The sequence below is a fragment of the Phragmites australis genome, chromosome 4, assembly GCF_958298935.1.
Source record: "Phragmites australis chromosome 4, lpPhrAust1.1, whole genome shotgun sequence".
NCBI classification, from domain to species: domain Eukaryota; kingdom Viridiplantae; phylum Streptophyta; class Magnoliopsida; order Poales; family Poaceae; genus Phragmites; species Phragmites australis.
In genome coordinates this window covers 5255966-5326348 of record NC_084924.1, presented here as the reverse complement: position 1 = coordinate 5326348, position 70383 = coordinate 5255966, and the positions used below count along the sequence as shown (strand labels likewise).

The window sequence follows — 70383 nt, the reverse complement described above, 5'->3', positions numbered from 1 at the left end:
GGCGCACTGCAGCAAGTTCGCGAAACGGCTGTACAGCTACCAGCCGGGGCAGCCGACGGACCCGACGATGAACCCCAAGTACGCGGCGTTCCTGAGGAGCAAGTGCCCCAACGGCGGGCCGGACTGGATGGTGCTCATGGACCAGTCCACTCCGGCGCAGTTCGACAACCAGTACTACCGGAACCTCCAGGACGGCGGCGGCCTGCTCGGCTCCGACGAGCTGCTCTACACCGACAACCGGACGCGCCCCATGGTGAACGCGTGGGCCAACAGCACCGATGCGTTCTACCGGGCCTTCGTCAACGCCGTCGTCAGGCTCGGCCGCGTCGGGGTCAAGTCCGGCGCGCAGGGCAACATCCGCAGTCAGTGCGACGTGTTCAACTGAAAGAACACGTCAGTGCAGTGGCGCATGTGTGTACACGAAATGTGTGTCTGTCGACATGTTCCAGAGAGGAGGAAAAATTGGTTTGGATTGTTTAGTTTCGGTGTTTTGTTTGTGCCTGTCTTTTTTAATTCGTTGCGTACGTTGAAACTGTATGATATGCACAAAAGTTGTATTAAAATTGGATACAGTGATGAAATAAAGCATTCTCCAGAATAAGTATTGGTTTAGGCATAGTACTGCCACTGTGTCGTTTTTGTAGTGTGCTAACGGAATTACCTGTAAGCCTGTAACTTGCCACAACATCAATAGTTTTGTTGTTGGTTGTTCCGGGGAAATTTTTTTAAACAATCAAATGTGTGTAAACATGCAAATAGTAAATATTATCTGTCTGATCTCATCTGAAGGTTATGGTTGATCTTACCATCCTACTAGTGGAAATATTGATTTTTTTAAAAAAGCCACCACGAGAGAACAAAATACCTCAAAATAACCCTTTCACTGGTGGGATGGTAGGATCAACCGTAACCTTCAGATAAGGATCGAACGGATGGCATTCACTATTTGCACCTCTTTTCTAGTATGCACCAAAGAAAGAAAGAATTAAAGAAAAAAACAGAGCAGTTTGGGTGATGAAGCAATGATGGATTGGTCTAAAAGCCTCATACATTCGTCCTGCGAAATCGTGCGCAGTCAACATATTCTTCGTGTTGAACCTTCCATCTTCCAAAGGAATTATTGGTGAGGGGGGGGGGGAGGGGTTTGAATATGTCAAATTACATACCAATTATTGTGCCAAAGTCGACGTCGAACATGGTGTTTTGTCATGAAAGTACAGGCTGAAGGAGGTGAAAACTTCACACTAAACCCCTCTAACAATTTTACTAGACACATTATTCTCACACAAGATGGAGCCGTTGCAGCTCTCAGACGACCGGGTGGGGCGAACCGCTAGTTCCTCCCTTTTCCAACCTCAAATCCCTTCTTCCACCCACCCAAACCCCAGATCCGCCACTTTTCCAACCTCCCCACCCTCCTTATCCGCAGATCCTTCAGTTTTCGCAACTTTTGCCTGTCCCGGTAGGCATTTCGGAGCCGGTTTTCTCTCTTCAAGGCGCGGGTCTACGCAGTCCAGTCTACGGCGTGTAGAGTCTCCTCGTCGCCGACCATGGGGGTCCAACAGCTCCTCCTTTGAGTCCCAACCACCGGCGTAATGGCTGCTCTTTAGGTTGAGGCCCCGTACTTCCTGTTGCTAGGGTCGTGCGTCTACCGCGCGGCGAGGGCATGCCCACTTCGTCGGCAAAGGAATAGGAATCCGGAGGTCCAGTTTAGAGCTATCGCGGCTCCGCGAGACCATGGTCACTTTCTTCTGCCTTCGCCGAGGGAGTCAGTTCCTTGACGCGACAGGGCAATGTTACCTCCGGAAGGGAGTGAGATCTACCTCAAGATCTACTTTGTCTTCAATTCGACCTTCCCTCTGGTTCATCTTCGTCTAGCATTCAGATGTCAGATTTTAGCATCCCAGAGGTTCAGCTCAGCGCAAAATCCGCTCAGCATTCAAGCAGCACAGACTTCCAACAGCCAAGTCAGTCTCATAGCTGGGTTTTCCCCTCTGCGCAATCCTCTATTGCAGACGTTCGAAGGGCTCGAGGCAAAGATCCAGTGGTCTCCAAGGATGGGTGGCATTTAGTTCGCCCACTGTACTGGTGGAGAAAGCAGGAGCTCCATTCATTGCCCCGCCCTTTGGTAGGTTCATCTCTTTATGCTCAAGAGAAACTTCTTAGAAAGAAGGCATTCCTTAAGAGAGCTCATGGAAGGTGCCTTAACTGCTTCTCTCCAGTTCACAGAGTGGCCTCTTGCCATGAACCTCCTCGATGTTGGAAATGCAGGAGATTAGGGCACCAGTCCTTTGAGTGCTTAGGCAGAGTTCTAGCAAAGGCTCCAGCCCCTCCCAGCTCCTCTGCTTTCGCCCCTTCTCTTCAACCTCACCTTGCCTCGTTCCAGTCCAAGAGCAGCAACACTCATCCTACAAAGTAGTTCTCCTCCGTTCCACCCCTTGAACCCCTCCTCAGCCTGCTTCACAGGACGCTATCAGTCTCCGCGAGACCACAACCGCTTTCCCTAGTGATCCTGCAGCTAGGCCTCTCGAGGCAGAAGTGGCTATCTCCGCGACTGGCGTGGTAACGTGCCAGATGGATAAGCTCGTGCATCATGCTCAAGTGTGCTGGCTGGGGGGGGGGGGAACATGCTAGACACGGACGAGTACCTCCTCGCTGACGCACAATGGAGTTCGGCGTCGACGTGCATGAATGCCAGGTGGTCAAGCATCATCCGGAGGACTTCCTCATTGTTTTTAGCAACCAACGAAAGCGTGATGAGGTGATCTCCTAGCGCAGCCTGCTATACCGTGGAAGGGACTTCCGCTTCGCCAACTGGAGCGAGCGGAGGTATGCGGAAGGAACTCACTTTGACTTCCATGTTCGTCTAAGGATTGAAGGCCTTCCGGCCCATTGCTTCTTCGAAGAGGTCGCTGCTCAGATCATCGGTGCTTGCTGCGCCATCCACTACGTGGAGGAATGCTCGCGCAGAAGGGAAAGAACATGGACGTGTGACCTTTGGGCGTGGTGCAAGAATTCGAGCCAAATTTCGAGAATTGTCTGGCTCACCGTCCTCGAGGGGGACTGGGAGTTTCCATCGGTCGACATCCCTCTACCTCAAGTGGAGATCGATCAACCATCAGGGCCCAAAAGGGGACAATGTTACGATGCTTTGTCCACTTAGAGGTGGTTCATGACCTGGCCTTTCTCGCTGATGACCCTCCGAGGATGGCTGGTGACACAAGACACTGGGAGTGTATTCTTGATTGGAGCTACGGTGCGCTGGATGGGGGCGTGGCTTCTCCTGCCCCCTTGCTGCCAAGGTCGTGCGGCAACAAGAACAGCCCACGATGGGGCCGGGATGACGACGCCTATGAAGACCGTGCAAGGCGGGGCGCGCGGAGGTGTTGCAACCACTCCCTTTGGTCCCAACCATTTCAATGTTGGCTGACAACATTGCTTGGAGCATCACCTCTGTCTATGGCCCTCAGTCGGACCATGAGAAGATCGAGTTCTTGTGAGAACTCTCTCTCCTAAAAAACTTGATGCGGCTGAAATGGTTGATCGTAGGGGATTTTAATCTCATAAGCAGCACGACTGATAAGAACAACGCAAAAATAAACATGCCAATAATGTGTCACTTGCGTAAGCTGATCGTTGACCTTCAACTTAGAGACTTAGAACTCTATGGTCGCAAGTTCACTTGAAGCAATAACCAAGCTCGCCCAACGCAGACAAGGATTGATAGAATGCTAGTCACCCCAGAGTGGGAGCTTCGTTCCCTGTGTCGTACTTGCAAGCGCTCTCCTCCAATGAATCAGACCACGCAGCACTCTTCCTAACTAGGGAATCCTTACTCCCAATGGTTTCGATCTTTCATTTTGAGTCCTTCTGGGTGTCAACATACCTGGGTTTCTTGAGATTGTTCAAGAGGCCTGGGCTAAGCCGATGCTGGTCTCTGACGCAATTCTAAGATTCCATGTCAAGCTAAACAGGACGGCCAAGGTGTTAACAAGATGGAAAAATGGAAATATAGGAGATCTTAAGCTTAGGATGGCAATTGCACGGGAGGTGATCCTCAGGCTGAATGCAACGCAGGAAGACCGAAACCTTTCTGAAGATGAGTTGGAGCTCAAGAGGAATCTCAAAATGAAGCTTACGGGCCTCGCGGCTTTGGAGAAGAGTAGGGCCAAACTACATTCCAGATGGGTTCACATAAAGAAATCGGATGCAAACAAAAAATTCTTTCACATTAACGGAAATGCTATAAGACGCAAGAAATACATTCAGGCGCTCCACACAGTTGACAGAGTCGCTATAACGCACAAAGACAAAGAAATCGTGATACATGACCACTTTGTTAATCAGCTGGGCACCAACAAACTGAGGTATTTAGCCTTAGATTGGACTGCACTTGGTTACCAAAGAAGCGATATGTCCGGTCTAGAGACACCTTTCAGCAAACAAGAGCTTCTTGATACAATAATCTCGTCTCACCCTGAAAAGGCCCCAGGCTCCGATGGGTATATTGGCCTTTTCTACAAGAAATGCTAGAATGTAATTCGTGAAGGCCCTGTAGATGCTGCTAACACGTTCTCAAACCTAGCCTCCGACAAGCTGCATGTGGTGAACACTGCAAATGTCATACTCCTTCCTAAGAAATCAGAACCTCTCGATCGATCAGTCTTGTTAACAGTCTGTTGAAGATAATAACCAAAATGCTAGACATAGATTAGCACCGTACCTCTATGTTCTGGTGTCGAGAGCCCAAAGTGCTTTTATAAAGAAATGCTCAATCCATGACAACTACCTGTATGTGAACATTGTGATTAAGGAGTTGCACAGAAGAAAACACCCATCGCTATTTATTAAGCTAGATATTTCAAAGGCATTCGATTCAGTGAGTTGGCCTTACTTGATTGATGTTTTACATAACTTTGGTTTCGGAAGGCAATGGATAAACTAGATTTCGGCACTTCTTGCCACTTCTTCATCGAGGATCCTACTAAATGGTATCCCTGGGCCACTGATCAAACATGCTCGTGGCCTCCGGCAAGGAGATCATTTATCACCAATGCTCTTTATTTTGGCTATTGACCCACTGCATCGGATGATCGCCAAAGCGAAGCAAGTCCAAATTCTTAAACCTCTACTCCTAGAACAGGCAAAGCTAAGATGCTCCCTATATGCCGATGATGCCACCCTCTTCACGAACCTTGATCGAAAGGAGTTGGAAGCTTTACTACTGATCTTGGACACATTTGGAAAATGCTCCGGACTTGGGACAAACCTAAGCAAAACAGAGATTTACCCTATCCACAGCCGCGAGCTCCCCCTAGAATCCATTTTACAAGGTTTTCTTGACAAGGTAGAGGCCTTCCCATGCAAATACCTTGTCCTTCCGATCCATACAAGAACGCTCAAAAGAATTGATGTACAACCTCTCCTTGACAAATTAAGCAATAAGCTGCCAGGTTGGCAAGGGAAGTTCTTTTCCCTGGCAGGCCATGAAACCCTGGTTAAATTTGTGTTGTCAGCGCAACCAACATATCACCTTACTGTCTTGCCTCTCCAAAAATGGATTTCAAAGAAAACCGACTATTTGAGGCGCAGTTTTCTTTGACGAGGGGAGGCACCAGACAAGGTTGCAAGAGGCCACTGTCTGGTAAGATGGGAGACTGTTACTAAGCCAAAGGATATTGGAGGCTTAGGCATGCAAGATATGCAAAGATTTTCAAGAGCCCTCAGCTTACGATGGCTTTGGTATGAATGGCAAAATGAAGATAAACCGTGAAAGGGCCTTCCAGTGCCTTGTGATTAAGGAGACAGAGACCTTTTCCATGCATCAACCATAGTAGCTATTGGTGATGGTGTAAAAGCGAGCTTTTGGCACTCAAGCTGGCTCCAAGGAAAAGCACCAAGAAACATCCCGCCACTCATCTATGCAAAATCTAGAAGGAAAAACTTTTCAGTCAAGGATGGCCTTGCGGATCAACGATGGATTGGTTATCTTGAGCCCATAAGGAGTGATGAAGAGCTTCACCAGATTGTAAGTTTGTGGACATAGCTTCGAGACGTGATGCTACGACCAGATATAAAAGACTCCTTAACCTGGAGATGGACGGCAAATGGAAGATACTCTGCTCATAGTGCATACAAAATTCAGTTTGTGGGGCTATCAAAAAAACACAACATGCAGCAAGTGTGGAAGGCCAAAACTCAACAAAAATGCAAACTCTTCTCATGGATACTTTTGCAAAACAAAATACTTACTACATACAACTTGGCGAAAAGAGGTTGGCCCCGGAATCATACATGCACTCTAGGCAATCAAGAAGATGAAACATCTGTACACCTATGTAAAGATTACATTTTTATAAAAGAGGTTTGGATGCTTATCTCTCAAAGACTAAATTCAATTGGAATGCCACCGTTCTCCCAGTTCCAGACCTTGAACGAATGGAGAAATGCAGCATAAAAAAAATTGACAAGTAGCTGCGAAGAGACTTCAACGGTGTGGTTATAACCTTTTGATGGAATATTTGGAAGGAGAGAAATCGAAGAATCTTCCAAAACAAGTCTTCAGACGCCGCAAATGGCTTAGAGCACTTTGGATCAACTTGAAGAGTTCCAAAGGGCATTGTTGCTCGGTTGAGGTGGATTTTCAGGTCGCTACTAGCTGCTGCTTGCGGATTTTCAGGTCACTCCTGGGTGCCGTTTTTTGGCCGCTGTTTCTGCTGGGAACCTCCTCAGCGCAGGACGCTTCCCCCCAGTAGACTTCCTTCAGGCCACCTGTAGTAGTTTTCAAATTTGAGTTCGCTGGCCTTTCTTTGGGATGGACCTGTTGTTCTTTCCCCTCTCTTCTGGTTTTTCCGTGTTTCTCCTTTTTCCTGAACTACTTTTACTTCTAGTCTAATAAAAACGACAGAGCTCCTGCCGCAGTTTCTAAAAAAACATTATTCTCACACTCATGTTAGCAAAGTTCCCTTTACTCGGAAAAATACTCATGTTGGTAACTTCTTCCATGCTACCAGTGCCAAAGATCAACGTAGAAAACGGTATTTCGTCATGACAAGTAAAGCCCGAAAGGTGAAAATTTTCAAACTAAGTTCGTCTGCTATTTTTACTGAGCACGTTGTTATACTCATGTCGGTAGCTTCTTCCACGCTATACCATAGCAAGTTGTGCTCATTTCATAAGAAATCGAAGATGTTTTCAAGCTTTAATTCCTCTGAAGAGCTCGTTCACAAGTCCAAACTCGCCTCGCCACCTCCTTCCCTTCCTTCAGAATACGCAGAGACACTGCAAAAGCTTCATCGACAAGACCAGGCAATTCATATGGCGCACGCACGCGTCGCGGAAAAGAGCAGCGGCTGCAACCTGCGGTGCCGTGGCAGACATGGCTCTCAGACCAGTCAGAATTTCAGAACCGCCCAAGCGACGCCTGACTGCTTGCTAGGGATGCTGCAACTACCCAGGAAATTGACAGCCCAACCGATACGAACCGTCAGAGTCGCCGCCTCATTTCATTACCTTATCTCGTGCTGGATAACTTCCCAACCCAGTGCACATCGCGTGACGATCAGAGTTCGTGATGTGCGATCCAGTTGAGCAACTTGAGTTTCCTATACGCCTGATGTGTGCTCATGATAGTTAACTGGCCTCTAAAGGGAAAAAAGTTAGATATTTTGAGGAAACTGGAGAGCCTAAGTCCCTACATATTATAAGTATATTAATAACGAAAAGGAAATTTACATTAGTCACTAGATTGAGGCTAAAATTCAAAATTGGACAACATACGTGACCGTATTTATCGAAATAGATATTATATCATCGTATTTACAATTTGAGCATCCATATTCGATAAATTATTTACCAAAAATAACTTTCGATATATTGTACGCTGAAAAAATATGGATCCGTCTATATTCAGCACCTCATATGTCGAAAATCAGATGTATTCGGCACATAAGGTGCTGAATATGGATATGGCCTGTAGAGATCCCGCCATAAAATGACAGCATCAAAGTGTCCGCAGCCGGTACAGACCATACTCAGCACACGAGGTATAGAATACGGTATTGTAGCCTATATTTAGCACCCTATGTACCGAATACACCTAATTTTCGGTATATGAGGTGTCGAATATGCCATATTTGGCACATCATGTGCCGAATATGACCGGGCCCGTGTTTTTTAGATTTTAGGCTTATGTGCTGAATATAGATGCTAAAATTGTAAATACGACGATATATTATCTATTTTGATAAATACGATCACGTATGTTATCTAATTTTAGATTTTAGGTCTAGGTTGACGAAGTACTGGTCTTGTTTCCTTTTTCCTTCTTTGTCGTACACATAAGGTGTGTTTGATTTCTGGATAGATTTCGTCCAGTTGTATCATATAAGCAGGTTGGTTAGAGTTATATTTGTTGAAAAAAAAAGAGTGATTAGTTTGTTGTATCTATCTAGATATATTGAGTTGATTTTTTTATTTGGTTGATTGAATTTGAGACCGCATGAGCGGATATAAGAGTTAAGATTGTGATTGGTTACTCGCGTGAAAATAATTTTATGACAGTAATAAGTAAGTTCGTCTATATGAGTGAATGTAGAGGTTGTATCCGTCGGATCAAGTTGCGAAGTGAAACTCGAATAAACGTATATTTGCACTCACCAAACTAGTAAATACAGATAAATAAACAAACTTTTTTAAGGATATTACGCATCCGCTGAGCTTGGATAAAAAAGATACAAAGAACTAAACGCACCCATACTGAATCTTCTCAATTTCATCAGTAATTCCTGAGCGGCGTGAGGTGTTTGTGCTAATGGAGAAGCCTTTCCTTTTAGCATAGCTGTAGAAACTAGAAATTCTTAGCATGTTCTGCAGTATCAAAAGGCCAACATAAGGCTCTTGAGGTGATGACAAGACTTCTTCTAAAGTCTGGCTTTCTCCTGCAGAGTCACCATTTTGCTCATCACCGTTTGCACCATAGAAAAAAATGCCTGGATTTCCATTATCTTGCTGAGTTTGCGCATGCAGATGAGTATCCTCTAGTGAAAGTCTCAATTCTGACACCGTAGGCAAATCTAAACCATTTGTATTAGATGTCCTTGAGCCAATCTGATTCTAGGTGGTAGAAGAGCATGCTCTATCTGGTTGAGTACAAAATTGCGGGTTTAAATTTGAGAACATTTACAGTACACTATGATACTAGATGATGGAGAGTATCATTATTGTGATCCAACCGTTCATTTTAGTAGATATTATTGTAATTATCTTGATACCCTTAGGGGTAATTACGTCATTGACTGATCGAATTTCGAACCTTCGTCATCCATCATCGACCGACCGACGGAGGGTGGAAACCCTAATAAATGAAATGAACAGAATAAGTGAAAGTTTATCCAAAGAATAAACTAACATTTTGATCTTCCCTAATTAAACATGTAATTTACAAGTTTATCATGAGTTTTTTTTCCAATCCTACCCTTATGATACCCATAATACTCTTTAATGATACCTATAATACTGATGAGCGATAGAGTATCATTAGGCTAATTTAAACCACCGGATGAAAAAAATGTACGACATACACTCATTTAGTTATACTGTAAAAGTCCTCTCAAATTTTCATTCGCTGCTGTCAAACTGAAATCAGTTGCTTCATCAGGATGCGTTCGAGTCCATCATGGAGGGCCTGCACACATGAAAAGCATTCTTAAGCATTTTTAAATACAATCTATAATATACTATAAGCACACAGAACTGCTAATCATGGTTACTGCTGAATGAGTAGAAGATGTTATTATTTCTTTTCTGCTTTTCACTACATGCTGCTAAATAAATACATCACCCTATGTGCGTGTTGTATACACATTCCTACAATCTTTTTGCGCATGTTTTTTTGTCCATATAATGCATAACACTAATTGCCCATGCCCTCGAATCTAAAAGCTCGGGAAGCTTTTTTTTGCATAATCTCCTGAGTACAAAACAACGTGGAAATATATGATGCAACTGTTTCGGTATGCTGTACCTGAACATGCTGTAATTTTCTGAAAATTCTGGTATGCTGTAACACACTGATGTGGAAAATAAGGCCCTTGCCTTTTTTTTTTCACATGCCTAATTTTATTTGTATTTTTTGGTGACGGATATGAGACGCTCATAACCTTCCTTCAACTTTCGGATTCTACCCTCCTCTAACCTGCACAGTGACACACCCATCCACCTCGCCGCCCCACTATGCTCTCTCTCTCACCTTCTGCAGTCTCTAGCGGTGCGGTCCATCCTCACCACCCCTGTTGTGCTAACTCGATAGATTCACGTTCCCTGTCCCACCTTGGCTCACCGGCCATCCTCCGCCGCCTGTGGCTAGCGATGCCCTCGCCGCCACTAACTCGTCGTCTGAGAAACTCCTAAATTTCAGGCATGTGAAATTTAAGAGGTGTGGGAAAATAACTTTTAAAACATGCTGTAAATTTTTAAGACTAGGCAAATTCTTTCTAGCATTAAAGGGAACTATTGCTTGTGATGTTATTGTTATAAATTTCTAGGGTACTAACGGGGTTTTTTCTGCAGATTTGTTTAGACATGCTGTCTTTTAGATTTTCTGAAACCTAGATGGAATTTGCACGCACAAAAAGAAAATCTGCGGCGACAGGAAAGGAAAACAGAAAAGCGATGGAGTTTTTCGGGCCAGGTTGTTGAAACCGCGTGCCTGCGCGCCAATAGAAAAGGAAAGGGTGGGACAGTGTCGGGGTGGGCTTACAAAAAGGGCGTGCATGCGGGGCCGGATGCCCTGTAGATGTTAGAATGGTAAAAAAATTGGAACCGGATAGTATGGGTAGTATTGGCCTGCGTTTGCGTGTAAAACCATGTGTCGGCCCATGTATGGGCAGCATTGGTAAGCCCATTCGAAAGATGGAGCAACAAGTCTCTAATATATAAAAGACAGTTGGTTCTCGTGTCATCTATTATTCTATTCTCATTATATATAATAAAAAACTATAAAATTTAAATAATTTATCTATTTTTACTATTCATCATCGTCCTCTACCTTTTTCTTAATATTACTATATCTAATATTTATATTTTCATTACAACACACAAGCACTTAGCTATTAGAGGCAGGAAAGATTACAAACGACGGGTCAGTTGGTTATGCGATGCGGCTGACATTAGCCGCCCATTGATCTCGCCAAACAATAGCAAAGCCAAACATTAAATCAAGGAGACGCACCGTAGTTGTTGTTGAAATACTTTAATCGGCTAAATAAGTAACAAATTGAAGGTTATTTTCAATTGTTTTTTCTATCTCAGACTACAAGGACCTTCAAACATACGTCAATAGAAACCAGAGGACTAGGCAGAGTACCCAAGTGACTCCCGATCTGCCCTGCCTCCAAACATAAAGGAAAGGTGGGAGAAAGGAAACGACTGCAGAAACCATGCTAGTATTAGCATCAGCATTAAGCCGATGATTGCCGTTGGGACCTTGGCGCGGGGTGTGGTTTCGTACGTACGTTCCCATCACAACCATCGTTCAAAACGCCTGTCATTTTCCCTACCTTAGACCTGACCGTTGCACTGAAAGCCCTCCATTGCGCCGGCCACTGCTTAGTCCAAATCGATTTTTTTTTTTTTTGAATTAGTGTGGTAAAGAGGGGAAGGAACGAGTACCTCTACAGCTACAATTCAAGCTGCCAAGGACCAAAGCGATAGTGGCCGCCATTGGAAACAGGAAGAAGCAACGGGTCTCACATGACACATCATTACTCCTTTCGGTTTTGGACATCAATGGCTGATTCTGGACGTCTCCAATCATAAAAACTTGCCCCGGGATGCAGGTCAAAGCCAGACGCGTCGCCTCGCCTCGCCTTGGCCACATTCACCTTTCCAGACAGGCAGAAACCCTTATCTGCTACGTGCATCGATCTTCGCATCGGCTAACGAACGTGCACGGAACCGCAGTGGCATGCATGGCCAAGGTTGGAGTTCATACATCGCGTGATACATGTGCAGTTTTTGAATCTGTCTAGGAGAGGTACACTTATCCTGGTAACCTCGTTTCCAGGTCGTTCGAGTTAGATCAAGTACAGGTATCCATTTCGAGCATATCAGAGCCTGTATTAACAGTGACTCAGTGAGTGTACAACAAGGTATTATCATTTTAAAAAATATATATTATTAACTCTTATCGTTATAACAAGTTAATACAACCGTACAAGAGTTTACTTTTAGCTTCTGCATAATTAAGATGCACACAAACAAACAAGGTACTATCATACTTAGATTGCTAATACTATGTTACTTTTTTCTCGAATACACGGGTTAACTTCGCATAATCTACCTATATATTACTATTTAAGTGTTAAAAAGAGCTACCATGTTCGCTCTTAAGATCCTAAAATTACCCTATTAATTAAAAAAGAATCTAGATCACTCATTACTATGAGCATCTAACAGTCTAGATTAAATTAAAGAGTACATATCAAATATAATTAATAAATAGCTAAATTTAGATTAAAATTAAGAAAAATTAGCAGTTCGATTTTCAAACGGTTTGGAAAGCAAAATATCTAAATAAAGAGTTCAAATAAAAATAAAATAACAATAATTGAAATTGGGGTTAGAACAGAAAAAAGAAAAATTCATATCAAATATAATCTTAGAAAAAAAACTCAAATTATTATAAAATTTTAAATATCTAAATAAAAAGTCCATGTAAAATACAATTGATTAATAGCTAAAATTCATAATAAAAAATAATGACTTTTTAAAATTCTTACTCACAAAGAAGCAACATATAGCTCAAGGTTCTTGCATCAAGCAGTCGACACGATACATAGGCAAGACAAATTTATTCTGATTTTGGTTGGACTGCCTACACCTGACGCATGATTTTGACAATTGATAAAAATATATATGAATCAAACTAATATATGTATATGATTCAGGTACAAATTTAAAGCAAAAGTAATTTTCTCTTCCAGTAACATAATTGTTATATATCTTTATAATTATAAGCATTTTGTAATTAAATGACACTAACCTCATCAAAAAGCTAAAAAACTAATTTTAATCAAAACTTATTGTGACAAAATATTGCAGTGAGGCTACCCACATTATTAGTGTGATACTTTCCTAGTTGTATGTATTATCTTAATATTTGAGGGGGAAAAGTCACCACGTTAGCTCTGAAGGCCACAAAATTACCATGTTAATCAAAAAAACAAAAAGGATTGAGACCACTCATTATTATGTATATCTAACGTTCTAGATTAAACTAAAGAGTCAATATCAAATACAATTAATAAATAGTTAAATTTAGAATTAAAAGATATGAAAAATAGTAGTTCGATTTATACACAGTTTGGAAAGCAAAATATCTAAATAAAGAGTCTAAATAAATATAATTAATAATTATTAAAATTGGGGTTATAATAGAAAAAAGAATGGTCCATATCAAAGATATTTTTAGAAAAAATTAAAATTATTATACAAATAAAATACCTAAATAAAGAGTATATATAAAATATAATTCATCAACAGCTAAAATTCATAATAAAAAAATAATTAACATTTTTCAAAATTTTAACTAAGATAATAGATTAATAACCACAATTGGATCAAGTTCATCGCATCAGGTAGGCAGCAGGCAAGGTACAACACGGAGGTAAGACAAACTTATTTTGATTTTTGTTAGGATGTTTACACTTGACGTATAATTATGGCAGTTGATTAAAACATATGCAATCGAATTAATACATGTATACGATTCAGTATAAGTTTAGAGTATAAATAATTTTATCTTACACTAATATAATTTTTATCTATTCTTCTAATTTTATTCGTTTTGTAATTAAATGAAACTAACATCATAGAAAAAGCTAAATGACTAATTTTTAATAAAAACTGTCGTGATAAAATATAACGAGACTAACAGTTTTATTAACGTGGGCTACTTACTAGCTAAAATTAAAGAGAAGAAAAGGTGTTCTACAGAAATTGATGAACAACACGGAGTGCCGTACACTCACGATAGCTAGCAGTAGCGCTTATACACTACTTGTGCCAGTACTATGTTACTTTGCTCATCTCTATGTGATCAAAGTGAATCTCTGAAGAAGCGTGACTTGCTAAATGCTAAGAGCACCTCTAGCAGCATCTGTAACCGACTCATCATCCATAAATCTGATCAAAAGGCTAAAAACCGTGGATCCAGTAGCCTCGCCAAACTGCTGATCATTCCTGTAGGCTTGTCATCCCTCTTCGCTTGGTTGGCAAATTTGGTGGTCGCCTCTTCACTCGCCATCTGACGACAGCACCGTGAGGAACATAGAAAGGTAGCTAGCTATGTGTGCATGTATGTTTATTTTCCATTTTATTTCAATTCTATTTAAGGATCTAAAAATCACACAGATTTTTATACTCGTAGAATAAATAAAAAAACCCCATTTTAATTGTTCCTACTAAAAATCTCTTACAAATTTAAAATAAAAATCCTCTAAATTTGACTATTTTTTACTTTGTTTGAATTTTAAGTATGAATTTAATTCAAAAATTTGCTTGTGTGTTAATTGCTTTTACAACACGTGTGCTTATGTAATAATTGTTCTTACAACACGTGTGTTTATGTGGTAACTGTTCTTATATATTCTTATAATATGTGTGCTTGCATGATAATTGCTCTTATAGCACGTGTGCTTATGTGATAACTTCTCTTACAACACGTGTACTTGTGTGATAACTGCTCTTATAATTTTTTACAATATGTGTGCTTGTGTAGTAAATATTCTTACAATATTTGTGTGGTAACTATTCTTACAACGTGTGTGCTTGTGTGATAACTGTTCTTATAAATTCTTACAACGCGCGTGTTTATATGGTAACTACTTGTCGAGGGTAAATCTCTGACAATAATTCCAGGGTGTATCGGACGATGGGTGCATGATCTTTATTCGGGAAGGGTATGTTGGATCCGACTGTGTGTTTGTGTGTGGTGCAAGAACACCGGGGTTTATCCAGATTCAGACCCCCCTCAGGGTAATAGCCCTACACCCTGTATATTCTTCTTTCTGTGATCTAAGCCCAGCCTTCTACTTGTTGGGCCCTGAAAAACCCTTCTCTACAAGTCTAATACTCCTCCCTTTATATATTAGAGAAAGATAGTACTTACATATGAACCGAGACACAGACTCAGGCCTAGCTCGAGCTACTCACCTAAGCCTATCATTACTAGAAGTGGACGTATCCCATTTGCTCTATGTCGCCACAGAGCCCGTCCCATCGTTTCACCGCCTGTGTCATCCCGGTCGTCCGAATTGTCCTGTCCCGTCCCCACGCGCCACCTGCGCACCTTCAAAAGAACTCCTACCACGCCTGTTAGGCCATCCCATAGTGATTAATGCTACGGGACGGGTCATGGCCGCTCTACGCCGACCACGCGTGGACGACCGGAAAGGGGACCTGGGGAAGGAAACTACTCAAGTGAAAAAACATTTATTGTGATTAGACTGCTAGGATACATACCTGCCCCGCGACCAGAGGAGACTAGTTGCGGGATTTGCACCTGCGACTTGGGGACTGGTCGCGGAGCCCGGTTGGAGTGTCGGGTTGCATGGTCGTTGGCTGGCCGCGCGGTTGCCGACTGGTCGTGCGAGAAGACCGTGGTTCCGGACAAAACGTGGCTTACGGTATCTGCTGATATCTTACCGGCGTGGGTCCACCCGCAAGGAACCCTACTGTTCTTTATACCGACACTACTCATATATATAGTGAAGATATAGCCGTTGGAAAACCATTTGAAAAACTAGCTATTGTAATATAGCTGGTGGAATAAAGCTATTGCAAGAAACAATCATTACAAATAAAATATATTATATAAGATATGAAAGTAAAATTTAGCTAGTTTATTGGTGTGCAGAGAAATATGTAAATGAAGTTTTTTAAAATAGATAATTAAATAAAGATATGACGGTTAAATTTATCTAGTACGCTGGTGTTGTTCTAACGCCAAGAGCGTCGTTGTTTGTGCCTCTCGCGTCATTGCTTGCTGCAAACTCTGCAAAAGGAAAGAAATCGAGTACGCAGCGTATGAGTTGGCGTACCGACTGCGCCACGTGAAGGTCGCCGCGATCGCACGCACACATGTTCGCAGCGCAAGCAGCCAGCTAGCCATACCGCGTACGCCCACGGGCCACGAGCCGCCCCGGCCTGACATAGACAGGGGCAGGTGTCCGCGCGGGCTAGATTCCCCCTCCCGTCCTCGCCATCCACCGCTGCGCGTGAGCTCACCGTCGATCACGGCGCGCCGCTGCCTCCGCCTCCTCGCGTATTAACTCGCTCACTCAGAGGACGAGCCGTAGCTCGGTGTGAGCGCTGCCACCGAACTCTAGTCTCATCAGGGTTTATCCTCTTGTTACTTTCAGAATGGTTCCTGAGCGCAACATAGGGTCACATAGGACATGCACACATATACGTGTTAGCTAGTATATACATATTCGTACATTAAATGTTTAAAATCTTTAATATGTATTTAACGTGTGATTAGAATACACACGTTCGCTCACTCTCTCGCAACTTCCCTGCTCCGAGGAAACTTCGCTTCTACTGCGTCGCATCACTTCAGCTCGATGACAACCACACCACGCCACCACTACCTGCCACAGCTCAACGCTCGACAGCCTCATCATCACTAACAGTACACCAGCCGCGCGCTGGTGCGATAAGCCGCAGCGCGCGAGAGCGAGACAGACAGGGGCGAGCTAGCTTTGCGTAGCCGGTGGAAAGGCGAAGAGCAGAGGAGAGCGCGCGGCGGCTAGCATGGGGGTCGGGATCAGGATCCTGGTGGCGTTCTTGGCGCTCGCGGCCGCCGGCGTCGTCACGACGCGGTGCGCCGCGCAGCTCCGGCAGGACTACTACGCCGCGGTGTGCCCCAGCGTGGAGAGCATCGTGCGCGACGCCGTGTCCAAGAAGGTCCAGGAGACGCCCATCGCCGTGGGCGCCACGCTGCGCCTCTTCTTTCACGACTGCTTCGTCGAGGTCCGTTTGCCATCTGCCTGCCCAAACTTTTTATTCAAGTATGAAGAGGAAAATCAAGATACAGTGAACTAGTGTCACAGAGGGAATCGATCGAGACAGTGTGCTTGGTTGCATCTGCACTTAACTGCGCGGCATGTGACCGTGACCTGCAGGGATGTGACGCGTCGGTGATCATGGTGTCGACGGGTAACAACACGGCGGAGAAGGACCACCCGAGCAACCTCTCCCTAGCCGGCGACGGCTTCGACACGGTCATCAAGGCGAAGGCGGCCGTCGACGCCGTGCCGCAGTGCACGAACCAGGTGTCGTGCGCGGACATCCTCGCCATGGCCACCCGAGATGTCATTGCCCTGGTACGTACGCGCGCGAATTAAACTAACCTTTCCACCGAAATCTAGTACTTCTAGCAGTATCGATCCCTAAAGTTTCCGAATTTCCGAGGATTCTCTCTCTGAAAGTGTAAAGGGTACAGCCTCTGAAATTTATTGCGGCATCAATCTTGATTCGTGCAGGCTGGCGGGCCGTCGTACGCGGTGGAGCTCGGGAGGCTGGACGGGCTGAGCTCGACGTCGACCAGCGTCGACGGGAAGCTGCCGCCGCCGTCGTTCAACCTGGACCAGCTGACGTCGTTGTTCGCCGCGAACAACCTGTCGCAGGCAGACATGATTGCTCTATCTGGTAAGCAAATAATTGAAGATATAGCAACTGCCATCTAAGTTACTCCTCCAACTGCCTTGTTCTCTTTTCAAAAGGAAACCAGTAATATTTACTCCCAACTGCTGTGCTAGTGCTAGTGAAGTACACAGACTCATCAACAACACCTTCAAAATACACACAAATCATTTTTTCTAAAAAATAAACACTTACCTTCGCGTCGAGTAAGACTCAAACTTTACAAACCCTCTAGCTCAGTTCCTAGAGACTAGATTTCCATGTTCCGTGTCTTTTAAGTCAAGCAAAGGGCAATTAAAGTTAATAGTACAGCATTTTGTGTGGGCTTGAGAGATTCGTATCACAATAGAAAATGCATTATGCCTATGTTAGAACAGCAGAACTGACCAGCCTATCACAGTAAGCTAATAGTGTTAGAGTGTTTGGCACTGTAGCTGGCCGCTGGATCTGAAACGAGTCAACTGTGGCGACTGGCTGGATAGATAGCTTTGCTTGCACTTGAAAGAAAGGTCAGCTTTGCATTATTGTACTCCATATCCTCCACAGCTTGGCCATAATCCAAGTATCCAACCCTGACCGTTTGCAACGGAGTTACCGTCCAGCTCTATAATTTTGGCTCATTGATAGATACACTACGGCTACGGGCCTGCCAAATGAGTTGTCAAAACAGAACAAAAACTTGTGGGATCCGTGTCACGTAGGGGCTATCATAATCATTCACTCATATTGAGATTTATATTAGAAATATAGATAAAAAATTTATAGATTAGATAAAAAATCAACAAATCGATAAATATCAAATGAGAATAATAGACAAACAAGATAATCTGTGTATCTATACCCACATGTAGAGTTCTCTTTCCCACAACATCTTGTATGAAACCTTTTAAAATGGATAAAAAGGACAAAGCCTGTTTGGATTGCACTATGTACGCAGAAACTCCAATAAATAATAGCGTGAAATTTCATGTTCCTTTTTTTTAAAAAAAAATCGTCTGTTCCAAACGGGATCGGGCAGCCGCGCATTCAAGGTTCTGCCTGGGAAGTGAGAGCTCACTCAAATAACGTGTTGTTTTGTTTCTCTTGCTTGCAGCGGCGCACACGGTGGGGTTCGCGCACTGCAGCACGTTCTCGGACCGCATCCAGCCGGCGTCGGTGGACCCGACGATGGACGCCGGGTACGCGTCGGAGCTGCAAGCGGCGTGCCCCGCCGGCGTGGACCCGAACGTCGCGCTGGAGATCGACCCCATCACCCCGCACGCCTTCGACAACCAGTACTTCGTCAACCTGGTGAACGGGAGGGGCCTCTTCACCTCCGACCAGGTGCTCTACTCCGACACCCGCTCGCAACCCACCGTCGTCGCCTGGTCGCAGAACAGCTCCGACTTCGAGCAGGCCTTCGTCGCCGCCATGACCAACCTCGGCCGCGTGGGCGTCAAGACCGACCCGTCCCAGGGCAACATACGCCGCGACTGCGCGTTCCTCAACTGATCCTCCGATCCATGCGCGTGTCTCTGAACTCTGAACTCCGCAGCGTAGCAGTAACAACATGCTATCTCAATTGTTCATAGTTGGTTGGTAACTTGGCGCCGGTTATGAAGCTGAAGTTACACATAGACATTAGAGTACAAGTTTAATCATAAGCCTAGTGTCAAAAAGATTTGTTTGATCGATAGTGGTGGAGTATTAATTGGGCACTCATGTTCAAAATTTTTTTCGTCAATTCGGACACCTGAATCTAAATCGGATTTTGATGTTTCACGGGCGTGAAACTTGAGTTGAATTAAAGTAAACTTGAATATAAATAATTACACGGAAACATTGAGCTTTATTAATTCAAACTTGAATTCATAAAGTACCTCTCCTTACACATGTTACTCTACAAATACACACGCTATCTGACTAGTCTTAATTGTCTGGCGATTGTGTTCTCTTGATTTCAAGGGTTTCACGAAGCACTCTGGTTAATTACACCCATCCTCAGGATACCTCCGATTAAGTTGCACTAGTGGTTGTCATCTTGAGATCATCTCTGAGTCCGTAAGGCTAAAAGCGCACACACACAAACAAGAAAACGTGATGGTGTTAGAAAACAGAAAGGATGGTCTCAGCATTACATCATCAACCGTAGGCAACCTGGTGCATCATCGTTCACATATCGAACTCAATAAAGTGAAAGGCAACGGAGGTAAGTTAGGAGCACGACACCATACGTAGCTTCAGCCGGAGGCTGCGACTGAGAGCATGATGTTGTGCTTAGCTCTCTAATTCCCTCAAACTTTGAAATAATCCTGCAGCGAAGAAACTTTAAGAGAGAGAGGGGCATTGCACCTTCAGCCGCCAACAGCACATCCCACTAGGACACACGAAGGTATAACTCAACAGACATCAGTGTGACACCTTTCTTTTTGTTTCAATTCGGCCCAGCCCGTGCTCATGTGCGCGTGGCTCACCTCGCTCTTGGACCGCGCCCGGTCAGCTCACGGTCACTGACTACCTCTCTCTGATGCGCGGGCCCCAGCTGTCATCCCCGACCTCCCACTCTCCACCCACTCCGCCCAAAACCGCCGCCACGACGTCCCGCACAACTCAGCGTGCGCGCTCCTCCCCCTGTCACCGCAACTGCCCGCTCCCCTACCACTATAAAGCATCCCCACGGTCCGATACCGCCTCCGTTCGAAGCTCCTGCTTGCCCTCTCCTTGCAAACGCCATTGTGAAAGCACCCAAGCTTCATGTCCAAGTTGGCCCCGACGCGCCCGAGCTCGCCAATGGCTTCGCGCACCCACATGGACTCTGTTTCGCCGTTCCCCACAACCGGAGCACTTCCTCCTACGTGCACTGACCCCGTTACCCTTCCCCCACCGTCATCGGCCTTCCCTGAGCCCTCTCCGGTCTGCGCGCACCCATAGTGAGGTTCCCCTCGCGCTCGTCTTTTGATTGCACCGCTCCTCATCCTTTTCTGTGCACCGTAACCCCGTTTCGTGTTACTCTGGCGAAGTTCCGAGCCACGTATGCTCATAATCTCAGTCAGATTATGCAGTCCACGTCAGCGCCACGTATCGCCCATGTAAACAACCAAGCCCAGTCAGCATTAGGATTTTTATTTAATTTCTTAAATTAATTATGACGTCATGCTGATGCAATAATTTAGGTTTTGTAATTAAAATTTATATGTTAATTCTTTTAATTAGGTAATTTTGCATCTAGGTCCCTAGACTTTTTAGTTTAAAAAAACCCTATCAGCTATTGTTTTTACATTTAGCCCCTTATAGTTTTATTTATATATATAGGCCCTAAATTTTTATGTTTTTTACAAAGAAGCCCATAAACCTTTACCTTTTACATATAAGTCCCTAAAATTTTACAAATAAGTCCCTAAATCTTTCTATTTTTACCAAATAATCCCTGTAAGAAGACCTATGTAGCTTAAAAGCCTTATACCCTTTTCATTATATATCCATTTAGACGATTCTTGTGCTCACATGATCGTAGTAAACTGTTATATCTTTTTTAGTCCCAAGTTAGAATGATTTAGTTGCAGTAAACCAAAGTCAAATATTCCTTATCTTAAACCTTCATGTCATGCTTTCCTACACTTATTGGGTACTCTATGTACTTGCATTTTTCTTTTCCTTTCCCCTGCCACGCCAATTGCTGTTCAGACCTTGGTGATGAAGTGAAGTTCTAGAAAATCTTGTTCTAGGCTGACACTCCCCTGAACAATGCATGCGACTGATGTAAGACCCGCTATCGCTTGAGGCTTATCTTAGTGTTTTCTTTAAGACCTATATATCCTTTTGTAATGAATTATATCATTATATAATGACACTGTAATGATTTCACTTATGACATCACCGTATGTATAGAACTTGATCCTAACATACATGTGGAATGCATCTGGTTTGTTCTTTTGAAACCAGGTGTGATGAAGATGGTATCATAGCCGTGTTGACCGTAGGACGCAAGCCTAGCTAGAGATGATCACTATTTATGACCTATTTTTAACAAAATTAATTTTTGACGATCTTTATTTACCTGTTTCGATTATGCTCTCTTTTCTATTGCTGTTGTTTATAGAATTTTGTAAAATCGTTACTAACACATCTCTCTCATTCAAAATTTTTAGATGACCCGCACGAAGCAGACGCCCCGCAAGCATACTGGTGATATCATTCCTGCTATAGCTTCCGCAAAGATCACCGAGGTTTTCCAACTACCTGCAGAGTTTCACTCTTCAGGACTTCAGGCAGGGGAGTTCCCTCACAAGCTTGGGATGATCTTCAAGGGTTTGGGCTACCAAGAGGCTCCGATCTACAAGAGGACTTCAGGCAGGGGAGTTCCCTCGCAAGCTTGGGATGATCTTCAAGGGTTTGGGCTACCAAGAGGCTCCGATCTACAAGGGGATCAGGACCTCGCTTGACGACCACGACTTCGGTTGGATGGTGAAAGTGACCATCTTTGAGAAGTGCCTAGACAACGACATCCGCAAGGTGTATAGGATCCACTCATCCCTCACCCCGAGAAACCTTTGTAGCTAGGATCTACGATGCTGCTCACCATACGCCCTCAGTCCTTTACGCAGAGTACCACAGCATACTTCAAACCACGTCGTACAGCTTCTACCCGAAACGTAGGAGTGATAGCTTGGAGGTCACCTTTGCCTCGACCAATAGGGAGGGTGACGCTAGGCTAGTAGAGCAGGTTCGCCTCACTGACACCCTGGCCCAGGAGCTAGACATAGCCCTTCATGAGCTGGATGACTTGCAACTGAGGCTCACCTAGGCAGAGGAGAGGATATGCACTCTCCATGCTAGGATGGGTGACGACTCAAAGGAGGACCCTGAGGAGAGACCCGAGTCGGAGCTACCCCACTCTTCCTCCAGCAAGAGGCTCTGTCCGGATGCCACTATGCGCTTTTCTCTGCAGAACCTTCATAAGAGTGGTAGCAGTTCTTAAACTAGTAGTTTACCCAAAATAAATGACTCTAATACGACACTAAACTGCTGTTTGGGTAAAATACTAGTTAAAGAACCGCAGCCACTCTCAGGAAGGTTCTGATCATCGATCATTCGATCCCTCATCTTTACCACTCAGAGGGTAGCAAGAGGATGAACTGAGCTTGACACAGCAGCGGCCTGAGACAATGGCGACACGGCGGCCCGGAAATACACAGAGGAAGGAGAGCCGACAGCGAACCTTGGTCAACAGCAGCGGCAACAAATACACACGCACACGCATGACCGAGCTTCAGATCACGGCAAGCTCTACGCCGGCACACACATGTTGATCAATATGCCCCTTGAAATCGCAGGGCATAACGAAACAACTCCGCTGATGAACAAACGGAGTTGCCCCCGATGCTCCGAAAGCACTCGATCCCTCCCCAGAGGCACTATCCAAGGTACGGACGAGGCCTCCTCCGGCCTCGGGCCATCATACCTATACACGCAGATCAGACTCCGGTTATAATTCAAAGGTACAAATATTCCAGAAACAACACAGGTAAACCACATGAAGACAGGCACGGTTCCATCAAATAAAGGAAAGATTATATACATAAAGCAGAAGGAGGCAGTCAACATGCTAGAACTTGACCCCCTCCCCGGAAAAGAAAAGAAAATAAAGACAGCCCACGGTAGAGCTACACCTCCAGGGCATCCACGCTCGGCTCCGGTGGGGCAACAACGCCAGACAAAGCTTCCCTATAGGGCCGCCGCGAAGTGCCCGTAGACTCCGAGTGAAGGACCGGACCTCCCAAAAAAGAACTCAGGTGAAGGCCCCCTGAGGAGCACCCAGAGTTCCCTGACCGGCCATGAAGCGTAATGTCACGCTCCGACCATGCTTCGTCCATACGCCGCGATGGAAGGTGAAAGCCGCGGCACGGCGGCGGACTCCCTCTTCGGGCGGTGGCGGTGGCGATGGCGATGGCAGAGCCTCGCCCGCTCTCCCATCTGCCAGGGGCAGCGGCAGCACAGCTCCGCCCGCTCTTCTCTTCAAGGGGCGGCAGCAGCACAGGCGCACGGCAACGGGACTGGGCGCGGCAACAGGCAGGAGCTTCCCCCCCCCCCCCCTCTGTCCGGCGGTGGGCCGCCGCAACAGGAACGGCGGCTCGCAGAACCTCGGCGCGGGCGACAGCAGGCAGGGGCTCCGCTCCTTTCTTCCAATCGCACCTCGGGTGGCAGCGAGGGCGGCAGGGCCTCCGGCCTCTTCTCTCCGTGCCCCCTGGACGCGGCTTCGGCCTCCCTTATATAGACGGTGGCTGGGATCCCCTAGAGGATGGATTACTCTAATCCGTTGGGATTACGAGGATATTGCGGCGGCCGGAGCCCCATCCAATTCGGTTGGGGATTGAATCGGATTTGATTGGATATAGACGCAGGATTCAGCGGTGGTTCTGTTGGAGATAGAGGGAGAGGAGATAAGCTCCCGGAGAGAAGCGGCAGCTGGAAGAAGACCACCCAGCGCCTCGGGCCCGTGCGAGAGAAATAGAGAGGAGGAGGACCGGCTTGGGCCGAAGCTGCCGAGCAAGGCCAGCTCGGGCTGAGCTGCAGAGAGGGCGCAGCCATGGGCCAGGCTGGGCTACTGCAGCCCAGTGAGAACAAAAAAAAAACCGGAGCGGGACGGTGACTTGGGCTGAAAAGAGAAAGGGAGGCCATGATGGAAGCCCAGCCGAGGAAGTGGCCTTTGCTTCCCCCTCCTCCACCTACTTCTTCGCCTTTTTATTTTTTCTTCATGTGTATATATATGTATAGATACATACATATATATGTGCATGTTAAGCATACACATGACAAAATGTCGTCATACATTCAAGTTGTATTTCATATGCCTAAATTTCTTTGCTGAATTAGACACCCGAATCCGAATCGAATCCCAACATCCGTGTCTATGTATGTGTCCAGGTAACACTGGTGATAGCGCAAATGCATTGTCTTCTTTTGTGTTGAGCCTCGGAGCAGAATTCAAATTGAACTTTTTCCTCTTCTATCTGTGGATGTTGAGGCTGGATCTGGATTTAAACAGAGTGAAAATTAAGTTCTGCTGCTCCTTCTATCTCCTTTTACTTTTGCTTCATCGCCTCATGTTCTGTCCTTGTTAGCGTAATCAGTGCCTTGTGAAAAGCTAATCTCTCTTAGAAATATTAGCTGAACATCCATCTCACAGCTGACCAGGCTTGCAGTGATCGTCGTACTTACTAGCTTTTGTAATTGCGATGTTAGTGTGAAACAATCCTTCTTGTGTTCAAGGTCCAGGAATAGCACTCCGGAGTACGAAATTCAGGTGGGAACGTATGCTTGATCCGGACAGGCGACAACTAGAGCAGAACAATTATTCCTGGGTGGATCCACCAAGGGTGCACAATCGTGTGGAAGTGACTTTCCTGTGGACTTCTCCGGTACAAGGATGCTGCATAGAACAAAGCCATATTCAACTCCAAGAAATCTTAGCTGTAACAAAACGCGGAAAGCAATGCAAATTTTCTAAACTAAAACCCCAAATGGTACTGAAACTATCGCATCAACGACCATTAGCCGGATAGATATGTCAGCAATATTTTTTTTTTTACAACGGACTCTCTTTACCCGGGTCTTCATTGAAGGTCTTCACCATCGAGCGCTGTCATCGTGCTTGTCAGCAACATTCTCTATCAATTCAAAGATCACGAGGATATATGCAAGCAGCGATATCTTTTTTTTTTGGTCATTAGCTACAAGAAATTACTATTCTATATTGACTCCCATCGACATGACATTCACGACACCATACAGCAGGAATTAGCTAAAGCATGAATAAGGTTAACTATCGTCACAAACGAAAAGCAACCAAGAAGAACAAAAATGGTGGCGAAAAAAAGCACAGAGAGAACATTCATTCACTTCAGTCAGTGGGCGCGCCAACAATTTGAGAAATTGGTCAAATGATCACGCAAAGTCGATCGTCAACATCAATCTCCACCCGGGCGGCCTTAATCCAGGTCTCTTTCCAAACAAGAGTATTTTTACGGTGCACTAGAATAAATATATGCTGACTATTTTCTTTATCCGACAGTTCATATTTATAACATGATACTGTTCTTCTCACCGGTATCATTGGTATTATTTGAGAGTATTATTAGTATCATAGGGATAGAATTGAAAAATAAAAAAAACATATTACTAATTATTTGCATCTCTTTTACCTAAGTTATACATTTTAACCTCTTTTCTTAATTTTTTTTAATCCATTCCGCTAAGGTTCGTTTTCTTGTCCCTTCGGTTTGCTGTTTGCCTCACGCGTGAAATAAGCCACTCGTACCTGAACTCCACGTCCGGCGAGTCCAGTATGCACTTCACCGGCTTCCGCGAGCAGAAGGCGCCGAACCGGCCGCACCCGCACACCCTGAGCACCACAGCGTCGCGGCCGCCGCCATTCACGGCGCACTCCTCCACGGCGCCACCGGCGTTGAACATGTCGAGCAATCCGATTGGCGCGAACGAGACGTCCAGCGCGACGGCGTGCGGATGGGGCAGACGTGGAACAGCTCGTACTCGATCGCCCCGAGAGTCACCGGCAGTGCGGTGCCACGAGGCAGCCGGACGAGCTCCATGGGTGGACGATGAAAGGTTAACAACGAAAGACCTAATTATCCTTAGGGGTATATGTGGCTTATTTCACAATTAACAAGATAATTACTAAGTTATCCTAGGTAATCGATGATTAGATAAAATCTACCATACCTTTCATCAACAAGTATCGTAGTGTACCATAAAGACCGTCAACGGGAGACTGCCTACCACTAGTGGCATTCACTCGGAGCCAGCATTTGGTCAGTGGTGACATCTGAATGTCCAAGCAGAATGCCGTGAAGCCGCGCAAACAGCATACATGCTCAGATATATGAGAATCTTCCATCAGAGCTCGAGGGCGATCAGGATAGGATAACTGCTGCGTTCGTAACTCGAAGCGCTCGCATGGATCCCATTGCTAGATTGCAATTCAAAGATCCTGCGTGACAGATGGACACAGCCCTTCTCGTCATCTTGCGTCGCCCATTTGCAGGTATGAGACCTGACAAACCAGCGTTAGAAACTTAGTTGAGGTCAGGTCACTAGGACAGCGGGACTCAGTTGCCGAATGCATCATTACAAGGACGAGCCTCATTACAAGGACGAGCCGATGAGGCCGTCCAACTAGTGGGGTATGACTGTTCACATACGCAGAAAGACCGAGAACACGCGCAGGGAGATGGCGTGACGCCGACGCGGACATGGTGCGTCCAAGACGGACTCACCTCCGCAACAATTGTCAAGCTTTGCCCTGAGGTAAACGCAACAAACCCAGCTGCAAGCTCGTGAAGTGACAGCCGGTGCCGCTGTGCATGCACGAAGCCAGCCAGCCGCACAGCAACAGTGCCATGTATGCACGTTCACATCGGGGAGTGCGACGCCTGAGGGCGACAGGCACTCGGTGCAACTGGCCAAGTGACCGCGCAAACGACGCACTCAAGAAAAGGGTGAATGGGAGTAGTACGGCTGTGCAAGTAGTACTAGGATCAGCCGAGCTTTTTCTTGCTTTTTTCTAGACGAATCTTCTTATCCGGTTTTTATTGGAGGTCACTGTAGAGATGTGCGGGACAGAGGATCGAACTTCTGCCGGCTCGGGCTCACCTTGAGTCGTTGCCATTGGGATAGCCTATTCACAGAGCTTGCAAGTTGCAACACAGACACCTGAGAAATCAGATACTCCAACAGCAGTGGCGGCATACTGGCATTTTCCATGGCCTGTAGTAAATCATGTTTGTTTTTCTTGAAAAGAAGGTGAAGATCCGTACTGATACGTCGTACATGTTATGAGGCCACATCCTCATAACAGCCTTAGACGATCAACATAAGTAAAAATATATACATCGTCATTTTTCAACTACAAGATTGACACGTACATACACACCACTACGTACTCATGCCACACTTATATAATTGTAAGTGCACCACCTATCATATATTTATAAATAAAATTATTAAAAACACTCATCTATATTAGTGTATGTAAATTATGGACACCATAAATTAAAGTTACGCTTGCAGCATCTAGCTAGTAATGAGCTCGTGTCTTTTCTCCCAATCGATTTAATGTGACAGTTCGCAAAAATACTACTACTAGCTAGGAAGCAATAAGCATGATTAGTTACCAATGAACCCCTCGCATAAAAAGAAAAAGTTACCGGGGAACGTCAGCTGACCAAGGGGGTTACATTGGTCATCTCAGCAAGTCGGCTCAGGTATTCTTATGTAATAGCATCATGGATTCATGCTCCGACCCTTTTCCAATTTCGTTGGGTTCCTCGTGGGTATGTGGTTGCATCGCGCACATGGTGCAGCCGTACATAAAGGTCAACGCCGGAATGAAAGCAAGCAGGCCCTAAAGTCTGGCGAGACATGATGTTGGAACATGAGCCGGCGATGCAAGTTGACCACTAACAGAGAAGGCAAAATCCTCTCACTGCCCAACATGCCGGTTTCCATTGATTCTGCGGAGTTCTTGACAAAAATGTTCAGCAAACTCCTAACGGCTCTACAACGGGCTATCCCTGTTACAGCTCACTTGCAGGACGATCTGGAACGGAAGGAACGCCTGAGTCTTCAGGCACGAAGTTTTAAATTTTGAGAAATTCAGTTGTAACGTGTTTTGATTTATATATAACGAGTGATTGATAAGTTTGTTATTTTGACCTGATTATTTGTTGGATTGTATAAACTTGTCTATGTGAGGTAATCATGATCATGACTAGCTAAAGTTGGAGAAAAAAATAGAGTTGACGTTTTTGTCTATAAGTTCAGAAAAATTGTACACGCTGGATGATATGATGCTGGGATATTTGAACGCAACGGATGGTCCGGTGCTCAGAAACTTTTCTAGTCGGAGCATTTCAAGCCAAAGACAAAAATTAAAGTGAACACTGGAAGGTCCGATGACAAAGTGAAATGAACGCCAGAGCTTTTTTCAGAGATGTTGCAAACTATCTCTGGTGGACTTGTACTTGCCGGATGGTCCGGCGATTAAAGGGATGAACGCCGGATGCTTCGCCGAAGTATTTCTTGCAGAGAGGTTGCAAGATGGTCGGTCCAAAGAAAAAGTACATGCCGGATGGTCCGACGATGAGATGATGAACACGCTGGAGAATTTTTTGCAGAGAGGTTGCAAGATGGCTGATCTGTTGGATTGAACAGGTCGGATGATCTGGCACTGAGCAGGTGACAATACAGGAACATCCGGCATTCACGTTTTTTGTCTAATGTTTCTTTCAATAGAGATTTTGATTTCTTCTAACTAGATATCGAGTTGGAGATATGTGTTTGCTTGTCTTGTGTTATGTAGGTGATGGATACACTTTGGCGGCCGATGGTGGGATGATCGTGGCCAAGTGTGGTGTTTGATGCCAGACAATCGAGGAGGCTAGGTGGAGTCTCAAGGTTAGTGTTGGACGATCGAGCGGGCCGGACGGAGTCAAGGGTGGTCCTAAACTGTTGAAAGTGTATCTAGCCCTTATGCGTGATTTTAGTAATTAATGACAATACATATAGACTAACAATGGTGTTGATTTTGTTAGTAGGTTGTTCTATAGGTAATGTATTGAGAGATATGTATGAGCACTAGGTGAATGGAGAGATTGAAAATGCATCAAGATGAATTAGCTCTAAGTGATGCTCGGGTAAGTGATGCCAATACTTATGGACAAACAATTGTGTTAAGAATTGTTATTAGATTATTCCATATGAGATGCATAAATGATGAATCATGAATTCCCTGAGAAATGCTATGAGAACAAAAGAAATGCATTGTTGTCATTGAGCTCTTAGTGATGCTTATAAGGAGAAGGAAAAGCTCAATAAGATTGGCAATAAATTTGAAGACTAAGTTACCTGTGGAGATCAAGTAACTAAAGGTATGACATTGTCAACTAAAGTAACTAATCCATGTACTATGTGCTTAAGAATGAGTAGGGTTATATTCTATATAAAGATTGATAATATTTATGAAGGCTAATAAGTTATATGTGGAGATCAAGTAACTTAAGGTACAAAATTTTTCAATTAGGTTTTATAGACTAACTCATGTGTTTTGTGCTTGAGAGTGAGTTAGGGTTAGAATCTATAAGAAGGTATATGTTGAATTGGAATCATATATGCCAAGAGTGAAGAATAAGAGTGGACTCCATATTTAATAAAGTGAATTCTTGAAGATATCGAATACAAAATGGTTTTCTATGGCAAGACGGTGAAGGGCAAGTAAGACTCGGCTGCGATGGACCATCCAGTGGTGAAGGACAAGCAAATGGCTTGGCGCTGAAGGACCAAGACGGTGGTGAAGAGCGAGTGAAGGCTTTGCACCAATGGACCGTGTGAGATCATGGGAAGTTATAAGTGATTTGCATCAATCATATGAAGAATCAATAAGAGATGGAGTGGAGAATATATGAAATTTGGCAAACCTTAATGTTTGAATGAAAGAAGCGGTATTTGAAAATTATTCAAAGGCTCAAAGTGGTTCAAACGAGTTTTATCTTTAAATTTGAGTATATGTATGCCGCACTATTAAGAGAGATGCAATATAGAGCTAATTATCATGTCTCAGTGCTCAAGAGTTTCTAACCAAACCCAAGTGAGAGTTCTTTTTAGAAATCCCGATGCGGAAAGTGTGGAAGTGTCTGAACTTAGTTTCGAAGTGTTACTAATTTGATCCAATATGTTTGAGGTCATGAATTCAGTTGGGATGTGTAGCCCTCTGAATAAGCTTTTCATAGAGTCAAAAATCGTCAAAATCGAATTTCGGGGTCAAAAGTTATCGCCGTTTTTAGAGTGATAGCTGTGCTGAACCTGAATACTTTGTGTTGATCAGATTCTTCGGGTTGTCCGAGGGGAAGTCTCGGTTTGGGGCTATTTAGTTCACCTAGAGTCTCCGGGTTGAGTTCCAGTCAAGGTTCTCAGTTAAGCGTTCTTGTGCCAACTCAGAGTCTTCGGGTTGACCCGAAGACCCCATGTCAGTAAAATAAGTGTTGTAATGACTAGTTTTTGGGGTTGGGTATTTATACCCCTTCACCTCCATCCTTTGGAGCTGCTGCAAGGGAAGACAAGAAAAACCTTTTAGAGCCAAAAGAACTCCTTCCCACTCCATTTTAGTGAGAGATTTTAGAAGAAAAGTGAGTTGGGTTGAGAGATTGAAAGATTGAGTGCAAGTGAGCTAAAATCCATTCTTGAGCACTTGAGTTTATCGGCAAGAAGTTTGTGAAGTATTTGTTACTCTTAGAGGTGAAGCCTCCTAGCTGACTAGGTGTTGCTCGGTGAGCTCACGTGCGTGTGGTGAGCCACGAGAAAGTTTGTGAAGGTCGATCTTACCTCCGCAAGGGAAGATATAAAGCTAGTGGATCGAGGAAAGCAGTTTAAAGAAACCCGGCTCATTGGAGCTTTCTCAACGGAGACATAGGACTCATGGTGTTGAATTCGAACTTCGGGAAACAAATCTTTGTGTCTCCACTTCGGTTTGTATATATTTGAGTTCTTGCTCAATATTTGTGCATATTGCTCAATCTACTCGTTTGTGTGTTTTTGATTGTAGATTCTCCGTGTATCTACTTGGAATCATAAATTGGAACGCATGACTTCATTTGGTTTAAGCTAGAACTCTTTAGACGCTGTTTAATTTTAGTTTCGAGCTCATTTCTGTATAGACCCTGAAGATTCCGGATTTACCTAGAGGTTCTGTAACTGTACAACCCGGATACTTTGGTGAATAGTATTTTTAGGGTTTTTCAATTAATATTTTCTTGCATATCTTTTGCTAGAATTGAATAATTTTTATCACTCTAGGATTGTAACTTTCATACTTATTTAGGGTAATTGTGCACTAGTTGAGCCTAGCATATTTAGGATTTTTATTTGTGAAAAATCTATTAGTTTATTTTTCGTTGCAAGTTTAGACCAACGGTAAAAGGGGACAAATTTTTAGAAAAATTCTATTCACCTATATCTAGGCGACATCATTGTCCTTTCAGCTATGCATATGGAGAGCAAGCAAAGTATGAGAAGATGGATGGAGATAACGTGTTCACAAAGTCAAGCAAAGAGGATGTCGGTGCAAAGTAACAAGGCGGCCCTAGGGATCGGAAGCGGGAGAGACTTACCGATGGTCAAGATCGCAAGACAGAGTACACGTATCAACATCAGGATGCTTGCTTGAGGGGAAAGCAAGTGGTTGTGAGTCACGTTTTGATAAGCGTGCAAGACAGTTTTACGATTTGGCCTCAAAATCATGGAAGGATGGAGTGCATGTGGCATCATTGTGAAGCTTGTGTCAAGGCGAAGCTAAGTCGTAAAGTGTACTATAAGATAGGAGTGTACTACAAGATAGGAGTATTTTGCGAATAAGTAAACTTAGCATAAAAAAAGCTCCCAAAGCCTATAAATCTGGTAGGGTTGTTGAGAGGAGGTGTGCCAGCCATTTGAGTTTGAGTGCTATGGTTTTTGAGCTTGCCTATATATTAGGTGAGAGTTTTTTGTGAACAAAATATTTTGCAATCTGTCAAAAATAGTTCTGACCTATGCAAGTAATAAAGATTAAGTTTTCAATCATGCTTGTGTTCATCTCCTTTTAGTTTTCTTCTATTGGCTCCGTTGCTTCATTGCGAGTTTTTCAGTTTTTATTGCAATTTTTGTTTTTGCTTAAGGGTTAAAATTTTATCTCCTGTTGAAGTTGTTCTTTTTATGCTAAAGGCATAAAATTCACATACAAATATATATAAGTGAGCCTTAAATTTTCTTACCTCTAAATTATTAACTTGAAGAGATGGGTCTAACTTACATCCCTAGAGAGGCTAAAGGAAGAAGATGGATAACAAATGTGAATAAATTATTCAGAATTTAGAAGTTTTTATTAGATAAAAATAGATTAGGGGAAAGAGATGATACGGGAATCAACACGGCTAATTTCCAGCCATGCATGCATTGGTCTTTTGGCATGCACATCCTAATAAGGAAGAGAAATTCTATAATTCGTCATTGAATAACTACCGATTCTACAATTCACCATCGAATAAATTCTGTTTACTTTTATATCATCGAATAAATGTTTCAGTTCCTTATATGTCATCGGCTTCCGATACTACCCTCCGTTGTACTGTTCAGCTCATTATGAACAGTATCCGAGAGCTATAAAAAGTCACAAAAAATATGTCAATTTTTGTGTACGCTCTATAATTCATAATCAACACATTTTAACTGTATTCACCTAAAAATACTGTATAAAATTCAAACTAAAATTTCTCAAAATGTGCTACTTTTGTAATACTGTGCATTACAAAGAACTCACTTTTTCACCGCGGGAGATAATTTTAGAAATTATTACATCACATTAGAGGAATATTAGTAAATTTTCTCAGATTTTTTTAAATTTTTATGAGGCTTAAAAATTGCAAGAAGTTACAAAAGTAGTACATTTTGAAGAATTTTAGTTTGAATTTTATACAGTATTTTTAGGTGAATACATTTAAAACGGGTTGATTATGAATTATAGAGCGTGCACAAAAATCGACATATTTTTTGTGACTTTTTTTACTCTCGGGTACTGTTTATAATGAGCTGAACAGTATAGCAGATGGTAGTATCGGAAGCCGATGGTATATAAGTAACTGAAATATTTATTCGATGGTATAGAAGTAAACAGAATTTATTCGATAATAAATTATAGAATCGGTAGTTATTCGATGATGAATCATAGAATTTGTCATCTTTATGTTGTTACATTCAGGCCACCACTCATATTAGGTATTTTCCTAATCAGGCCACCACTCATATTAGGCATCCCACGCCTGTCCAGTGTTAATAAACATTCACATGCCTGCATTAATCAAGCCACGTAATTATGCAGCACGACCACCCATTTACACCAGAAACATCACGACAAAGTGAGAAGGCTTTGCATTTTTTCTATTTTGGACCTTGGGTATGAATACAAAGAAGAGGACAAATATGAACACACGAAAAATAGAATTTTATCAAATATAAATGTTTATATTTTTAAACCGTGTATCTAAGCTATGATCCGTTTGCACGGTTGTAATGCTTACATTTTTATCAACAAAATGATATCCATCTTGGTTATATTTTGATGTAATTTTTTGAATAGACACAAATTGCCTACATCAGAATTGAAAAAAATGCTAGACTAACACAATTCAATAATTAAGTGATTTTCTAAAATTGCCTACATTAGAATATTAAAAAATATTCACTTATACAACTCAGTTATTCACCCCCTTTCAATGCATGTCTGTTCATACTCTCTTTACAACATCCAACATCCATATCAGTACTTCACTTTATCAACCCTCAGTCACATAAGCAAGTATTTTAAAGTCATGAGTAAGTTTTTGAAAACTCGTAAGCAAATTATAATGCATTCAGAAACACATTTTATATAAAATTATTGTTAAAAAATATTTTTTAAATATTTTGAAACTTTTATCGCAAGAAATACAAATGTGCAATCGGATTTTAGTTTGGATGCTCAATTTGAAAACTAGGTTTTTTAAATTTTGAAATGGAGTTGTATGTGAAGACCGTGCACAACGGGCAAGTGCAGAACGTGCTGGAGCACTAATGCGCGGGCGGATTGTGTTGAAAACGCGTGAAAACAACCGGATACGCAGCGATGATCGATCCGAGCATTCATGCTGTACGATAAATGTATGCACGTTCAAAATTTAGTTTCTATAATAGAGATTAATCCTCAATTAATTGGTAGTCCAACTAAAAATGCGGTCTCCCTGCCTTGTTTTTGTGGAGATCAAAGAATGGATGAATGACACTTCTGTTGTCGTGTATGACGTCGGTTCGCTCACCAGGTAAGTGACCCTGATTTACAATCTCGTCACTCCGCCACAAGAAAGCATGCACTGTAAACATCAGAACGTGATCGATCACACGCCGCCTGTTGAAAAGGCGAATTTGGAAACCAAGCTTGTCTTCCATTTTCGCGGAGCAGTTTCCACTTTCCAGCTCACGGCGCCCGAGCCGTCGGATCCCTCACGCGGCAGCCCGCCAGGCGCCAGGATCGCGAGGGAACCCGCGCGGAAGCCGCCCGAGCCGGAGACAGCGACCAAACCCGTGCTGCTCGCGCGTCCAAATCGGACGACAGCGCGGCGCCGACTCGGCCGGGGCCCAAAAAACTCCGGATCGCACGCGCATCTCCCTTGTCTCCCCCTCCCGCGCCGCGAGCTCTTCGGCTATAAAAGCTCGCGGCCACGACCGAAACTGACCACGGCTCGGCTCAGCTCAGTCAGCAGGCAGGAGCAGTGTTTTCTTCCTGTTGGGCTTTGGTTCTCTGTTGCGCCGAGGCAACGAGTGACGGAGGATTGGCCGAGGAGAGAGCTAGTGAGAGCTGCAAGGAGGCTCAGCTCCCAAGAGAGTGACGAGAGGAGATAAGTGAATCAGGGGAGGAAGATGTGCATGGACAGAGCTGCCGTGCCGGTGAAGAGGGTCTGGCTCGGCATCGCCGCGCGCCTCGGCCTCCGGCGAAAAACTGGTACGCTAGTTGCCGCTTTGAGTTCCCCGTTGCCTCTGATCTAGTTCGCAGTCGTCGCTGCCGTTTCATACATCTATCGAGCTTGTTTCTGATCGGCGGATCGGTTGATGCATGCAGGCCTGAGGAAGCTGAGGAAGGAGGTGCAGACGTGCGAGTACCGCGACGTGCACGTCATGTGGGAGATGCTGAGGACCACGGACGCGCCGGTGCCGCTGGCGGAGAAAGAGGCCACCGCGGCCGCGGCCGTCGCAGCGGCTGCCGGCGCCAGGAAGAGGAAGAACGCGTGGAGGCGGTTCATCTACTACTGCTGCGCGTTCTGAGCGACCGATCAGCCTGAAGAATGAACGGTCTAAATAGCATTTCTGCTCATCCTAGCTGGTGAAAAATCAAGGCCTGCTAGCTTTCTGGTCTCGACATCTCCTACCTCAGTTCTCGAGCTCGAGTTCGGCTCTAATATATCTCGGCGTCGGCGAGCTTCCAAGGAGCTCATTCGAGACCGTCCCCCGGCGAAGATCGAGAGACCGAGCTCCCCGGCGAGGAGTGAGCGATCGAGGGGCGAGAGAGGATGTGGTACGTAGGCAGAGGTCGGAATAAGTGTGTAGAGAGAAAGAGGATCGCGAGCTGATCATCGAGATGTACAAAAATAACTTCAAAAAGCTTTTTAGTTTTGATTTGCGTCTGTGAAAATTCTCTTCAAAAAAGGGTCTATCTCAGTGGGAAAAAATCCATCTTGTCCGAAATTTTTATTTGGTTCGTTGTCTTGTTCAAAAGCTGTGATAGTTGACGAGAGGAGGGTACAGGTGTACCAGGAGATTCATAGCTAGAGCACAATTGGAATCATCGGAACGAGCTTGCGAAGACGAGGAAAGCACTTACTCCACTAGTCTTCTCCTCAAGAGAAAAAGATAAACTGCTACCCTTGCAGTTGACGTACTTAAGCAGTCAAGGCTCAACCAACGCATGACATACTGGTGTATTGGTGTTTCCTACTTCTAAGCTATGACAGCTTGGGATTAACGTACGCTGTTTTGCGGCAAATCCCTGCCTGGATCCAATAAATATGGAAAGCGAGCTGTTATGCAGAGGTGAAAGAAAACTTAAGCGAAAAAGTTGGAAACGGTAAGTAGCAAATGTCGTCAAGTTTCGAACAAAATTTGCCAGACTAGATTAGCTGTAGTCCTTTCACGCACAGTGTATCACCAAGATGCCAAAATAGGCCTAATTTTCTCAGGAAAAAGGAAAGGAAAGGAAAATGCCAAGTCTTGAAACATTTCACTGCCATTGGAGAATGGTTTGGGGGTGAATAATGTTATTTTTGGTGAAAAAAGGGGACCTAAATCTCTTGAAAGCATGAAACATCAGGCTACGGAGTCACCCGAAAACGCTTGCGCACATGTCATGTTCCCCCGAAAATGATGAACTGAGAAGGGGAGGGGGGAGTTCTCGTGCCATATTCGTTGGATGATGGCGTTTGCATTTCCTCCCAAAATATCGCAGACGTTGCACATGAAAATTTTGAATTTTAATGCAGCTGCTAGCCTGCTACAACATTAGTACTCAATCATATGAAAATGTGAGATACAAAACGACAAGCTATTTGGTTATCCCTGTCTGAATCATACGTTCAGCAGTAGCTTTTCCCCTTTATAAATCAGAGCATCAGAACACGAAGATGTGTCCGATTCCGCTTCTGTAGAAACCCAGAATATTAGTATTTTGTAATCCTGGAGAACAATAAAATACGGACGGTACGACAGAACTGAAGCAAATATCATTGTGCAAGATTCAAGACACCTTTTGCAGCACAGTGCATTGTTAAGTTACTAGAAGTACTATATTCTGTTACAATTTTGATCATCTAAAGGGGTCTCTAATTTTTTTAGAGGTGGGGCAGGAATAAGAGAGAACCCTGAGACAATGCCCACGAATGGCATTAGTCATTTTCACTGCATATAATTATAGAATTACCATGTTCACAATAATGTGTTGTATCGTAATTTTGCTAGTTCACTCACTTGGGAATTGGTGAAAATATCTTCAGTTAACAGTGGAGCAGCACCAGCCAGATTGCAATTAAGAATAGCAGAGCAAAGAGACAAGTATAGATCATATTAGAAATATAGAATCCATCACAGAAAACATCGAGTTGATCGGTAGCAATCGATTGATGGCACTAAAAAGTTCAGCGACAGGGTAAGAAATATAATTGCACGCTACTGAATCTCATTCCCCTGTCCAGGGGTTCGAGCTACAAACCATGAATGACAAGCCCGAAAATATTACAGAAGCACTAGAGCTGGAGAAAATGTTGTTAATAGCCACGGGATTCAGGCAATATCCTCTAAAAACAATTCATACAATTTCATCGACCATATAAGACTTCTAAGGCAGCAACTTGGAGGTGCAGTTGGCATTTCACAGACAATGTAATGCCACTTTGTCAACCAAATTTCATCTCCAGGTGGTGGTCCAACCAGCTTTCCTGTTTTGAGGGGGCAGCATAAATATATGACACTAAAAGAACAAGACGACAACAGGCACAAAGAAACATTTCATATAGGCATAGTAAATCATCAAAGTGTATGAACTGCATTTCTCATGTCAGAAGAATATAATGACAAATTCTGCCAATGACACCGTGCTTTCATTAAACTTCAAGAATAGCAGGTATAGCTTACACCTTACAGTTGTGCCTGGTGTGAATCATGCAGTACGGTTGCTTCAACTGTTTAAAGATAACTAGTTGAACAAAAAAAAACCAACAAAAACATCGAAAAAGGAAAGCCAGAACATAAGCATTAGACTGCATTACCATTCTAAGAGAGTAAATTTATTACGTGAAAGTCACTATATCAGTTTATGAAGGTAAAAGGAAAACTTGGTCAGGACAAGCAATTTGTTATGTAGATATATAAGCACAAAACAAAAGACTTGCCCCAATGCAAATCAAATTAAGGCATACATTGCTGAAAGAACTGATCTGTCTTTCAAGGGGAGAGTGTGACGAAAAATTCACATGAAAGAATAGCAACTCCAGAAAAAAATTAGCATGTTACCACATAACCATTTGAATAGCTCATGGATGATTTGAACCAAGATTTATCGACTGCTCTAGTGAACAAATCAACAACGAATATGAATATCCACCATATTACTTGACATAGAAATAGGACCACAGGAATCAACAAAGATTTTGAATAGTGCAATGCTACTTCAATTGAAACAAAGCCTATATATTTATTCCTAGCAGCATAAACTGTAATTCTGATAAAGTAATGCATGTAAAAAAATTGCATTTGAGTCATAGGAGACATTTGGAAGTCCATAATTAAGCACAATTTATATATTTATTCATGGTAAAAACTTGTACCCCCGTTGCAAGAAGTAGTGTAATAATCTTAATACAATGTACAGGAGCAATGAAGGCATCTCTTATGATCACTGCGAAAAATGATTCCAACTTAGTCTGTAATATGGGAAAAATTGCTCTGTTACAACATCACAACAAATTCCTAGAAGTACTATCCGAACACGTGTTTTGTGCCAAGAATTGTGGGTGTATTTATCAACGAGTTGCTCAGTCTCAACCAGGACATCAATCAGCCAACCCTATTGATTCTCCGATTCATTATTGACTGTTATAATTCCAAATAAAGAGTTCATGCTACACTGTCCATCACAGCTCCCATTGTTTACTTGTTGCGCTTCGGAATTTCTTGCTTCTTCGTACTGCAATCCTCAGATCTTGTGGCCTTGTTGTTGGTTCACCGCTTCATTTACTTCAATGATGCTATGTTCCAACAAACTGCATCTCCTTTTGAAAAGTTGATCAACTATAACAGGGCAATTTGACTCATTCTCCTCCAAGTGACATTGTCTGTATCTTCTCGATCTGTGTAGACCAATTTGCCCCAAGCAAATGTGGATCAGATTGCACAGCAACTGCAAAATCCTGCAACGTTGTGCAATTACCCTGATTTGGTTGTTGCAAGCCATTCTTTCTACCAACAAACTTCTCACCGACCTTACTAATTCGTCTACTGCTAGATCTTACCCTCGACAAATCCAAGCAAGGTTTAATCAACCTTCGCAAAAACTCGTCTAATCCACGATTCAGAGCATCGACGCCCTGCACAGTCACTCCAATGCCATCACTGTGCAACCGCCGCTGCAAACCCTCACACAAAGAACCCGTATCCAGAAAATGGCCAGAATCATAGCATGACACCATCGGATCATCCATCCTCACACCACTCCTCTCTGACACCGAAATCCCCAACGGTGCCGTTATCGGGCTCCGGCTCTGAACACAGGGAGCAGACCGAACCTGCTCCACCTCTTCCCCATCCTCCACAGACACCACCTTCCCGGCTGCTGCCCCTCGCTCCCTCGCCAACTCACCGTCGCCCGAATCCACCACCGCCCCCACATTCCCCACCGTCGGCAGCGCAGCGCCCACGCACTGCCCGCTAGGGGCAGTGGTTGTGCCCGACTGCCCCGTGACCGCCTGCCGGCTCGGCGGGGGCACCCCCGACAGCGCATTGCTTATGATCCCTCTAATTAGGGAGTTGTGCAGCGCGATGTTCTCCCTCCCGATGGTGGCGTAGCAGAGCCGGTCGAACTCCACCTTGGTGAGCTTCAGATTCAGCAGCAGGGTGAGGTGCGCGAAGTACCTGCCGGCGCGCTGCCGGCCCAGCCGCTTCACCAGGCGCTGCTTCAGCTCGGCGACGTCGACGCGCGCCATCTTGCGGCAGGTCGCCATCCCCCGCTCCCGGAATGTGGCCCCTGCGCTGCTCTCGCCCCGGTCAGAACCCTAGCGATGCGAGCCCAGAAACCCAGATCCAATCAACGAGCTGGATGCGAAACAAATCGGAGAAATGGAGCGCAGGGAGGAGCCATACTTACTTCGATCTTCTATTCGGCGAGGAATTCGTCGCTAGGGTTTCATCGTAGCTGCGCGATCGGGAGGGGAATCGGGAGGGGGACAGAGGGAGGGGGAGGACCGGGTGTACGACGAGTCGCGGGCGACGGGAGGGTGCTTGGCTGGGAGGAGTGTCAGTGAGCGCGGGTGTATGGGGTGCGGTGCAGGGAGAGGAGGAGGGCTGGTGTTTGGTTGGTGGTGGTTCATTTGTTTGGTCCGAGAGAGGAAACGGCGGCAGTCAACGGCACGTGCGGATTCGAGGTATGACAACTATAGGTGGGAATGGATTCATGTTGTCCATGATGTTTGGATTTTGTTAGCAATTGAATTATATAGAGTCTATGCAGTTGGATTTGCAATTTTAGTTAGATCAAGTTTAATGATAAACATGGATATTAGATAAAATTTGAATTGAATTTTGAATAGTCCAATAGACATGTACTAGACGTACCTCCCTTCACGTCGACAGGGCTAGAGAACCAGAGCACCGTAGAATTATCAATCAATCACATCTCTCTCTCTCTCTTAACCTTGCTGGCACGAAGCAGAGCTGCTGGACTTGTGAAGTTGCACAGCTGAGTCGCATCGACCTCCAGGCTTGTGGAGCGGAGCCACGTCATCGGGTTTTAGCTCCAACCACTAGGCTTACTCTATGTTGGAATGGCAGGCACTTGCCGTCAGAGCTGCGACAAAACTCGTTGTCTTCGGAGCCATAATGCTGCTCACTCGCCACTAGAGCTACGATGGAGTTCCTCGTCTAAGCCTCTTCAAAAGCATGCGCTTGACCTTGTCGTAAGAATGCGACAAAGCACGTCGCCACCGAAGCTACATTCTCACCATTGTAATCGTGAGCCAGTGTGGGAGGCAGTGAATGGCAGCTCTAGAAGCTTCATCGGGCTCTGGTGCGGTGTCACATGTCACGTAGAAGACTCGGTGGCCTAGACTGGTAGCATTCCACATGTGGCGATGGTGAGTGAGTGAAGAAGAGGGAGTGGATAGGAAGGAGGAAGAGTATCCGAATGATATTTTCCTAGGCAAAGGTAACTTTTGTCAAAATGAGTAAAGGTCCAATTGGATTTGGATATTGGTGGACTTCAGGCTATTGGCTGTGGATGAAAGTGGAATTCTCAATTTTTAGTTGGACTAGGCGTGAACTAGATAAAATTTATTTGGATATAAATTGGATTGTTCAACTTTGAATTTGGATGTTCATCCATTACCACCTTTAGTGGCAACTAACGCCAGTCTAAAGTAAACCTTTGCTATGTAGTCTCTGAAGCTATGTCTTGTGGGTGTACGTCGTGATAAAACGAGCAGCGTGATAACACACAAAGAGCCTAATTGGTTACCCGGATGAGCCTATCCTAACACTGTGAGAGCTATATTCATCGGAAAGGTCATTTAGTTACCTATTTTCACTGTTCTGATTTGACTTGCTGGGCGCAAAATGTGTCATTCAAGCTCTGAAGTGATGGTGAGATCGAGTTTTACTCCTGATCTAGACTCGACGGATGCAATTGTATCGCATCCATGTGTGCATACAAGCCCACAAGTCATACAAATTCAGTCATCAATCCTATAACCTCATGCAGATAGCCAATCATAATCTTAGCAAACTCAACTCTCGTACGTGATACAACCTCAAATTTAACCAACTAAACATAAACTCTGCCTCACCAGTCTATATAGATACAATCAACTAACACATTTTTTTCTACAAATACTGCTCCACTCAACATGCTTCCCCTAACCTACATATATCATTTATATAAACAACAACTCCATACAAACAATAGATCACACCCTGAACTTTTTTCGCGTCTGAAAGAGCAAGGTGAACTCCGATACCATCTGGTTTTCAGTGCATTTGCACTGTTCATGTAGGATCTGCTTTTTGTCAAGTCAGAGAATTTAATGTCTAGATTTTGGTTTGAACCGTTCGAATTTCACAGGAATTAGGAGTAACTTTATATCTCTTGTAGGCTTCTTGTGTCCCCAACAGGTCCAAAAGTTTCTTTTGAGTGAAAGACGGCGCGAACTACAACTAAGGCTTGAGGCTACTTTGTCGAAGAACAAACAACTTGGAAATTCGTCTTGGTGATTTAGGTAAGATGTTTGACTGTGTGAGTAAGGTGGTTAGACTTGCATGGTGATTTTTTTAAACATGTTTTAACATTAATATTTAAATAAATAGATTTTTAATGAAAAGAATTATATGAATAGATATCTACCGTCCTCTAAAAAAGATGCTCGTATGATGAATTTTTTATTTTTACAGTTTCGAATATTAATATTTAAATAAATAGACCTCGGATGTAAAGAATTGCATGAATAAACGCATGCATTCTTTGAAAGTGTTGTAGGGTCTATTCATTCAAATATGGATGTTAGAAAATGTAAATGTAACCTTTCAGAGGACGATAAGTATGTCACAATAGTATGAATATCTCTTACTATCCTATAAGAGAGCGATTAGGCCCACCTCTGCCTTACCGCCTCGTACTCCCTTATTACTTTCTCATAGAGCGGTTAGGACTTACCGTCCCTTGAGAGTGCAAGTAGGCCCCAACCCCAGGCACATTGCACCATACCGTCCTTTATTGTCTTTTGAAAGGGTTGCCTGTATCATCCCTTACCATCTTTTGAAAGGGATACTTTAGAGGAAGGTGAATAGAGGTATTACCAAAAAAAAATTCGAACAGATGGCCTTCTCCTAATCGTCCCTTCAGAGGGTGGCAGAGGCGCTAACCGCCTCTTGAGAGGGCGTTAAGGGAGGGTTTGGGACGGTAAAGCAGAGGCGGGGTCTAACTGCTCTCTCAGATGGTAGTAGGGGATACCCGTGCCACTGTAGTATGTTTATTACCCTTTAAAAGAGCTATAATTATTTCATAGAGCGATAGGTGCCTATTCCTGCCATTCTTTCCATCAAAAATCTATTTATTGAAATATTAATAATAGAAAATGTAAAATAAAAAATTGTTCGCATGGTAGCATATGCAAGTACTGGAGCTAGATATTGATAAACCCAATACTCAATCCGGCCTGGAATAAAAAAAATGGGGCCTCGTTTGGATCATCCGAGGAAGTTGGGCTGACCGACGATTTACAAAGATGATTCCAATTGCGATATGAGGGGTGATCCATTAGAGTCCCAGAGATACAGCCCAAAAACAAATAGCCGAAACTATCTATCGGTTCCACTTCCTCTAAAGGGGGGGGGGGGGGGGGGGGAAACAGTGCCACTGTGTAAAATACGGTTCCAAAAAGTTTTTTTTCCTAAAGATAGTCGTAAGCCACAACAGAAAGCCAATGATGCCCTGTCATGTAATAAGAACACCTGTGGAGCTAGCTAGCTTTTGCTTTCTACTCCGGAAGAAGCAGAGCAAACACCAGCACTTGCATTCACGCAAGGCGAACTAGGGCAGGACAAGGGCATGCAGCCGCCAGCCAAATCGCGATAGCATCTCGAGTCGTCGTTACAGCCTATCGATCGGTGGATGCGATGCGTTGCTTCGGCTGCGCACGGGACGGGCCAAAAAGGCACAGTGATTATGACGAGCACAAAACAACGACGCAGTGGTCTCGCAAAGTGATGGTCCGGCTGGAGCTTTCTTCCCAAGCAAAGTCTAACGAAGAGAGACGTTGCTAGCATCACGGTGCATGCATGCATGGCTGAGTGCTCGATTTGAAGGCTCGGTAGATTCGTTTGGCCCTTTCACAGGACGAGATCGATTGATCGATCATTGATCAACCATCAAATGGGGTCTCTAATAATGTTTGTCATGAAAATTCCAACTTCTTTCGTAAGCTGGTACCGTTGTCACGCACGTAGACTGACACTGATTTCTGAAAGAGGTTGATCGAAAACCACCGATCAGGCACGTACGTATAAATAAATTCTGCCCAAGTAACGTCACGGGTCTCGAACTGTTGATCCATCGAACTTGGCGATTCCTGCTCCAACTGCAGGTTGAAGTCTCATCCCCTGGCCAGGTAGGCCGGCAGCCAATTGCAACATGAAAACTCAAGCTCCAAGTGACCAAGCAGAGTGCGTACGTACATACAGGTGCTGGACCAGGCCTGCACCCCGCTGTCACGTTCCTCTCTCGATCAAACACATAATCAGCACATGAACATCCAAATCAACTCAAGCAGCAGTGAGATATATATTCACAACCGAGTTCAGATACACAGCACTGATACAATAGAGGGAGAGAGAAGCACAGATGGGTAAGTAGCAGCCTAGACCGAGTAGAAGGAGCAGGGACAGGAAATGGAGAGGAAGACTCAAAGGAAGAGCAGAGCGAGAGGAAGAAGAAGCTACTGTTCCAATGTATTCTTCGATGTTCTCATCCGCTGGCCTTTGGCTCCCTTTTGTAGTTGCCTCACCGAGCACCTAGCCCCACTTGACAGCATCAGCGTGAGGGCATGGCCCACTTGGCAGCCAGGCGTCCCAGGCCGTGACATTCCTCGCCCTTGAGACTCGGCTTGCCCTCAAGCCCATGCCATGAACTGAGTTGTCGACGCCATGAACCGAGCCTCACGGATCCCAATTCTCGTAGAACTCCTGAAAGCTCCCAGCACCTCTGCAGGCCACCTCCCACCTGTCTTGCACCCCTTGAGTGTAGCCGAGCAATGCACTCGCTACCCATCCAATCAGTTCAGCAGGGCTTTCAGCTATTTGAAGATCAGACTCTCCGGGCTTTCCCTCCAAAGCATCCACAGTGCGCATGTAATCACCAATTATGCCCCATACATCTACATCGGCTACTGAAGGCTCAGGCACCAGTTCACCAAACTCAGACACACTAAAGGTCCCCGGTTCTTCATTGACAGAGCTCACTAGATAATCATCTCCACCAAGCTTCTGCTGCAGTATCATGCATGTTCTACCACCCAAAATCAGCACAAAGGCAAAGGATATTGGATCACCTGGAGGCGCCATCTTCTCCTTCCTTGTCGGGCTCTTCAAGTTGATATCTTCATCAGGTGAGAACACACCTATTTCCCTGCATATGAGAGTTCAGTAGTTATGAGTAGTGGTGCTTCGATTGCGAATTATGCATGCCATGAGATACTTTAAGGTGTGATTCTGGTCATCATCGATCTCTACTTGGAAGCTAATAAGGCTCGGTACTGTGCATTTTCTTCCCAAGACCAGAATCCAAGTTGTCGATGGCCAAGGATTTTGCATAAGCCATTTCATTGATGACAGTTCGGGCAGCACCTGTCGAAAAGAATTCCAAAGCTCTGGCAGACAAGAACAGAAGTACTGATTTGCAACCATACCAAAGTGCAGACTTCTCATGGCTCTCAGTGTGAGTGAATAAACTACTATCATGGCAACCAGAATCTGGAGTTGATGCTCATGAGCAGTATCGCATTGATCTCTGACCAACTTAGCACTCCTAATATTGTAGCCAATAAGCTCGAGTCTGAGGAAATTATCATACACACTGTTGATTCAGCAGGACCTCATACAGATTTTCAGTCTTCCAATTACTTGTAGCATCATGTATAGTAGTTATTGTCCAGTTGGAGACTACTGCAATGAGCTTCAATATTATTTTCTTGCAATCTGAAGCTTTCAGCAATGAAATCCCATAACACAAGCCCTGCTTTGCACAGGTTCTGGGCTGTAACAAGGATATTTTCACCCCCTCAAACTGCAACAAATTCTTAGAGCCCAATGAACAATACAAAATGATAGGTACCACACCCAAAATGCCTCTAACTCTTGCAACTGAAATGGGCACCACAACACTCCAGTATGCAGGTGGTGGCCATGGCACTGAGGACTGTATATCACTTGGATAATAGCAGAATAACAGCCATGTATAGATATCCATTGCAATTATAGCAAATTTACCTCTGTAACAAGGATATTTTCACCCCCTCAAACTGCAACAAATTCTTAGAGCCCAATGAACAATAAACAATGATAGGTACCACACCCAAAATGCCTCTAACTCTTGCAACGGAAATGGGCACCACAACACTCCAGTATGCAGGTGGTGGCCATGGCACTGAGGACTGTATATCACTTGGATAATAGCAGAATAACAGCCATGTATAGATATATGTCGGTGGATGAACATCGCAAGCGGGGATCCTGAGGGACCTCCTTTGAGATTCGGCCGGGGGGCTGATTCTAGATCTACCTCGTATGTGGGATTAATGCGAATGTATGAGATCTAGGCGGGACGGATGATCGTCGGCTAGTAGAGTAAATGCACAAGGGATTTAGACAGGTTCGGACCGTACGGAGCGTAATATCCTACTCTTGTGTATCTGATGTGCTATTAATATTCTTGGAATGTCTTTCTCTGGATTTCTGTGTTACAAGGTTTTTTGTCTAAGTCTTGAGCTTCGTCTGAACTTGGCCTCTTAGCTTCAGCTTGTTTCTCACATGTTCAACCTCTAACTTGCTAAAACTTATCTTTCTACGAAGCGCTCCCCCCTTTTATCCTATCGGAGGAGGCTCGGCGTGCTCAAAACGGGGGCACAAGTTTTCGTAAGCCATAAATGAAAAACAACCATTATGGGTATAGAGTTTGATGTTACAGGGGTTGAAAATGCGTCCTTCGTCCGGTCCTGTCGGTTATCACGCCCCAACTTTAGCAGGTGTAGGGGGGCCACCAGCCAGCCGCTGAATATCCCCGCATGCCCGTCCGGTCAGAGTGGGTCTGATATGGTCTGACGCGGCAGGGCAACAGATGATACGTCTTGAGCCCATCGACGATATCTCCAAGCCATCTTCCTTTATGGGCCCTACAGGGTGACGTGCAATGGGACCTGTCACATTAATTGTCCCCACGTCTCCCTGCCAGGCGGTGGCAGGGACTGACGTACTCAGTACGATCGGCCACGCTCCCCCTTAAATGCAGCATCGAGCTTCCCACCGATTGACACCTCACCGTGGAGTACTTGCGGGGTCCACCGGTAAGGGGTTTCTCAGGTCCTCGGGGAACTCTGAGTACTTAGGGACCAATTGTTCTTGACCCCGAGCACCCCCTCCCGGGCTTGGTTCTTCTCGGGTTCTCGGGGAATTCTGGGTATTCGGGGATCAACTGTTTATGGCCCTGAGCACCCCTTCCCGGACTTGGCTCTTCTCGGGTCCTCAGGGAACTCTGGGTACTCGGGGACCAACTGTTCTTGGCCCCGAGCACCCCTCGTGGAACTGTCTTTTCTTGGCCCTCGGGGAGATGGTCCCCGAGGGATGGCGCCACGTGACATTATGCTGTCCTGGCCTCGGGACTCGGGAACCTCTGGTTCTTATATCACCGACAATATCCATTGCAATTATAGCAAATTTACCTCTGGTGAAAGATGCTTCAATAGGTGATGTTTTTATGGTTTCAATCACACTTGAACAACGACCATGGAGGCTTTGGCTGGATGCCACATCCTTCTAGCTCAAAGCAAGACAATTGTGCTGAACTCATCGTGTCTAGGCCCAGCTTGTCACTTCCTTGAGTAGTAATTGGCCATGGTGTTGACATAGCCACCACGCCTCCACTGACTTCGTCGGTCAGGTCTTCCTTGTGTCAATTCCTCGAACACCTGTTGCGCACTCGGCTAGGCATGTTCGTTGTCGTCGTCCTATTCGGAGTTGTCGTGATCGGGGTCGGACCAGAAGATGTCGCAGAGAAGGCCCCGATCAGGGATGTCGGCTAAAGTCGTGGAGTGCGAGGTCGAAGTCGGCGCGGTGGTAGTCGAAGTGGATGAGGTCGGGCGTGACACCGACCTCGGGCAGCGCATCCCGGAGCGTGGACTGCCAGGGGGGCACGTCGGGGCAGAACACCAGCGCGCGTTCCACCCATCGGTAGAACAAGTTCAGCAGCTGCGGGTCCCACCCGGCGGCGCGCACGTAGTCATTGTTGGCCCGCGTATACTAACCAGTGCTTAGGCAGCTCCTCCCCCTTAGCACCCGCGCGCGTGCGTTCACTACGCTGTCCCCAGAGATGAACTACTGCGTGGGCGACGCCATGGACGCGTCTGCCAGCGCGTCCGTGAATGTAGACACAGCCGCTGGGGTGGACGCCGGCGCGGTGTCGATGGGTACGGGTGAGTTGTCGGTGGATGCAGACACGACGTCTTCACTGGCGGCCTTGATCGACGGCTCGGGCTCCTCTTCCGCGTAGCCGTGCAGCGCCGACACAACTACGGTGGATGCAGGCGCGATGGTAGCGGATGTAGGCGTGTTGGAGGCAGGCGCGACATCGGTGGAGAAGTTGACAGAAGTATCCGTGGACGATGCCGGGTGGCCACTAGAGGTCAGTGGCACCCACTGGACATCCAACAAATAACACTTGTTGTAGATATAGCGCCCGTGGGTGATGCCTTGAGCCTGCTCCATGTCCCGACTCGTCCGGAACCGAACCAAGGCCTCGACACGCCATGTGGTCGACGACGCGAGCACCTGCACCTTTGTAGTCCCTAGACGCCGTGGACTTCGTGCAACACACCTTCGGTCACCGGGTACACAGTGACGCGAAGAAGACAGCTCGAGGTGACGTCCAACCGGTTCGGCATTTCACCGAACAGGTGGCGTGCACTGCCACCACAAACACCTTCTCTGGCGAAATCCATGGCCATCGCTCCACAACTCCGAGGATTGATGGCTCTGGTACCAATTATCACGTTCCTCTCTCGATCAAACGCATAATCAGCACATGAACACCCAAATCAACTCAAGCAACAGTGAGATATATATTCACAACAGAGTTCAGATACACAGCACTGATACAATAGAGGGGGAGAGAAGCACAAATGGGTAAGTAGTAGCCTAGACCGAGTAGAAGTAACCGGGGCTGGGAACGGAGAGGAAGACTTAGAGGAAGAGCAGAACGAGAGGAAGAAGAAGCTACTGTTACAATGCCCTTTTGTTGTTGCCTCACCGAGCACCCAGCCCCACTTGACAGCATCAGCGTGAGGGCATGGCCCACTTGGCAGCCAGGCGTCCCAGGCCGTGACACCGCAGAGTGCAGAGAATATATGTGGCCGTCGTTCTTGGTCCTTGTCGGCTCGTCTAGTTGTCTTCACTCCTGGCGGTGGCACGCAGGCGCATCCAACCACATGCGCGCGGCGTGGTGGATCAAGGCGTGCGAGCCGCGGCTGCGCGAGGGGGGGGGGGCAACCTGGGCAACGGCAGCGTGGGTGCGTACGTGGAGACGGGACATAGCGCGGAGTCGCACGAGGGGGACCGTACCCGCCACGCGCACCAAATTGTTGTAGCGACTGTGGTGGTGGCGACGGCGCCTCGACGCTTTTCAGCCTCGCGCTCGGCATCCTCCATTGATCCAGGGCCTCCAGACGTACGGCAGTCGGCGGCCCACTAGCCGTGGCATGCAGATTCGAACCTATCGAATGGAAGGAAATTCATCCTGATTTATATCATTATTTATTAATTTAAATACTGACATGTGTAACTGAAAGAAAAAAAGATACATAATATTTTAAAAAATATATTTCTATAAAATTAAATCCTATAGAATCTACTTTCATATCGAATCGGATGAAGTCTTAAGAGATGGGCCGTACGCAATAAGAAAAGTTTGGTTGTGATCCTGGCTTCGTGTGTGCAGGCAATATTATTCGGTTGTCTTGGCTCTGTCAATGGCTTGGCTCACCGGACATGGCTGACAGTAAAAATACTATTGCAGTTTGGCTCTGAGCGAATTTGTTTCTCTCGAAACAGTCTGTAACAGTGATGATATTAATATATAATTAGTTAGTATTAATTTATATTAGTATATTTTTAATTATATTAAGATTTAATAGGATAAATTAAGTGCTATAGAGCTATTTATGTAATATAAATATCATGTTAATATTTACTTTTTATTTCAATCTTATACAACATACTTATTTAGTTAACTAAATACAATCTTTTTTAATCATATTAAATAGATACAGCTAATCAAATATGTTTTATTCTAACCTAACTAAATTCAATGTGACCTCACTAGATATGAGACAGATTAAGTCATACGAACCACCAACCAACTTAGCGGTTGACGGAAAGGATCACAACAGCGTCGTAGTAGTACAGCCACACATGGATCACAGCCCCACGCACGTCTCAACTTCACTTTGGGCCTTTTTTTAGCTTGTTACGTGACTGAATAACGACTGCTTACTCCGTTGCAACAGAGACGTTTAATTAGGTACGATTGGTTATCCAGCCATGCATACACGTGTTCATACAATGCTCCAAGCTACGTCACTGTCAGCGGTGGATATAGAGATATGCCCTCCCGTTTTTCGATACATGCTGGTGCATTAGAATGGAATAGTCTACTTATATTGGCGTAGAAGAGAGATAGAGATAAAATTCTAATTCACGTGTTTTTACTGTATAGTTAAGATGTGTCACGATCGAATTCGATAACATGTTACAATTAGATTGTTAATGAACACAATTACACATGTAACTCTATAATATATTTGGTAACATGAACATTAGAGTACTATTTAACATGATATATATAATTAAATAAAATATTAATCATAGTGAATGTATCGATCGATAACTAGAGATGCAGAAACCCCGTGATGATGACGCAAAAGCTGATGATGAAGAGGATGTAGATCGCGAACAGATGGCAAAGATGATGCGAATAATGAGCAGTCGCATGGAACACTTCTTAAAACCTTATTCACCCTCTTCCGATATAGAATCTTAAAAGGCAATGGGTTCCAGAGATTTATTCTCCCGATTAATAGTGCACGTCATCATAGCGAAATGTAGTAGTCTATTTGTGACAGCATACCAGAGAGAAAGAGGCAAAAGCCTAATTCACATGTTTATCCCACCTGATTGAGATATGCCATGATTAAACTCGAAAACATGACACATTCGGACTCTTAATTGACACGATTTATATATATAACTATGTTGACTGCTTCCTCATACAACAAAAGAATAAAACTGTGCATACGCCCTGACCCCAACGAGAGAGGCGAGCTAGCGCACATGTATGTTATTTGAGTTATCTCATCCATATATACTAAGAGGATGAAAGACATATCTTCTTTTAAGATAGTCTCATTTTACCTTTTTAATAGTAATATGAGATTAAGCACAGTACATCTTTTTATTTATTGGGTCTTTAAGATTTATTACGAATTATTAACAAACTAAAATGGGTTAAGTCCATAAGTATTCTAACACAAACCACATGTTCTTAAAATTAATCTCAGGTAACCAGAAACAGCTTTGAAGGAAAACCCTGAATTTAGTAGGCATCAAAATAAATACTACAACAACAGATACTACATCCTTATGAATCAATTGCCTCCGTGTATGACTCATGTTTTTTTTCTTTATATTTTGACTTGACTTTGGTCTATAGTACTTTTTAGACATTTGATGGCTCTAATTGGGTGATTAAAATTTGAAATCTGTGCGATTGCTCCGTGACACGAGTAGCACGGCTGCCCGCAAAAAAGACATTGGTAGCACGGCGTACTGATTTGGCTCCAGCAGTACTCAAACTTGCAATGGTGCCCAAACGGGCTATATAATTAGGCAAGTGTTCATTTTTTTCTTTCCGAGAATCAGATTTTGAGTCCTGATGGGTAGTTTTATATTTAGAGGTCTTATCACCGTGTTATTTACACATTCTCGTACCTGTTCTTTCTAACGTTAATAACAGTGAACTACAGTAGCCATTGAAAGAATGTTAGTGGAATTTTTAGATTTCAGTCCTTTTCAAAAACTTTTTTACACATGGATCTATAGAAAAACAATATAAAAAATAGGTTTTTTTACGGCACCATAATATTTGGCACCGTATTTAAATAGTTTGGTGCCATGATAGCTAGCGTATATAATCTTTTAAGATTATAATAGAAGATTCTATGAGATAGCTAGCATGGTGCCGTGCTAACCACACACCAAATGTTATAGTGCCGCATAAATAGGGCTGGGAATGGGGCGGATTGACGCCGGCGGCGTGGTCTGTTACGCACCCCAGGCCCGCCCCAGCCATCACCGGCTCACCGCGCGTCAACCTGCTACTTCCGCCGCCCCACCCCAGTCCCCAGGGGAGGGCCACCGCCACGCGACTCAGTTCCTTTATTCCATCCGCTTTTCCACTTTTACCCTTGCGACGGACGGACCCATCCCTTCGCCCATGTTTCACTTGGCTCCCACTCCACTTCCGCTGCCGTGCCTCCGCTCCGCTCTCCCATTCTGAAACGAAACCCCAAACCCCAGCAGGACCAAAACCACCGGGAGATTCTGCAGATCTGGGCACCATGGTGGCCGCCGGGGCAGCAGCGGCCGCGCCCCGGCTGAACCCGTCGCCGTCGCCGCACCACCGCCGCGCCGCCTCCGCGCTCTCCCCGGCCAAGTCCAACGCCAACGCCAAAGCCGACGCCGACGCCGACGCCCGGCCCAAGGCCAAGGCCAAGGCCGTCTCCTCCCGCTACCTCCTCGGCCCCTCCTCCAAGTCCACCTCCACCTCCACTTCCACCTCCACCACCACCACCTCGAGCTCCAACTCGACCTCAACCTCGGCCTCCACACCCTCCCGCCGCTTCGCGTCGCCGCTTCCCAGGCGGTCAGTCTCCGTCGACCGCCCGCGCCCGGGCCCGGGCCCGGCGGGCAATGCCGCCGCAGGAGAGGCCGCGGGGCCCAATGCGGGCACCACCACCACCACGAGGAGCCTCTCCGTGGCGTTCCAGGGCCGGTCCTTCTCCTTCGAGACCAGCAAGGCGAAGCCTGCCACGTCCCCGTCGCCGGCGCGTCGGCCGGTGGCTTCGGTGGTGGGGGCCACCACGCCAGAGAGGAGGCGGCCTGGTGTGGGTGCAGTGCCGGAGAGGGGGAAGGGGTTTGACGGGGGCCATAACCACCACAGGTGGCCAGTGTCGGCGAAGGTGTCACAGGGGTTTGAGGGGAATTCGCTTACCAAGAGCTTGGACTGTTCTTTGCACAAGAGGGACGCGGCTGTCCTTTCAGCTGTCCGGTCGCTTCGGCAGTCCATGGTGTTCGAAGAAGGGGTGCGGTGTTCTTCGTTTGATGGTGGGGACTACTTGATGTCGTCGGACACAGATAGCGTATCGTCAGGGAGCAATTCTGGGTCACAGGATGCAGGCATTGGCGTCACCCACAGAGCACGCTTGTCGCCTAAGGGGATGAGTGTGCCAGCTCGGTTCTTTCAGGATGCAGCCACCAGCAGGTCACATCGATTTGCAGATCCGGGCACACCATACTTGACACATAACTCTGGGTTGGCCACATCTCCCAGGACAGCACCGGTCAAGAAATCATTGTTGAATGGTTTTGTGTCGTCTTCGTCTCCACTGAATAGGCCAATCAGGCAACCTTCACCAAGTAAGCTTACGGGTAATCCGTCGAGGAGGACGTCAAGCCCATCTCGGGTGAGGAACTCTGTGGGGTCAATCACATCATCTTGGGATCAGCAGGGAAGAAGCTCATCTGGTTATGGGTTGGATGGTGAAGTGAGGAGGAGGCGGCATGGGGGCAGTAAGGCCGACCGTGAGCACCTATTGAGAATTTTATCCAATAGACATTTGCAGTGGCGGTGTGTGAATGCACAGGCTGATGCTGCACTTGCTGCACAGAAGTTGACTGCAGAGGTGAGTATCTATGTTCATTGACAAAACTAGTATGGAATTCTTATGTGTTCTGCTCCATTGTAATTCTTCTAGCTTCTTCGTCCTGTTTAAGGAACATAAACTGATTTCAAAATTTATTTGTATTTATAATGGCACTTATATGAATTATGTATAAATGCCTGTAGATTTAGATCTCATATTTTACTTGATTTATTGAAATTGAGACTTGTTAATAATTGTGTAAGATGCGATAGATCAAATCCAGGGTAATCTGGGTTGGTTATGTGCAGTAGCTGTTTGCTCATGCTTGCTTACCTTTTGATTTTCTTATCATCAAAAGCAAGCCTGTGCAATGTATACATCATGTTGGTTGTAACTACCTTTGACTTTTATGCTATCTTTATGGTGTGCTGCATTTAGCTTCAGTTATGGCGAACCAGGCAATGTATTTGTAACTATATATCAGGTAGCAGGCATCTTATCAGTTCTTTCCTGAAGTGAAGAATAGGTGTCACACAAAAAAGAAATATGACAGTTGGATAGATAAAGAAAGAACCAAGGAAGCTTTTACATGCCTTTTTTGTGTTGTAGCTATAAACAAAAACAAATATCAATATGTTAAACTGCTCAAGATGTATCAGATGGCATGCCAAAATGATGTTTTTAGAATGTAAGCTTGAATTCTGCACCTGTTCATGGCCAAATGGAAGTCTGTGGCTTGCCCTTTTATTAACCTATGGCTTATGCTTAATTAGAAGTCCAAGTTTTAATAAAAAATACTTCTAGATGAAAAAACTTCATGTCAACCAGAATATTTTATAAGGCTATTGCTGCCTCTTTTTACCTTATCACTTACTTTTCTTTCAGCTATGTTGGAAACCCACAGCTTCAAATTTTTGGAACCTCAATAACCTTTCTTTCCTCGTCTGTTAACCTTTCTTCCTTTCCCTTTTTACCAGAAATACTTATGTGATGCATGGATTACTACCCTAGGGATGCGTAAATCTGTTGCTCTTAAGAGGTTCCAGCTACAGTTATTCCGAAACAATTGGAAACTCATGACAGTTCTAAAGGGACAGGTAATAACCATTAATTTGTTTTTTTCTGTGCAAGTAGGTTCACCAGATTTTTCACATCTTCAGTCATTTTTCTGTTAAACTTTAGTAGCCTTAATTTATGATAGTTCATCATATCATCTTAAATTATCCTTTATGTTGTTAGAGTAAATCCTTGTGTTGTGCGTAGTTAGTTTAATCTTTCTGCAACAGTAAGGTCAGTTTTTTTGGCCTATATATTGGACTGACCCCCCTCCCCTTGTAACACACCTTTGGATGACCTAAATCCAATAGTAGAGGCTGTTAACAGCTATAGCCTTTTGGATGTTTGAATAAACATCAGAAGCTGTTGGCAGCGAGAAAAATCCTATATCCAGTGTGTGCTTGTGTGTGTGTTCTTACGACCCACCTCTCGCAGGATCGATTCCAACATATGTTTAGCTGCCAGACATGTAAGCAAGGGAATATTTCGCCAAAAAGAAAAGAGGTCTCTGACAGAACTGTAGAACCAATTAGCTGTAAGCACAGGGCCATTTGAATACGTATTTCCTATGTCTGCACAATTGCTGCACGCTGGACCTTCTCATTCATATAACACTAGTATCATGTAATAGCAGGCTGGCTGTTTTGATACCTTTTTCCTCTGTTGAATAGATGGCACATGGTCTTTTCCTATTTAATAACTGTAAAGCTGAAAAGGGAGAAAGACCAGCATGCAGCCTCTATAGCGGGGCCTTAGACATAACTGTAAAGGATTATAGTACTTAACAATTAGCAATATTATCCAGTCATGAATTAACATTAGAAGTTCATTTTTCACATTTTCTTTGTTTCTAAAAATCCAATCGAATTTGCTCAATGCAGATGGCATATTTGGAAGAATGGTCTTTATTAGAGGGGGAGCATGCTGATTCTTTATCTGGAATTGTGGAAGCTCTAACTGCCACCATTTTGTGCCTTCCTGTTACTGACGGAGCAAAGGTTGTAAATAGCACATTGTCTTGCTACGATGTTTTCGCATGTTTTCTTCTGTGTATTAAATCTCAGGTTCTTCTTACTGCTTTCTTACTTGCAGGCTGATATCCAAGATGTGAAAAATGCTGTTGCCTCTGCAGTAGATATCATGCAAACAATAGGAAATTCAATATGTACTTTACTGTCTAAGGTGATATTTACTTTAAATTGCTTTCTTGTTCCTTTTTTCTTGGTCACTAGTTGCTAGTCCATCATTACATCAGCTTAATTTATGACTGTGGTCCCTACCCAACAGAACTGGCACCCTACATTAGAAGGCTTTCCTGGTTGTCTGGTCTGGATGGGTAGTTGGATTTCTTGAGACTGTTAGCGACAATTAGTCTTATCCCAGCTAACCATTTCCCAGATCAGATGGCTTTGACAACCTTCTCATCCTTCTGAAGCATAGGAGATTTCTCCCTTCTTGAGGATCTATCTGTAGGATAACTGGATTCTCATTATGTCTGTTCTGGGTGGATTAAATTTATGATCCTACAATTGAAGTCATTTCACAGCTCCAAGCATCTTAGTAATAAACGTTGCCATCACCACACAAAAAGTTACAGCTATGAACCCTTGTGAGGCTTGCATAAAAACAAGATAGCACATAGCAATTTCTAAGCGGCTTACATTTGGTTAAGTATTTGTTCTGAGATGCTGCATTTGTTGTTTTGTTTGGCTGAAATCATCCGTCCTTCTGCAGCTAGCTGGAACAAGTATTTTGGTTTCTGACCTTGCCAAAGTTGCTACTGAAGAGCGCACTTTAATGGAGCAGTCTAGAGAATTGCTGTCCACACTTGGAACAATGCATGTAAGCAGTATGATCCACCCATGTTCAGTTCTGATCTATGCGCTTACAATAGCTCTTCTAATTTGTACGTCCTGGTTATTCTGTTGAAACAGGTCAAATACTGTAGCCTAGAAGGGCAGAGAGTACAGACAACTCATAGGAGGTCCAAGCATTCCTAGTTAGACTACTCTAACCCCACTAACTGAAGAAAGTAGGCGCAATAGCAAATTCTGGCGGCTTTGCTTGGTTCCCTCTGAGCAATCGACTCTTCTGAAGAAGCTATCTAGTCTAGTTCCAGTTGTCTTGGCATGTTTGTGGTTGTCTAGTTCTGATTGTTGAGTTGATCTATGCAATGTGTATATAGGTGCATTCTTTGTTTTTAGCTGAGAATTAGGCCAAATGCTAATAGTTAGATTGGGTTTCTTTTGTTCATCAGATGACCTCATGACCGCCAGTGCAATGCAATATAACTTCTAGTACTTTAGTTTCTTCCACGCCTTCATAAAACATATCGCGACTTAACTCTTTTGGCCTATCAAGGTTTCATGTTGCCACTAACAGGTAGCAGCAATCGTTTCCTTATATTATGTGCATCATATACTTCAGTGTCTCATGATGTGTAATCATGTATGTGGGAGCCTAGCAAGGTTCAAAAACCAAACGATACGGTTTGTTGCTGGGTCTGGGTCACGAACCAGACCAAGATAAAGTTACCTGCGCGATGTTGTAGCCGTTACGGCGCCACAATGCGTGCATCGTCCATGAGATTGGCCTAACTAAAGACGTTTAAATAGATCGTGTCTATTGGACCGATTCGAGACACGGCACTGTAGGCACGGCCCAGACACGACACGACGCTACGGGCCGTGCCTGGGCCGAGCGCGCGGCACGACGGGCCGGCACGGGCACGGTCCAGCCCAGGCCGGCACGACCCGGCACGGTCCGGTCCGGCACTATTTTCTATTTTTTATTTATATTTTTAATTTTTTTAGCTATTTTTAAATATTTTTTTATCTATTTTTAAATATTTTTTTATCTATTTTATATTTTTTATCTATTTTCTATATATTTTTTATGTATTTTTTCATTTTTTTTATATTTTTTATCTATTTCGGTCCGTCGGGCCGACCGGCCCGGCACGGCACGGTCACCGACGGGCCGTGCCGTGGGCCGAGGGGAAGGCACGCGGGCTGGCACAGCACGGCCCGTTACTGTAGATGAGCCGTGCCGTAGTCGGGCCGTACCGAGTTGGGCCTGTGCCGGACCGGCACGAACGGCCCATTTGACCATGTTTGGGCCTAACAATGGGTGCAACTGAAACCCAAAGTCAGATATTTCAGAATTTAACGCTTAATTTGCATGTTTCTTGCGAATTTCTTTATTCCCTACTATTGTGGACTATTTTGTCTATTTCTTCTTCCTCCACCTCCTCTCTCTCCTTTCTCCTCCTGTTCCGACATGGAGCTCCTTTGTTTGCCATGGTTTGCGAGGGCTCATCTCCTTTGCTCGCGCACGGGAGGGAGGGGCGCTCAGCTAATAGGAGCTCAAGCTCTTGTCCTTGGTTTGCTACCGCCGACCAGAGCAACACGCGCCACCCTTGGTCAAATCCTACGCCTTCGAGCAAAATCTGTCATGCCTGAGTCCCGTCCCTCCATAGCTTGGCTGTGTGAAGCCTTGGAGTGGTCTACTCGACGCTCTCCACTGTTTCCCCAACCTGATTCGTCCTCTTCTTCATCGGACCGAACCTCTTCCCCAAATCCAGCGACTCTATTCCACCCATCACCGACGTGCCACCGTGCCACAACCTTCCCTGACTGATTGAGAGCACGGTGAGCTTCCCCTCGCCCTCCTCCTTTTGTGTAGGTCGCTTTTTCTCCGACCCGACATGGGCATGCCTGTCCGCATGAGCGACCCACCGCCGCCCTCGATGCTCGCCGTTAGCCACTTATGGCCAAGCCCCAACCAAATGGATTTTTCACGGCATGCTACTCCTTCGGACCCCTAGGTCGAGCCGATTGGGCGCTGCTCGCTGCTGGTGAGAGCTGGCAGAGCTGGTTTGGAATGGGAGAAAAAAGAGGAGAGAAGGGGTGAGGGAAGAAGAAAGAGGCAAAATAGTCCATAGTAACTGACGGTGATATGAAATGAAGAAGTTTGCAGCCTCGATGTTAAATTCTGAAAAGCATGCTGTCGGTGTATTTAGAACCAGGGGTCCCTAAGTCCCGAGGCCAGACCGGCCGTCCACCACATATCACCACCCTGCAAGATAGGTAGAAACAGAGTGCTCGGGAGAGAGTGCTCGGGGCTGCACGTGGCAGCCCCCGAGGACTCGGTGCCCCGAAGGTCCCGCTGAAGTGCTCGGGAGAGAGTGCTCGGGGCTGCACGTGGCAGCCCCCGAGGACTCGGTGCCCCGAAGGTCCCGCTGAAGTGCTCGGGAGAGAGTGCTCGGGGCTGCACGTGGCAGCCCCCGAGGACTCGGTGCCCCGAAGGTCCCGCTGAAGTGCTCGGGAGAGAGTGCTCGGGGCTGCACGTGGCAGCCCCCGAGGACTCGGTGCCCCGAAGGTCCCGCTGAAGTGCTCGGGAGAGAGTGCTCGGGGCTGCACGTGGCAGCCCCCGAGGACTCGGTGCCCCGAAGGTCCCGCTGAAGTGCTCGGGAGAGAGTGCTCGGGGCTGCACGTGGCAGCCCCCGAGGACTCGGTGCCCCGAAGGTCCCGCTGAAGTGCTCGGGAGAGAGTGCTCGGGGCTGCACGTGGCAGCCCCCGAGGACTCGGTCCCCCGAAGGTTCGCGCAAGCTCGTTCAAAGACTTGAAGGGCCCCGTCGTCAGGGTGTCATCCAGTCAAGGGCCCGATGCCGCATTTAATAGGCGCGCGTGGCCTGACATTCTGACATCCTGACATTCTCGGCTGCCCACGCCCCAGTGTCAGACCCTGCCATGCAATGGCAGGGGGGCGTGGGTCCATTAAATGCACGGGTCCCGTCCCGTTTTCGCCTGCGCGCCTCGGGATAACGTCGCCAGAATCGAAGCGCTCGGCCTGCCACCCTGCCCTGGCAGGAGAACAAGACAGGGTGGGCGCACCGGGCACCTCTGAGGCTGTCCGGTGGGCCCTTTTCAGAGCACCCCGAAGCTTCCGCAGCGGCTGGTGGTCGAATGCACGCCGCCTTCCTCCACCGCCCCTGTCACTTCGCCAAAATGAAATGATTACGCCTTTCTCCGTGGCACCTGGGCATTCGCGTCCCCTCTTTCCCATTCAGGATATGTCGAGGTCGGCGCATCTATAAAAGGAAAGGATGGAGGACACCGAAAATAGGAGAGAAAAAAGGAGAAGAAGAGAGTCAGTCGAAGAACAAGAAAACAATAGCCCCCGATCGCAAGACGATCAAGAGACCAGCTAGCTAGAACATAAGAGCCTCCAGCTCTTTGTAAACAGCTCTCCTTGGAGAACCAGATATATCCTTGAAGGATCCCCTTCAAGGATAGATATAACACTCATACAGGAGTAGGGTGTTACGCCCCCGCGCGGCCCGAACCTGTTCAAAAACCCGGTGTACCCGCAAGCCAGCGCATTTACTTCCGTTCCCGCTTTTTTTTTCGTACAAGCTTTTCTAGGATCATCCCCCCGGCCGAATCTCTAAAGAGGGGTCTCTCGGGATCCCTGCGACAGGAGTTCACTCTCCGACAGCTGGCGCGCCAGGTAGGGGGGAATATCCCTAGATTGTTTGTTTCCCTTTTTTCTCCACAGGAAAAGATGGCCGGTGGGCACCGTCTCCAGCGTTCCGGCTCCACTTCCAGTAACGGAACGCCGCCCCACGACCAAGAGGTTTTTTCCCGCCCAAGGGGATCAGGGCGCTGGGCCCATCAGCGCCGCCGCTGCCGGCGTACTCTCCGACCCCCAGCAGATGGTCGGGGCCCCGGCCGCTAGGTCCGCCTCTGGATCACCTCGAGACCCTACCCCGGGCAGGTTCTTTCAGGTTGACTACGGAGGAAGGGCAGCCACTCCCGAATCCGTGGAACATCGAGCATCTTCGACGCTTCTACCCGTAGACGGTCAAGCTCGCGGTTCAGGTTGATAAGGCCGGGGGCTTCTCCCCGCCCGAGCAGTCTGGAGGCTTCGCCCCGTGTGGTAAATTGCTGTCACGCAACCTTGTAAATATCGTACATTCAGTATTTTAATAAGCAATCACTATGTCAAAATTATATCTCTGGATTCCCTATGTTTAATCTGTCTGGTGAGGTGCTCGGTTGTGCGAGAAAAAGTTCGCTCTCTCATTTTTTCCCGTTGACAAAAGAATCCCAATCGGTATACATGCGAGCAGTCGCCGCTGACTTACGTCCGACATGGTAGGCTGTGGTGTTCGGTGTCGTGACGGGCTCCCGGGCACTAACCGAGTTTCGGGGCGCTCTGAGTAATCCCATCACTCGAGCTGCTCGAGTAGGCCGGAGCTCAGGCCCTCGGAGCGGGCTGTCGGTGCTCGGTCTGGCCTGTCATACCCGGGCGCCACCGAACCATAGGACCTCTAGGTTATGCCTCTGTCCGCCTTTGTCTGCCGGTTCGGGTATTCGAGAGGTCTCGGGTCGAAAAAACGAGAGCAGTCTATGGCAAGTACCGCACTAACAGAGCGCACCAGACAAAGAAATTCTATATTCTCTCTCTTAAGTCACAGGTCGGCAATCACAAGCAGTTCGGCCGCGAGGGCTTCAATGCCCCGGTCTCTGGTCGGCCCCAAGGGTCTTCGGGTGGTCCTACCGCCTAGGCTTGGGTGGTCGAGATCACCCGACCCTAGGAGCCTCGTATGACTCTGGGCGCTCGGGCGCTCCGTTGAAAGGATCAAGTCCCCGGGCCCCCGAGCTCGGAATCAACCCCTTCTGGGTCGGCTGGCCGGAAGGCCGACGGCTGTCCGGTGAGTGGTTATGTTCAGACAAGTCTGCTTTCAGTAAATTTATGTTCCCGAGTCATTCTCGGGGGCTCTTGCGCTTTAATCTGCTCGGTGAGGTGGTCTCTTGGCACGCAAAAACCCTGCCGCGTGTCGGCTTTTTTCCAGAACGACAGAGCGGCTCGTAGAAAGGAGTACCGTGCGTGCGGTAACGTCTGACCGAAGCCCTTCGTGGTGGTCGTGGTGTTCGGTCCGCTCTTAAGGACCCCGAGCACTACCGGGTCCTCAGGTGCCCTGGGTAATCCTATCACTCGAGCTGCTCGAGTAGTCCGGAGCTCAGGCCTTGGGGGCAGGCTGTCAGTGCTCGGTCCGGCCCTTTTTGAGCCCGGGCACCACCGGACCGCGAGGACTCTTGGTCACATTCTCGCTCACACGCGTCTCCCTTCTACCGGCTGAGTGGTCGCAAAGTGAAAAGGTGTCCGCTGGGCACGGCGTGTTCCGGGCAGGGCCGTTCCATCTCCCGAGCAAGGGAGTCTGTGTCTTTGTTTCTTAAATTAGGCAGTACGGACTCGCGAGAGCTTGAAGGCTGGCTGCGCCAACGCCAGCAACCAGAACAACTTCATTTCTCGGGGATGGGAAGGTCGGGAGCGGCCCGACTGAGTACTCCTCGGGACTTCCAGGCGGAGCGCCAGAGGAAACATCAAGCATACAGAGAAATTGGAGTTGCGAGCCCAAGGAAAAGCTGCCATTATATTCACAAGACATAGACAAAGCATTTTTCTAAGGGTTCACTCCTAATATTCACTCCTGCATCTACAACAAAAGAAAAAAGGGCGCCGAAGGCCTAGTCAGCGGCAGAGGCGTCGGCTGAGTCCTCTGAGTCGTCCCCGGGGGCTGGCGGTGGCGGCACCTCTCGCCTGAAGCCGGCCGCCACCGCAGAGGCGGTACTCCTAACCGCTGCTCGGGCGACCTCCTCCTCAGCCTCGACCACTCCCTCCCGCGCCGGCTCCAATGGGAAGTCCGGGTCCCTGCTTCGGTAGCAGGCCAGGACATGCTCGGCCACGGCTTGGGCCAAGCCACGTCCCTCCCGGGCGGCAAGTTCCTGAACTGCCCAGGGCAGGGTCTCGAGGCGCTCGCAGACCTGCTGCAGCTCCAACACTTGTCGTGCGGGGCCGTCGCCCTTCGTGTCGCCGACAAGCCGCCCAAGACCACCTTTCTCCATGGCCCGTCGCATCCGCCGGAGTATATCCTCCAGCATCTGCACGAGGTTGACCCGCGAAACAAAGGCTGCCTCGAGCTTCTCCCTGGCGGCCCGCAGCTGTGCCTCGAGTCCCTGGTCCTCGGCCGGACCGGAAGAACCGCCAGCTGCGGCGGGGACGGCATCCAGCTTCGCCTTAGCCACCACCTCGGACAGGGCTTGTTCACGGGCGGTCAGTTCCGCCTCGTGATTCGCATTTTCTTCCGCCCTGGTAGCCGCGGTGGCCGCCGCGGCAGCGGCTTCGCCCTCCCGGCGACTCAGCTCGCCCTCTCGGCGATTCAGTTCGCCTTCCCGGCGACTCAGCTCATTCTCCCGCCGGGCCAGCACCTCCTCCTGCTGGACCACCGAATCCTCCCGGGCTCCGAGATCAGACGCTAATAGCTCGTTATCCACTTCCCGGATGGAGACGTCCTCTTCCCAGCGCTTGACTTCTCCTCTGATCTTCTGGAGGTCGTCTTCCCAGCGCTGGAGGTCGGCGCGCGTCGTCTCGACCGCGCCCTCTCGGCGGGCCAGCTCGGCCTGCCGCTCCTCTGCAAGCCGTTCCCGGGCCGTGACTGCCGCCTCCCTCACCTGCGCCTGCCCCATCCTGGCAAGGGCCTCGGCAGCCTGCTGCCTCGACGCCTCAGCCAGGCGGGCGGCGTCTTCTCGTTCCCGCGCGGCCTCTGCCCGCGCGGTCCTCAGGCCTTCTCGTTCCCGCGCGGCTTCCGCACGGATGTCCTCCAGGAGCTTCTGCTCCCGCGCGGCTGCCGCACGGGCCTCCTCTCGGGCGCCCGCCAGCTGCGCCTTCTCCAGTACCAGGCGGGCGTGCTCGGCCTCGAGCTCCCCCTCCTTGGCCTCCACCGCCGCGCCCAACTGCCCGACTGCGGCTCGGACGCCTTCAATGGCGGCCAAGAGGGGATCGGCAGGCCGGCCAGGCACTGCGAGCGCCGGTGGGTCCCAGGCTTCTCCGCCGGATGCCTCCAGGGGGGCCGAGCTCTCCACAGGGCCCTGTGCCGCCATCCGCCCCGGGCTCTGCCTGCCCGGGGTAGGCTCCTCCGGAGCCAAGGCCTCGGGCGGCAGCTGCGTTCCCGCATCAGCCGCCTTGCCCACCGGCCCCGGCGAGGCATCCGCCTCCACCGTTCTCCGCCCCGGGCTCTCCGCGCCCGGGGTAGGCTCCGCCGGCGCCCTTCCGGTAGTCGCCGCCACCGCCTCTCTCCCTATGGCCGCCACGTCGATTGGCGCCTCCGCCGTTCCTACACTGACCTCCGCTGGCGCAGCGGGCAGGTTCGGCTCTGGCCTTGGCGTCTGCTCCCTCTCCGTCGCCGCAACGCCTGCGGCCGGCCTACGGGAGACAAGTAAAAGTTGTCAAAACTTAGTTCGGGCCGAAAGGACCCATGGAAAAGCAAGAAAAATGACTCACCGATACCGCCATTTGGCCGCTGGGAGCCTAATGTCCGGGTCCGGTGCCGTCGGTCCGGACCCCTCCCGCCGCCTCTTCCGCTGAGGGCTCGGCTGGGCCACTGCGCGGGCCTCGGGTGCCACCGCACGAGTCTCGGTCTCCGCCGCGCAGGTCGCAGGCGTCGGCGCGGGCCCCATCCGCACCAGGCGCGGCTCCAGCACCGGAAACGCCGCCGCTGCCGTCGGCGACGGCGGAGACTCCGGCAGCAGGATCAAGGCCCGGGGTCGTTTTCCCCGGTCTCCCGGCGTCAACTCTTCAGCAGCTTCAGGGGCGCCCTCTTCTCTGGCGCGGCGGCTACTGCTTGTGGCGGCCCCGTCGCCAGCCTGCGCCGAGCTGCCAACAACCTCCTCACCCAGGAGTTCTTCCAGCCCGGGGAGTTCAGAGGCCTCGGGACTCCGGCTTCTTGGCCGGTCCACGGGCCCTTGGGCGTCAAACTCCGGCAGCCGCCTCATGATAGCCACCCGGTCGGGATGGGCGCAGAGCGCCATCTCCGGCCACGGGAGCTCCACCCGGCTCATGTCCTCCGACCCGGTGATCACTCGGGTCATCCCTCGCAGCTCCGCCTGCCCCAGATCCCAACTCGCGCCGATCTGGGTCCTAGTGATGTCCTCCGGCCCGGTATAGAACCAGCTTGGTCGGGCCCGCTCCCGCAAGGGCGCCAGTCGTCGACGCAGGAAGTCCACGACCACCATAACAGAGGTCAGCCCGGACTCGCGCAGCTCCAAGATGCGCTCCAGCACCGGCTTTAGCCTCGCATCTTCTGGCGGCGGCGCCTCCCACGTCGATCGCCGAGGTTCCGCCGCCTTCTCTGGCAACTCGAGCCGCTCGTGGGGGTCGATGTCGACGAAGAACCAGTCCCGTCGCCATTCCTCCCACTTGCTGCGCACCACCTGGGGAATATAATGGTCCCCCAGGCCTTCCCGGAGCCGAAGGTTGCAGCACCCCGCGACGTCCGCCGTGGAGTGCCCCCTCTTCTTCCCCACCGGCCGAAGGACGAAGAAGTGGCGAAGCAGCGTCGCCGACGGCATCACCCCCACGAACATTTCGCAGAGATGTGCGAAGACCGCCAATGCCACGACGGAATTGGGGCTTAGGTGCGCCATTTGGATGCCGTACGTCTCCAGCACTTGCAGGAAGAAGGCGGAGAACGGCGGCACTAGCCCCGCCGCCACGAAGGAGGTGAAGAGGACGGTTCGTCCAGGAACGGTCGTCGTCGGCGTCAGAGTCGCCGGCCTCACCACCACAGCACCCTCCTGACCTTCCGGCACCAGCAGCTTCTTGATTTTATCCGCCGCCTCCTCATTCCTCAGGCGTGATTCCGGCAAGATGCTGTCCGGAGTCCTATCCCGGCGTCCTCCTCCAACCCTCGTCATCTCAGCGGAGTGGAAGGCGTTTTTTTGGTGGTGAAGAGAGAGAGAAGGAAGAACGCTCCGGTCGCCTGGGAATTTCCTAGGGGCTTCGAAGCGCAAAGGAAGCAGGAGCACGGGTGCGAGAGAGCGTGAAAAAGGGGAACGGACCGATCCATTCCCCCTTTTATATCTCAAAATTCAAAAACTGCCGCCCCGGACGGTTCGCTCGGCGAAGCGTCGCCTCGGTCGACGCAACTGTCAGGCGAATCTCCCGCCGATCGCGCGATGTCAGCGGTTGCCAGGCGTATTTTCCTCGATCTGCGCGGCGACCGCGCGGGCCGCCCGTATGATTATCGTGCCCCTCGGAAGTTGTATGGACACGCGACCACTCATTTTCCCGTTGGGGCATACTTGAGGTCTAAAATCCGCAGGGGCCACCTCTCGAAAGCTTGCCACATGGCATCCGGCCAGCCTTGGCCTCGGTCGCGACGAAGGGCCCATTCGCAGTCTCCGTCCCATCGACTGCCAGCGGGCCCGGGGGCTACTGTCGGTGTATTTAGAACCAGGGGTCCCTAAGTCCCGAGGCCAGACCGGCCGTCCACCACATATCACCACCCTGCAAGATAGGTAGAAACAGAGTCCGAGGACTCGGTCCCCCGAAGGTTCGCGCAAGCTCGTTCAAAGACTTGAAGGGCCCCGTCGTCAGGGTGTCATCCAGTCAAGGGCCCGATGCCGCATTTAATAGGCGCGCGTGGCCTGACATTCTGACATCCTGACATTCTCGGCTGCCCACGCCCCAGTGTCAGACCCTGCCATGCAATGGCAGGGGGGCGTGGGTCCATTAAATGCACGGGTCCCGTCCCGTTTTCGCCTGCGCGCCTCGGGATAACGTCGCCAGAATCGAAGCGCTCGGCCTGCCACCCTGCCCTGGCAGGAGAACAAGACAGGGTGGGCGCACCGGGCACCTCTGAGGCTGTCCGGTGGGCCCTTTTCAGAGCACCCCGAAGCTTCCGCAGCGGCTGGTGGTCGAATGCACGCCGCCTTCCTCCACCGCCCCTGTCACTTCGCCAAAATGAAATGATTACGCCTTTCTCCGTGGCACCTGGGCATTCGCGTCCCCTCTTTCCCATTCAGGATATGTCGAGGTCGGCGCATCTATAAAAGGAAAGGATGGAGGACACCGAAAAGAGGAGAGAAAAAAGGAGAAGAAGAGAGTCAGTCGAAGAACAAGAAAACAATAGCCCCCGATCGCAAGACGATCAAGAGACCAGCTAGCTAGAACATAAGAGCCTCCAGCTCTTTGTAAACAGCTCTCCTTGGAGAACCAGATATATCCTTGAAGGATCCCCTTCAAGGATAGATATAACACTCATACAGGAGTAGGGTGTTACGCCCCCGCGCGGCCCGAACCTGTTCAAAAACCCGGTGTACCCGCAAGCCAGCGCATTTACTTCCGTTCCCGCTTTTTTTTCCGTACAAGCTTTTCTAGGATCATCCCTCCGGCCGAATCTCTAAAGAGGGGTCTCTCGGGATCCCTGCGACAGGAGTTCACTCTCCGACACATGCGAATTGGGTGTTAAATCAGGAGAGGCACGCGAATTGAGTATTAAATTCTGAAATCTCTCAAAGTCTGATAGCATAAACCCTTTCGAGTCTAGTGGTTCCTACTTGTCGGAGTAATGCTTCAAAGCTCTTCCAATGACTGAATTATATAAACCTGGAATTCACATAACAGGTACAAAATGGCGTGTTGCCACAATTCGAACCCTCAATTGTTTAGGGTGTGTTTAGTTCGTTGTATAAGGGTGGATGGGATCATCACACATTGAGGACTCATGGTGAATGGGATCATTCACCTTCACAAAATATTCGTTCAGATGCTGGATCGTCTATCCTAGAAAAAAGCCGGACGAGGCCGTTCGCTCGTCCGTGACTCCTCACCCCTATCCTATGACTAGTGAGGTCAGATGAACAGTATATTTCGCTTCCAAATTTTCATTGCCTCTATTTGGACAGTGGGGTTATCCTGGTCCAAAAAGGATGAAACTTTTTCTATATGTTCTATAATTCATGATGAATCCATTTTAAAAGGTTTAGCTCAATATCCCTTGTAGATTTTAAAATAAAAATCTCTAAAGAGGACTACTCCTAGAAATTCTAGCAATTTTTAAGGCTCTAAAGAAATTTCCAAAAATCTAAGAAAATTCAATAATATTTCTCTCATAATTCTCATGTGGCGTAATAATTTATAAAATTATTTTCAACCCTAGGTTATTTGGTTAAAAAAAATAAGTTCCTTTGCAATGCGCGCTCTCTCTCTATGTTTTTATCATTTCATGTGATATTCTCTTTTTAATTCAATTTAAATTCAAACATGCACAAAATCGTCAAAATTCTTATAAATATGATTGTGCATAAATTAGGATGTTCATCAAAAAATCATCATAGAAAACTGATTCATTCTATTACTCTAATCAAATAGAAAACTAACTCATCCAAAAAAACAGAAATAATTCTATTCCATCTAATCTTATACTTCATCCAAACACACCTTTACAAATTGTGGTGCAGTCCAGTGGTGACCAAAGAATGACCAAGACAGGTTCAGTTAAAGCCCAACAGATCACGACAAGTCGGCACCTGATGCACACGGAGGGAGCAAATACCACCACTGAAAGCGAAGGGTAACAACAACCTCCGTCGTTCGATAGCAACATAAATGGGGCACTTCACTGCACTCACGAGTCACGGGCACGAGGCGGGTGCAGCCATTATTAGTAGGGAGCGCGACCGACGGCTTGCTCAGCTGCCGTGAGCAGGTGAGCTTTTTTTTAGATGAAGGGTGTTTTTTTATTAAGAGAATAAAAATATTCCGTCAATTATTATAAAGATTGTTTTACTTGCAAATATAATTGGGTAAACAGATGCTATAAATCTCAAAAAACATAAGGAAAAAAAAACTCAATCATATATTCGATTGCTAAACTTCCATCCATACTTAACGAAAATCTCCATTGAGCAGGTGAGCTGAGACTTCCTATGCCGCTGGGCCAGACCGGTTATAGCTTCACATCTCTACTACTTAAAAAGTCTCCAATGAATTCGTTCATCCGCCCGCACCATCGTCCGCTCGCCTCGCTCTTTGTCCTGCTCCTCCCACACATCTTCCTTCGCCCGCCCGGATTCTTTGTCAGATTGTGCATCGTTAGCCAGCCTGCATCGTGCGTCGTCTGCTCCCCTTCCATTTCAGAAACACCCCTTCGTTCCCAGTCTGTGCGCGTCACTCCTGATTCTCCCGCATTGCTCGCGTCCTCCTCCTCCTCCTTCCTTGCCAGTCACCACCAACCCATTCACCCCAATGCACCAGCATCCCAACTCCCAACCCACTCATTGTGCGGCGCCAGATCCACATCGGGGTGAGCTCGAGCCATGGTCACACGCGATGCGGTGCCAGATCCACGGTGGTTGGGCGAGTTCCCCCTTAGGCAGCGGGTGTGGGGAGGGCTGCCTCTGCCACCTGCTCCGCTAACCCACTCCTCCTCGGCTTCCTTGTCGATGCCGCCAGCCTCGGTGCGCTCCTCTCGACCTACGCCACCGGGAATTCCTCCACCGCAACCGTCAAGGTCGCCACCCTCTTCGTCGATGCCTGCCATGGTGAGTAATTCAGGCCCCCTGTGCCCTTCTCTCTCGTTTCAGATTCCTCTTCTTTGGCGCCTCCTCATTGACAGTCCTCGATCGCTCTGAGGTCTTCCAGGCCAGGACTATCAAGGCGCCCATGGACATGATGGGCATGCGGCGGTTCGTCGTGGTTAGCGTTAGCTACGGCTACTTCATGGGGTACCTGATGGCGGCCATGTACACAGAGTCCGTGGAGCGTGTCCACAGGCATGTGCATCGAGGACAGAGACCTCGCCACCGGCCTGTTCCCCATCACTGGCGTCGGGGAGGCAGCCAGAGGATGTGCGGCGACTCGTGAAGTTCTCCTTCATCCGGCCACCGCCCATCATGCCCTCCCGCTTCCTCGAGAACTACATCAACGTCAGCTACCTCCTCTCTTGTTAATCTCTTCGTTAATTTTGTTTTCCTTTTGCCTTTGCTTAATTGCATAGTTACGATTCCATCTTGACGACAGCATCAGGTGATGGGCTAAGATCATATTCAGGAGAAGGGAGAGCTTTTGCATGCTCTGATCAATGGTAGGAAGCTATCAGATCTTCCAAAGATAAGCCAGGTAGTTTCTCATCGCAGGCAACTCCGAAAACCTTGTAATTAAATTAAATACCGGCAAACAAATGGGGAACTCTATTAACAATATGATTGCTCAATCATTGATGGTGTTCTTGGCTCAAGTATGCAGCCAACACTGATCATTTGAGGGGAGCAGGATCAAGTTTTCCCGATGGAACTGGTGGCCTGGCGCATAGATTGGAGAGATCAGTTTGGTGCTTCCCTTCTGACTCTCTGGTCCTTAAATGACAGGTTCATGTACCAAGCACACTATCTATTGCTAAATTGTATTGCAATACTCTACAGGCATCTTGAGGAGAGTCCTAGATTAGTAGTTGTAAAGAACGCAGGGTATGCAGCCAATCTAGAAAAGTTCAAAGAGGTGTGCAATAAAATCATCGAATATCACCAAGAACCGTTTTCAAACGCGTCAATTTGGGAAAAGTTAGTCATTGGTTGTTCTGCTTCCAACTAATAATGATCAAAATAATTTATAAAATTATACAGAAACTGGTTCGCGCCACCCAGCATGATAAGTATATGTATTTGTTCATGAAATTCGATTCATTTAAGTAATTCAATTGAATTGATGTATATATGATCAGAAGTTA

At 46.9% G+C, this 70383-nt stretch overlaps 5 protein-coding genes and 1 pseudogene across 6 annotated transcripts in view; 5 read left to right on the top strand and 1 right to left on the bottom strand.

The window, feature by feature from the left end:
* LOC133915379 (peroxidase 50-like) overlaps positions 1–601 on the top strand; it is a 1660-nt gene extending 1059 nt beyond the window's left edge. The window contains exon 4 of the mRNA XM_062358522.1: positions 1–601. This exon is cut by the window's left edge and continues 19 nt beyond it. Coding sequence (XP_062214506.1) covers positions 1–385 — 385 coding nt within the window. The 3' untranslated portion in view covers positions 386–601.
* Positions 602–16549: 15948 nt separating this feature from the next.
* On the top strand, positions 16550–19424 carry LOC133915378 (peroxidase 51-like). The gene is made up of 4 exons (XM_062358521.1): positions 16550–17034; positions 17187–17387; positions 17547–17712; positions 18800–19424. Exons 1-4 carry the CDS (start codon positions 16816–16818, stop codon positions 19195–19197), a joined length of 984 nt encoding a protein of 327 aa, XP_062214505.1. The 5' UTR covers positions 16550–16815; the 3' UTR covers positions 19198–19424.
* Positions 19425–34985: 15561 nt separating this feature from the next.
* Positions 34986–36016, top strand: LOC133915377 (uncharacterized). Its single transcript, XM_062358520.1, has 2 exons — positions 34986–35263; positions 35381–36016. The coding sequence occupies exons 1-2, from the start codon at positions 35182–35184 to the stop codon at positions 35581–35583; spliced, it is 285 nt and encodes a 94-aa protein (XP_062214504.1). The 5' UTR covers positions 34986–35181; the 3' UTR covers positions 35584–36016.
* A 3048-nt stretch (positions 36017–39064) lies between these two features.
* LOC133915376 (uncharacterized) lies at positions 39065–40348 on the bottom strand. Of its 2 annotated transcripts, none has more exons than XM_062358519.1 (2): positions 40165–40348; positions 39065–40076 (listed from the first exon to the last, which is right to left on the bottom strand). In XM_062358519.1, exon 2 carries the CDS (start codon positions 40023–40025, stop codon positions 39117–39119), a length of 909 nt encoding a protein of 302 aa, XP_062214503.1. In that variant the 5' UTR covers positions 40026–40076; positions 40165–40348; the 3' UTR covers positions 39065–39116. The 2 variants fall into 2 exon arrangements, with proteins under 2 accessions (XP_062214503.1, XP_062214501.1); XM_062358517.1 differs by having other exon boundaries at positions 40169–40348.
* An 11764-nt stretch (positions 40349–52112) lies between these two features.
* On the top strand, positions 52113–57119 carry LOC133915375 (QWRF motif-containing protein 2-like). Its single transcript, XM_062358516.1, has 6 exons — positions 52113–53792; positions 54731–54850; positions 55691–55807; positions 55902–55991; positions 56544–56651; positions 56744–57119. Exons 1-6 carry the CDS (start codon positions 52449–52451, stop codon positions 56807–56809), a joined length of 1845 nt encoding a protein of 614 aa, XP_062214500.1. The 5' UTR covers positions 52113–52448; the 3' UTR covers positions 56810–57119.
* Positions 57120–68584: 11465 nt separating this feature from the next.
* Positions 68585–70383, top strand: part of LOC133914035 (uncharacterized) — a 2581-nt pseudogene continuing 782 nt past the window's right edge.

What these genes read in the sequence shown, in the direction of transcription:
- LOC133915378 (XM_062358521.1), top strand. Translation starts at nt 16,816, where the DNA reads ATGGGGGTCGGGATCAGGATCCTGGTGGCGTTCTTGGCGCTCGCGGCC. An exon ending in CCCGAGATGTCATTGCCCTG is followed by an intron (nt 17,388 to 17,546) that starts GTACGTACGCGC and finishes TGATTCGTGCAG; the next exon opens with GCTGGCGGGCCGTCGTACGC. An exon ending in AGACATGATTGCTCTATCTG is followed by an intron (nt 17,713 to 18,799) that starts GTAAGCAAATAA and finishes TCTTGCTTGCAG; the next exon opens with CGGCGCACACGGTGGGGTTC.
- LOC133915377 (XM_062358520.1), top strand. Translation starts at nt 35,182, where the DNA reads ATGTGCATGGACAGAGCTGCCGTGCCGGTGAAGAGGGTCTGGCTCGGC. An exon ending in CGGCCTCCGGCGAAAAACTG is followed by an intron (nt 35,264 to 35,380) that starts GTACGCTAGTTG and finishes TGATGCATGCAG; the next exon opens with GCCTGAGGAAGCTGAGGAAG.
- LOC133915376 (XM_062358519.1), bottom strand. Translation starts at nt 40,025, where the DNA reads ATGGCGACCTGCCGCAAGATGGCGCGCGTCGACGTCGCCGAGCTGAAG.
- LOC133915375 (XM_062358516.1), top strand. Translation starts at nt 52,449, where the DNA reads ATGGTGGCCGCCGGGGCAGCAGCGGCCGCGCCCCGGCTGAACCCGTCG. An exon ending in CACAGAAGTTGACTGCAGAG is followed by an intron (nt 53,793 to 54,730) that starts GTGAGTATCTAT and finishes CCTTTTTACCAG; the next exon opens with AAATACTTATGTGATGCATG. An exon ending in TGACAGTTCTAAAGGGACAG is followed by an intron (nt 54,851 to 55,690) that starts GTAATAACCATT and finishes TGCTCAATGCAG; the next exon opens with ATGGCATATTTGGAAGAATG.